The following is a 72,089-nucleotide window of genomic DNA, read 5'->3' on the forward strand; positions in this document are numbered from 1 at the left end:
CACGTTGAGATCCTTGCACTTCCTCGATCCCTGTTGAGGTGTGGAACTTTATTTTCAGATGGTAGATAGAGGTGACAACCTTGAAATTCTGTAATAGAGGTCGTCCTAGGATGTCAAAGGAAGGCAGACGGACAATCTACCACAAAGAACTTCGTCACCTTCATCACTTCGTTGGTTTCTCCTAACGTGATAGGGAATACAATCGTTCCCTTGGGAATCAGGTGATCCTCGGTAAAACCGTAGAGGGGGAAGGAGGTAGGCTTCAAGTTGCCTCATCTAATTGCATTCTTTCGAAGGCTTACTGGAACAGGATATTCACGACGCTCCCATTGTTGACCAACATTCTGTGGACCTCACACCAGCCTACTTCAAGCGTGATGACGAGTGCATCGTCGTGGGTGTGATGTAGTCGTATTGCGTCTTTTTCGGAGAAGGTAATTTCTTCTTCCCTATGGATCTTAGCAGGTCGTGGCTCTCTGCTCATTACACTCAAGGGGTCATGGTGAGCTTCCCAAGCATACTTTTTCTGGGAACCTCGAGAGTTCCCCGCGAGGTAGGGCCCCCCAAAAATGATCCCTACACAATAGAGCCCCTTGCGACCACGGTGCCTTTTCCCCTGTTCCTCTTGGTCTTTTTCCCGAACGGGAGTCGGACCGTCAACATACTCCTTAAAGTGCCCCTGTTTGATGAGGTCTTCGATTGCTTGCTTGAGAGCCTGACATTCATCAACGTGATGCCCATTGTCCCGGTGATAGCGGCAGTATGTTTTGCTCTTCCTGGCTGAAGGGGGATTCTTGATGGGCTCCGGTTCTCCGAGCAGGTTGGCCTCCTCTGATTTATCCAGAATTGTCAATATTGAGGCATTCAAAGGAGTGTACTAATTTTTGTCGCAATCGCGACGAGGAAATGAGGCGTAAGACTTTTTGGGCTCGAATCGTTGTTTCTTCCCTTTTCGCTGATCGTCATTAGCCTAATCGCGATCAGCCCTTCTACTATTCTCCCATCGGTCGGGAGCACTTGTTAACGGACGAGGGTTGTGGCGATTGAGAGCAGCCACAAAATTTTCTATTCGGAGATGCTTTTCGGTGAGGTTGTAGAAACGAGTGAGGGAAACGTCATCCTTTGACTGTAGTTCTTTCCATAAGTCAGTCGCAATGAAACTTGTCTATATAAGATTAGAAGGACTCATCCATTTCCTGCTGTATATTGCTCAGATAGCTCATCGGCATTGAGAACTTCCTGTTTGCCTGGAAGTGCCTTAAGAATAACGAGCTCATTTGTTGTCATGAGCTTATTGTTCCCTCAGGGAGCGACCCATGCCAGCGCTTGGCATGGGCGGTTAATGTCACTGCTAAGCAGCGGCATTTGACCAAGTCAGAGACTTAGTGGAGTTCCATAAGGTCATTGAACTCGTAGAGGTGGTCCTGTAGATTAGAATTTTCGTCAAATGCCCGCATGTCGGGCATCCTGAACTTGACGAGAGAGGAGCAACTAGTACCATAGGAAAGAAAGGGGACGCTTCAGCGACCTTACCCTGTTCGTTCTGTTGAGCCTTGAGCTGATCTAATTATCGCTGCAACTCCTCGATTTGAGATAGCAGAGCTATCGGGGGGTTACTTTTCGCAACGTGGATTCGACCCTCACGGTTGCCATTAAAGAAGGACCGAAGGTTGGGCCCTTCCGCTGCTCGGTCGGAAGCTCCGGCACGCCCTAACACATGTTGGTTAGAGCTGTGTGAGGGTAGCAAATGGCTCGGGAAATTTTCCCCACCCCTGCGATGGTTAGAACCGACCTGCAGATGGTGGGGGTTCCCCTGATAGCGATGGTCAGGACCATTACTTTGAGGAGGCCGAGAGTTCCCCCGGCCTGCACTTTTACAGGTGTGCCCTTACTGTATAGTGTGGGACGGCTCAAGCTGCGACATGTCACCAAGTTGCAATGCCACGGGTATTCTACCCGCTGCGCGACCTGTGTCCGCTGGCCACTCGGAGCCTCATGGTTCATTGGTTGCCACTTGTTTCCCCTTACTTTTACGCGCTATAGTGCGCGCGGTTCAGGCCTTTGCCCTTTTTCGCATCTTCACGTGACCTGCAGGCATCTTTGGTGGTGGCACCGCCTCGTTAGACTCTTGTGGCACGACCTGGTCCAAACGGTCCAGCCTTGGGCTAACCGTTTGGAGAGTATTGTTGACTCTCTCTAGGTAATTCATTACGGTTGGGTCAAGTTGTGAGCTCGAAGGAATATCTGCCATGATACTCTGCTGGGCTGGTGGCACTTCAGGAGAAGTGTCATTATGTACCTGGGGAACTTCCTCATTGTCGATATTAGGTCGCTCAATTTCGAAACCGCGAGCCATTGGCTGGTGGACGGAATTGGTCAGAGGTTTCTGATGAAGAGCAGATACTAAATCACGCCCTCCTGCTAGTGCCAAACTGTTGATGCTTGATTTTGGCACCAACTATTCGCACGTGTGAAGTGCCAAACGGACTTAGAAATCACACATGATATGAAAATGCAAAGAAAGAGATTAAGCGGATAACAATTTTTAAAGTGGTTCAGATGCTCTAAGGTGAATCCTATGTCCACTGTGATTATATTAATAGCGGGTTACAGTCAGGTTGCACTCGGCGAGTTGAATTACAATAGAGAGAATGAATGGGTAGAGAGGGAGAGAGGGAGAGTTCAGATGGTGAATGAGCCAATCCTGTAAAATGGAGGAGAGCCCTCTATTTATAATGGGAGGATCCAGGATGGCAATCATGATTTTGCATGCGGGTAGGTGTGGTACAATTCATAACCTGCTTCCCATTGGTTGCCTGTACGGGAGGCATCCTTAAATCGCGCACAGCTTCAGCAGGTGGACAATTCCTAGCCACTCATAGGCTTGGAGTTCACCTGCCTTACTGATGATGGCCTTACCCCTTTGATCCTTGCGAGACGTGACTGCATCCTGGCATCAGAAAATCTTTCTGAATTCTGATTGGTTCTTGCTGATGCATGCTTACGCTAGCCCTGGTTCTTGGGCATACCAGAACCTAATCTTATAATTTGATCATTGATTGCTTCACATATTGATATATTAATATAGTCTCAAAATATTCAAAATGGATGTCTATTTATAGGATAACAATGAAATCAGGTTTAAAATCTGAATAAATGATTTATCTTGACTTTGAGGTGATAACGTTTCAAATTTTTGCAGGTTTATTATTGTTTCTTTAATGGTGATGCATGATGTATTTAAGGATAAGCTTTTTGATATCCCAAATGTTTAAAACATTCCAGGTGTTTTTTTAAACACCATAAACGTTTTCACTTATTTTTTTATTAATCAAAATCTGTTATATCTATAAACTGTTTTGACGGTCCAAATAAGATAAATTTAAAAGAGATTAACACAAGGGGATCGAGATTCGTTTCAGAATCGTCGTTAAATACTGTACACAAGGGAGCCTACAGAAGAGACTAAACAGGCCGCGTTTTACTTTGAAACTTGAACAAATAAAGGATATAATAATGGGAACAAACCGTTGAGGGAGAATCCAAAGCTGAGGCGTACTTTGAAATTAGACTGAACTGGTCGGTGGATACTCCACCACTTTGCGTGGAACTGAGTCAAAAAGAATTGTAAAAGAACCCTCTGTTACTCTTTTCCAATCTTTCCAAAGGATCACCATTAACAAAGATAGAGCAAGAAACCCACGGGAGAAGAAATCATTTACTTGTCTAAAGTTTCCACCATACAACTTGTGACAATAATTCATACCTAATTAACACCTTATAGATTTTGCTTCACCAAATCAAGAGAAAATCTTCTATTTTCTCCGTTTTTCAAAAAAATAAAAATAAAAATAAATTATCAATCTACCTTAATTAATTTGTTTAAACATCCATGAATGATAGACAATCAGACTGTAATACCAATAATTTGGTTGGTCCATAAAAGATCCCCGCTTGGTGAACAAACGAGAAAGCAATTTATTATCAATCTTCCTTTTAATATATGGTTTGTGCTTAACGTGAAAAACAAGAATGGATAGTCACAATATCTTCCACCTACAATTTTTGACTGACCCCATCGTTTTTACATGTCGCGTGCAATTATGCAAACACAAAGACACAAATTAATAATGAGAAAATTTTCCACTTTCCACACATGAGGAATCCAGCACTTCATCGGTACAAGTAGAGACAACAACAGTTTTAAAAGGGCTGTGGAGGAGATGAAGATAGAATAAAATATCTGGCTCATATCATATACAAAGCGAAATTGAAAACTTATGGCCAAAGCGACACACAGAATAATTTGTGCTTTTGCTAGTTGGAATAATGGAGGTTCGTGCACACTTCTATACATAAACTGATATGATATCCATACTCATCAGTGGTTCTTGACACAACAAAATGTGGAGATGGTATCGCATTAGGTTGATCCGCCACAATTTATGGTTTTTACTTTAGTGTTGTTGATGTATAATTTTGACACCAACAACTTCGTACGTTCAAAATGTTAAGAAGTCACACGTGAGCAGATTATAATAAGTTGATTACGGTGTTAAGATGATATATATTTGAATAAGCATAAATAAAATATTGACAAAAGAGATTTTCATAGTGGTTCAAATGCTTGAATCTTACGTCAACTGTATTTTATTATTCTCTTACTATTTTTCTACTATCGCCTGTAAGGCATACAAAGATGGAATAATGCTTTGTTTACAGAAAAAAATAATGGTTGAAGCTCAAATGTATGCTCAGCTCTCATCTATCCAGCCCCCCTTTGATGAAGATTGCTGTCCATTTATATAGATGAATCTAATGTAATGAGTGTTTTTGAAAGTTGTCTTAACACGTGGGAACCCCTCTTTAATCCTGATCTTAAAATGGGATAGGATTGATATAAATGGTCATAATAACAGCTTAGATTGGTTTGGTTTTGACAACTAATGTTATTTTGTCCTTTAGTGCTTGTCAAACTTTGATTGATGAGAGTGGCAGCTCATTCTAATTGGTGATGCTGATGTCAGTGTGATTTTATTCATAACAAGTGCCATCAGAGATGACTTTTTGTGCAGATAGCAATAAGCAGGTGTTTCAAATATTGGGATGAAATTCATGTATTTAAACAATATGTACTCTTCAAAGAAAGATTTGGAAAATGAATAGGTTATAGGTCAATTATAAGCAATTAATGATGAATTTGGATTCATTAATATTTCAAGGTTTCTCATAGAACAAAAATTGTCAATACAGTAAAGATTGACTCACAACTCAATCTTAAAAACTTTTTCTTACAACCCTAATATGATAGTTCGCAATTGGATAGGTGAGACCTATTGTAAGCAGACGAGACCTATTTGCAAGTTGACCAATTATGAACTGTCACATCAGGATTGTAAGAGAAAAATTATGAGATTGGATTATAAGTGTAGTATTGTCCATAGTCAATAAGCTTATACTATCAAAATAATCACACTTCTCTTCATGACATATTTGTGCCTAAATCCTCTTGTTCCTCTCGTGGAGTTTTCCAAATTCATTCATTAGAGATACAATAGATTGGGCCAACATTAGCCTAAACGAAGTAGCCTATTTAATTAACAAGGCCAGACTGATGCTATGATTGTGTGTAGATATTTGACGTTGTTTGTGTACAAAAAAGACATAGCTCAATCGGGCCAATACAGGTGGGATGAAAAAGAACTAGGCCCAATTCGCAGCACGAAGCATCATTTTATCAGATGCCTCTTTTGATCCAGTTGTCTAACTGTCCATAATGATGGCAGGCCAGACAAGACAGGGGAAAAAACTTGTTCGTCCCTTGATTAACCGAGCTCAAGCCCGATCTCGAGCTACCCTTTTCAATACTGAGCTTGAGCTCAAGTTCAATTTTTCAAACTGCCAAGCTTAAGCTCGAGTTTGAACTGGATACTATAGCAACTGAGCCGAGCTTGATTAGTCCAAAGCTCATCTTGGCTAGTTTACACCCCTAATTAGTGGGGTGCGATAGTTACAATTTGGAACAGATCGAATGTTGGGATGTTTAGGTTTTGGCGTTTTGCTAGAAGATTCTTAAATTTCAATTTAAATTTTAAAAATAATTTGTTTTAGGGATTTGATTAAATTGGTGAAATAAAATAAGATTTAATTTTTTTAAATAATTTATAATTTTTATAGCATAAAATGCCATATTTACCCCTTATCTGTTAATCTCATACTAACGTCTGTCAAATTAAAGAATGATTTTGAAAGTGAAAAATCAATATGTCCTTACCTGTTAATGGACTCGAAGTGTTATCATTCTTGCATCAGCCTACTTTATTCTCTTAATACAAATGTGGTCAAGCAGGATGGCTGCCTGAAAGATTGTTTGGTTAAATTTCTTCTCTTGAAGAAATGCAAATAAAATTTATAATACATAATTAACCTTCGATTAATAATGTTATTTCTTGTTATGCCTAAAAAGTCACACTTATGTCAGTTTAATAAATGTCTTTTTGTACTAACTGCTAAGCCCATACCTCAAAGATATTCATATCAACCCTATCTCATTTCAAGAGATGAATGGACGAGAGTTGTCCATGTGACAAGACAACTTACAAAACACTCATTACATTGAGTTTAAAGGTGTATAAATTGACACTTCTCTGCTTGAAAAGGGAGGTTGGGCATATGAGAGTTAAGCATAGATTTGAGCTCAATTCTTTTTCTCTGTAAACACTGTATTTTTTTTACCTTTGTATGCCTTATGGGCAATATCATAGAAATAATCAGAGATCAATAAAATAACAATGGATGTAGGAGTCGCTTGTTTGAGCATCCGAACCACTATAAAAACCTCTCTTGTTAGCCTATTATTTATGTTTTCTGCAACATATATAATCTTAGCTACATATGCAAATCTCATGGATCTATCACGTGTAATTTCTAAGACTCTCTTAGCACTTTGCACGTGCGAGTCGTTGGCGTCCAAAATCAAGTGTCAACAGTTTGTTAGCCCATGCAAGTCTCAAACCTACGTCTAAGTTCCCTGATGACGTGCTCAGATCTCAAACCCGCGTCAGAATTCTCCAATCGCGTGGCCAGATCGCAGATCGCACGCGTAAGAGTTCTCCGATCGCGTGGCTAGATCGCAGATCGCACACGTTAGAATTCTCCAATCGCGTGGCCAGATTGCAGATTGCACGCGTTAGAGTTCTCCGATCGCGTGGCCAGATCGCAGATCGCACGCGTCAGAATTCTCCAATAGCGTGGCCAGATCGCAGATCGCACGCTCAAGCCATCCTGATCTTCGGCTTCAGATCGCTGATCTTTAGTTTCAAATCGCGTGTTCAGATCGCTGATCTCTTGTTCTCAGGTTGAGCTCGTTATGCTCTGAGATCGAGCTCGTTATGCTCAGGTAGAGCTCGTTATGCTCTCAGGTAGAGCTTGTTATGCTTAGGTCGAGCTCGTTATGCTTTCAGGTTGAGCTCGTTATGCTTTTAGGTCGAGCTCCTACCAGATCGTGCCAGGAATAGTTCGAGCTCTTCAGTTCGAGACTGCAGCCTATAGTGCAATAGCCATTCAGATCAAAGAGCGATTACGCACTCCAAAAACTGGGGGGCTTCTGTTATGCCTAAAAAGTCACGCTTATGTCAACCCAATAAATGTCTTTTTGTACTAGCTGCCAAACCCATACCTCAAAGATATTCATATCAACCCTATCTCATTTCAAGAGATGAATGGACGAGAGTTGTTCATGTGTCAAGGCAACTTGCAAAACACTCATTACATTGAATTCAAAGGTATATAAATTGACACTTCTCTTCCTGAAAAGGGAGGTTGGGCATATGAGAGTTAAGCATAGATTTGAGCTCAATTCTTTTTCTCTGTAAACACTGTATTTTTTTTTATCTTTGTATGCCTTATGGGCAATATCATAGAAATAATCAGAGATCAACAAAATAAGAATGAATGTAGGAGTCGCTTGTTTGAGCATCCGAACCACTATAAAAACCTCTCTTGTTAGCTTATTATTTATGTTTTCTGCAACATATATAATCCCAACTCCATATTCAAATCTCATGGATCCATCACGTATAATTTCTAAAACTCTTAGCACTTTGCACGTGCGAGTCATTGGCGTCCAAAATCAAGTGTTAACATTTCTATTCATGGATACAATAATCTTGATTCTTGAAGGTGCTTTCAAAGAAAATGGATGTTTGATGGACACAATTATAGTTACCTCAAAGAAGGTGCTNTGTTTTAGGACTTGTAAACGTATCAACATGCCCAAATCCTTTGGAAGATACATTTGGGGATATTTTGAGGATTGACTGATTATGGTAAAAACAGGTCGTACAAGTCCTAAAACGCTTTGGGTCTCACATTTTAAGCATATTCAAACTTATGCTAGTAGAATTCGAATTTCTATTTTAACTATATGCTCTGGAGTTGAGGTTCTTCTTCCGCGTACTTGCAATTTATATCATAAGTGAGAGGACCTGTACTTATTTTTTGTAAGTTGGTTACCTGCTATGATGGGGTGGCCTTTTGGATTTCAGAATTTCAAGATTGATACACATGTGAAGTAGAGAAAGAAAATTTCTTTGTAGATGCAATCTCCTTTAACCGAGAGTTATAACATTCAAGTAATCAATGTTAGATGTGTTTCCTCAACAATCCAAGAAGGGAGTTGTCCAAATTCTAAGATAAAAGCTCAATTGATCAAAACTCCAATGTTTGTTCATTTTTTTGGGTTGTTTTAAGTGATCTGTTGAGATTCTACTTGTTTGTCGATTTGAGAGCGCCGAAGATTATAGCACTGAATACTGAGCAAGAGGCATGGGTAAAGTTAAATAGTTTGGGGGATTATGTTCTATGTATGGGTACAAATAGCAAGGAATTTGGAGATGCCAAATGCATCTATTTCACATGTACCTTTGTCGTATAATAAGTGGGATGAATTAACTAAACTAAAGAAGAGAAAGTAATTTTAGAACAGTAGTTTTCTCACTCCTTCTATTCAATAATGTTCTGTTTCACAGGTGCAGGTTATATACACTTTACTACCTAAGCTTAACAGTAGTTTAGGCTGCTAATTGCGTCTAAGTATCTAATTAACTTGCTCATCTGGCAGCTTTACTAACTGGACCAAACTTGGGCTTTTATACTAAACAATTCAGTTACATAAGCTATGATGCTGCTCTGTTATCACTAACAGGGTGGAACAAAAAGAAGTCCTGAAATGAATGATTGGGGTGTTTTTAGGCTGGAATGTGATGGACAAGGAGGAGGTTTCCACCATGAACGTAAAAACGATAGACGGCCACTAATGTGGATAACTGCTCCTTTATGGTGGTATTACGGCTGCAGACCAGAGTTTGCATCCAGCAGGATAACAACCTAATCTTAATCTTAGTTCCGTGGGATATCATTGTCCTGGATCCCAGGCTTTAATTTATATGTTTTATACTTGAGCTTTTTGGATTGGATAGTTGTTTTATGTTTTTGTGTTGTGGGGGAAATGTTTCAAAAAAAAGGAGGCCCGGTAGTGCAAGGGAAGCCATCGATAAGATAATGCATAAGGTCAACTTGTATGTTCACAGGAATTGTAATAGTTAGTCAAATGTAACTATACTTTAAGATACGTCCAAATTGAAAGCAGAATTCTAGAACTTCAACACTACTTGTATAAAATTGTTATGATCCTAATGTGATATACTAGAGATCAAAAAGGTGAAACATAAGACCTATTTATAAACGAGTAAACGAGTTTTTCCCACCCAAGGTTCGCCTTAATGACACTTTCCCATCCAAAAAGTTTCAAAATACCACTTTCTCACCCAAAGTTGATTTTGACGGCTAAAGTTCTCTCTGTCACCACCATTTGAAACTCCAGTATCCTCTCAACAAAACCCCTCTCACTTCGCACCTTGATTTCTCGCTGATTGTCAGTCACCACAAAGTTAAGATTTCTTGTTCTTAGCTAATTTTCGGCTAATTTTGGTGGTAAATATTCAATTGGTCACCACCATTCTATCCATCGACCTCCACTCTCCAAACTCCTCTTACCCTGACTCCTGGTAACTCTCCAAAAGCCGGCTGAGAAAGTAAAGTGTATTTTGGGTATTAATAGAATATAAACATTGGGTGGAAAAGTGATATTTTGAAACTTTTTGGGTGAACAAGTGTCTTTAACGCAAACCTTAGGTGGGAAAAAAATCGTTTACTCATCTTATAAAATTACTTTTAAGAACTTCTACCATGCCCAATTAAACATATTCTGATAACAACAACAAAAGACTAATTGGTCAAAGTTAATTAAAAGAAGAATGACATTTTCAAGTGACATTTACAATTTAGCATATTGTTTGTATTACAGGAAGAATGAACTAATAACCCTGAAAAGAAGTGAGCAAGAATGAAAATAGACGAGCCAATATGATCAAGAACAATGAGAATGAAGTTTTTAACCATACAGAGAATGAAGTTTTTGTCAACAGACAGCTTTGCTGTCCATATTTATTTCTGTCAACGGACAGCTTTGTTGTCCATATTTATTTCTGTTTATTTCCTTGATTTACTCATCTGAATAATGAGCTTAATTATTGACAGATTGTATAGAGATAAGATTAGCAGATACGTAGGTATTTCCATGTATAGAATTCTTTGTACAGATTATATAATAGAGAGAAATCACAAGGCCAGACATTCGGCCATTTATATAGCATTTTTAGACTTATTTTGACATGGTATCAGAGCAAGGCTGAAATTTTTTTTCTGGGCATTTTTCTTGGCATTTTCTGAGCATTTTCTCCTGGAGTGGTGTCTGCAGCAACCTCTGTTTAAGGTCCTTCTCTCGGTTCCTTTATTTTTTTGGTTATTTATTGTTTTGTCTCGGGTTCCATTTATTTCCAATGGATTCTGCACCAGTGTGTGTCAAGTTTACAGGCAAAAATTACTCTACCTGGGCTTTTCAGTTTGAAATTTTTCTTAAGGGAAAAGAACTTTGGGGCCATATTGATGGCACGGATGTTGCACCAACATCCGACAGTGACAAATCCCAGGAGGCTGTGTCTTCTCCTTCTTGGGCTGTGCTTGATGCTCGAATCATGTCTTGGCTTCTTGGTTCGGTGAAGCCACATCTTATCACCAACTTGCGGGCTTATTGCTCCGCTCAATCCATGTAGAATTATTTGAAGAAGGTTTATCATCAAGATAATGATGCTCGTCGTTTTCAGTTGGAACATGCGATTGCCATGTTTCAACATGGTAGTCTTTCCATCCAAGACTACTACTCGACATTTTTGACTCTTTGGCATGAATATACTGCTTTGGTTACAGTAGATGTTCCTGTTGCTGCTCTTTTGACTATTTAGAATCTTCACAAGACCAGCCAGAGTGATCAGTTTCTTATGAAACTACACTCGGAATATGAATCAGTTCGCTCCTCTCTACTGAACAGATCTCCTGTTCCCTCTCTTGATATTTGTTTTGGTGAATTACTTCGCGAAGAACAACGTCTTAGTACTCAAGCTATTCTGGAGCAATCTCATGGCAGTTCCAAGACGACAACTATGGCTTATGCTGCTCAAGGACGTGGATCACTGGTGACTTCTAAAAATCTGCAATGTTTCTGCTACAGAGAATATGGGCATATTGCTGCCAATTGTCCTAAAAAATATTGTTCTTATTGCAAGAAAAATGGTCATATTATCAAAGAATGTCGTATCTGCCCCCAGAATCGTTAGGCCCAAGCGTTTCAGACTTCTGTTACTATTCCTCCAGCAGTGACTTCTGTAGCACATGACTCTTCCTCAGGTGCTTCCTCCGATCTTGCACCTCCTGCGGTAACTTACTGCACCCCTGAAATGGTGCAACAGACGCTAATTTCAGCATTATCTGCGATGGGGTTTCAAGGTAAACATTCTACTACACTCTGGTATGTAAACTCAGGGGCTTCTAATCGCATGACGATACTCCCACAAATCTGTCTCATGTTCGGCCCTATGCTGGTCAATCTGCCATTCAGACTACCAATGGCAGTTCTTTGCCAATCCCTACTGTCGGAAATGCTTCTTTTACATTTACTGATGTGTTTCTTGCTCCTCAGCTTTCCACGAATCTTATATCTGTTGGTCAATTAGTTGACAACAATTGTGCTGTTAATTTTTCTAGTGATGGTTGTGTTGTGCAGGACCAAGTAACGGGGAAGCCGATCGCGAAGGGACCTAAAGTGGGGCGCTTGTTTCCACTATTTTTACCTGTTCCAACACTTTCTCCAGTTTCTTCTATTAAGTCTTTTGCTTGTAATAATGTTCCTAATCTGAGTATGGTGTGGCATCGTCGTTTAGGCCATCCCAATACTCAGATCTTATCTCATATATTGAACTCTGGCTTTCTTGGTAATAAAGAACGTTCTTCTTTATCTCTTGAATGTGATTCTTGTAAACTAAATAATAAAAAAATTAGATGCTTATAACCAAGAGAAAAACATCAACTAATGAATATAATAGACCTTTGACCCCTCTTCAAATGTTACCATACCAAAAAACCAAAAAAAATAATAATAATATAATAATAATATGTCATAGATTACTCAAGACATGAATTTTATGTCTTATATAGGTCTTTTGTACATTCTTTTTCTCCTCCTAATGAAAGCTCACTTATCTAAAAAAGAGTTTGGTACCTTAGAATAAGTAATGAAGAAAAAAAAAACAATAACAAAAAACAGGTTAAATAATAAAAGATTTAAAAAATATACTAAACCTTACCTTCAATTTTTATAGTATTTAACCTTTTTGTCTTCATTTTCAAATTGGTGACCTCTTCGTGCATTTACTATTACAAAAAAAAAAAAAAAAAAAAAAAAAAAAAAAAAAAAAAAAGCTTATAACACTAAGATAAAAATATATACATTATAAAAAATGAAGAAGTCATGAATAATTAGACATTTAAACACTCTCCTCAAGTGTTACCATAAAAAAAAAAAAATAATAAAAAAAAATAACCCAATGTTATAGATTACACAAAGCGTGAATTTGTTGCCTTAGAGAAAGTAATCAAGATAATAACAATCCAAAATCAAAAGCATGTAGTTCCCAAATAAATTTCTAACACATAAGCATGAAAACATAAGAGCAAATCAAAGAAACAGAGAGTGATTGAGATGGAGAGGAGAATGTAGTTTTGGTGCATATAAAGAGTCAACTGTTCCTCCTAAGAACTGTAAATTAAAAAATATAGTAATGATATTCTTTAAGATCATAATTATACAAATGCAGAAAATGACAGAAAAGCAGCATTCAGTTAAACACAGTAGTTATCTCATTATATGGAGGCACAATTAAACCTCAATAACAGATTGAAGTATTCATGATTTCCATATATATTTTAAAAAATATTATTGGAAAAAAAAAAAAAAAAAGAGAGAGAAAAATGTCTTCCATGTGCATTTTCAGAATAAATAATTTCTAGTGTTGATTCTTCACACTAGATTTTATAAAGACTCAGACGCAAAGAAAGTGCGGAAGGAAGGACCTGGAAAACAGCGCTAGGCCAAACTGTTGAACATCCTGAACTATGATACTGTTTGCATTTTGAATGTCAAGCCACTTTCGACTATATTTGTGCATATAAGAATCTTAATAATGCCTTGTGAAAATTCTCTCGTGGTTTCCTTAAGCTGCTTCGAGTATTGCTGTAAGAAGCACTAGCATATAAAATGGGTATCACATGAAACATCAGAAGCTACTAGTAGAGTTAAAACTAAGCCATCTTCTGCACAATCAAATAAGAAGCAAGTACAACAACAGAGATCACCACGTAAAATCCATCGGCAACAACATTTCGGTCAAAATACAGAGAGGCCAACCATTTCATCAGATTTATGTTTGCAGGTTGTCTGAATCTGTTATCATAGCAGCTCTATGTATTGCATACCACGAGCAAACTAGCAAAACACAATCCAAAATCATCCCTCTACACAGGTTCATGTCATCATTTCTTATAGCTCATTCTTATCTTAAGGGTCTCAATTAATTCGACATAACTGAAAGTCTTGGTGATTTTTGTTGTGGAAGTTGTTGGTGAATTTCAACATCATCAATAGAATCACTTTAGCGGGCATAGCCATAGATGTTGCAAAATGATACAAAAGGATTTACTCAGCCAACCACAAAGCCAAATAATTTGCTACCAACCTTTGGAACTAAAATCTCAACCACACATTGGTTCTTATATCAATTCCAAAATGAAACCACAAATTCTGAGATTGAGATGCTATCCACATAATTTAAACTCTTCCCACCGTCTCAATGGGTAATTATGGAAGTTTTATATTCTAGGGCCAGACTGAAAACTACTGTAGTAGCTTATTTAATAAAACACATGCATATGTAAGTTCAGAGGAGAATACCTTCCATGTGCAATAGCTATATCAACATTTGGAAAGCTGTTCAAGAAAATCCATCACTTCTTCAAGTCCTGTTACACATAACACACAATTTAAGTAATATAAAGAGTTTAATACTTGATTTTCAAACTATTGTGCAGGGGAAACTTCCTTTCTCCAAACATCAATACATGCATGTATAGAATAAATTTCATGCTACATTCTATTAAGGTAACAAATACTTCAATCAATCATGGAAAAAATATTAGTAGCGGAAATAGGAACAAAAAAACATAAAAATGACACAATTCTGACTCTCAACTCAGTTAAAAGATAAACATTACAACACCATCCAATTTGTGATACAATCATCAGAGGATCATGCCCAAGTATTTCATGTATGAGAAATTTAATGCAGGACACACTCAGTTTCACCTTTTATACGAGGCAAGACGTAAAAAACCTGTCCATCCGCGTCCACCTCATTCTTGACTGCTGATATTACCTTTTCCTTACTGAAAGCCGAAAGATGGGTTTTTTATAGGAACTCTTTCTGGAGGTGGAGTTGAAATTAAGCTGAAAGAGAAGAGTGGATAAATTATGATATATAAGATTAAAGGTCCAGCAAGCAGCAGTACCTGTCTGAATGACTTTTCAGTATGTTTGTCTGCCAAGTATTTATAAAGAGTCTCATTTCTTTGTGTTAGATAATACTCATGTCCAACCATGAAGTTTATCCATAAAAGTCTCCCATAAGTCTGTAGGTAAAACATCATAATATGCTAATTAGCCTATCTTGTAAATACAATGCAACTCAGGGCAGTCCCAGACCTACACTTCACATCAGCTACAGAATTCTATATCCCAATTTCATACCTGTCCAAGTCAGTGACTTGATCAGAACACCAAAACTACATACTTAATTACTGCAGTTGTCAAACTGTACTGAATGCTTTTTCTGTACATAGCAGCCATAGATAAAATTTTGACTTAATATATTTACATTGCTTTTAGAAAAAATTGTTTTGTCCTTTCTTCAATATTGGACTTTTATCTGAAGCTTCATGAATGCTGCAAAATAGTTTGGCCACTCCTTTATTTGCCAAATTTGAGACACTAAACAAACTGACATTTTCTAGCATCATGAACATTAAGATCCATAAAACTTCGACTGCCAACAGAATTATACCCACTCACAAATCCAGTCAATGCTAAATATAGTGTTCGTGGTATAGGTGTTGCAGACAGAGTAAGAACATCAACTGAGGTTTTAAATGGAGCAATCTCTCCTTCTGTTTGACACCAATCCTCTGCAAACCAAAGAATGTCACATGAATGACAATTAAAAGCTATTTCAGTAAATACTGAGAACAAATCCGGTCAATCTAAACATGCAAGAGCAATAAACTTGGAGGCAGACCTGTTCCTCATCGACCACAAGAAGACCTAGATTGTTAAATACAACTGACTTCCAAGAAGTGAATGAGTTCCCACAATAATGTTCAGATGACCTTGTTTATCATGTCCAGATACTCTCTCTTCTGCTGTAGTCTATATTTTGTACAAGGTAATTAGACTTACAAATGAACCAAGGAACTCGTAACATGCACAGGACCAGAAAAGTTCTTTAACTTGATTACGAGACCATTTTCTCCCAATGTACGTACAGAACCATCTGTTTGACTGAAAAGAGAAGAGGCTAACCCATAGCATACCTGAAACGACTCAGCAGTCCAACATGACATTAGGATATATGGAAAACCGCTCAGAAATAACATCAAAATGCTGTTTGGCTAAGCAATTGTAGGTGCTAGAACCATAGCCTGCTTCCCTGCAGAGACAACAGAAGATGGCACGTATTGCAACTTCAGTTTTACCAAATCCAACATCTCCAAAAATTAAACAGTCCATTGGAGTTTCCCTCTCAGTCAGATCCCTTTCAACATCAATAAAAGCCTGTAATGAGAGTCAACATGTAGAAGGAAGAAACACATCACCATCTTATAGAATCATAAAAGTTCAACTATCACTTTGTTATATCAAATAGCATGACTACTGAGAACAAAATGTTTTGAACTTACTTAATTGGTAAGCTTGTGGCAACGTAAATTTTCTGTATTAACTTCCCAATATTGGTGACCTCTTCATGTATTTACTATTGCAAAAAATGAATCCCTTTGTGACGACAAAAAAAGAAAAATTATATGCTTATAGCACCAAGATAAAAATAACAACATTATAAAAATAATAGACGTCATGAATATATTAGACCCCTGACCTCTCTTCAAATGTTACCCTACAAAAACAAATCCAACAAAAAGTAACGTCATAGATTTCTCAAGGCGTGAATTTGGTGCCTTGGAGCAGGTAATGAAGATGATAAAAAAAAAAAAATAATAATAATAACATTTAAATAATAAAAGATTTCAAGAATATACTAAACCTTTTATCTTCACCACTTCAAACCTTACACAAAGAACATATTTTGTCGTAGACTACTCAAAGCGTAAACTCACTACCTCTTCCTTTCAAGTTAGAAAAATAATAATACTCAAATAAAACAAACAAAAGGAGTTATGTCATCCAAAATCAAAATATCAACCTAAGGTGGTTCTTATGAGATTACTCATATAAAACTGGTCAAGTATGAATGATGATATTAATGTAATGATGGCACATGAATTTTAACAGTTGGATACTAAACAACAACAAAAACATAACAAACAGCAAAATACCACAACAACGTAAACAAGAAGAGCAACAACACTAACAATCAGATAAACAACAACAGATAAACAGTAAACAAGAAAAACAACCACCACTAAATAAACAACAACTATTGAAACAAGAAGAACAACAACTTTAACAATATAATAAACAACAACAACATCAACAACAACAGAATAATAGGATAAAAAACAACGATCGAAGAAACATTAAACAAGAAGAAGAAGAAGAAGAACAACAGTAGCAGAATGAAGAAGAGCAACAACACTAATAATCAAACAAATAATAACAAAAACAACCAAATAAACAATAGCAGAAACAAGAAGAGTAACAACACCAACAATCAAATAAATAGCAACAACAACAACAAGAAGCAAACAATAGAAACGAGAAGAACAATAACAAACAAAAGGAGAAACAAGACAATACCAACCCAATTAACAACAACAATAGCTAGAACAAACAATAATAATTACAAGAATATAACACTTGACATTTTTTTCTTGACTTCCTAGTTGGTGACCTCTTCATAAACAAGAAAAACAATCACCACTAAATAAACAACAAGTATTGAAACAACAACAACAACAACTCTAACAATCAAATAAACAACAACATCAACAGAACAATAGGATAAAAAACAACGATCGAAGAAACAATAAACAAGAAGAAGAAGAAGAAGAACAATAACAATAACAGCAATAGCAGAATGAAGAAGAGCAACAACACTAATAATCAAACAAATAATAACAACAACCAAATAAACAACAGTAGAAACAAGAAGAGCAACAACACCAACAATCAAATAAACAGCAACAGCGACAACAACAACAACACCAACAACAACAAGAAGAAGCAAACAATAGAAACGAGAAGACCAATAGCAAACAAAAGGAGAAACAAGACAGTACCAACCAAATTAACAACAACAAAAGCCAGAACAAACAATAATAATTATAAGAATACAATACTTACATTTTTTTCTTGACACCCTAGTATAATCTCCTGAAAAGTAATTAAAAAGAATTCATTTTTGAGACAATATGAAGTTTGGTGCCCTGCATAATAATGCACAAGATAAAGGATAAACATAACCAAAACAAGTTAATAATCATTATAAATAATTAAAATATAAAAACAATTACTAAACCTATTGTTTTAAACTCTTCAAAAGTCGTATGAGAAGAGACTTTCACCTTTTCTATAGTACCCTTTTTGCCTTGACTTCCCAAAACTGGTGACTTCTTCATGCATTTATGATTGCAAAAAATGAATCCCTTTGTGATGACAAAACAAAAAAATAAATAAAATAATAAAAAATTAGATGCTTATAACACCAAGAGAAAAACATAACTAATGAATATAATAGACCTTTGACCCTCTTCAAATGTTACCATACCAAAAAACCAAAAAAATAAAATAATAATAATAATAATAATGTCATAGATTACTCAAGACATGAATTTAGTGTGCTTATATGGTCTTTGTACATCTTTTTTCTCCTCTCTAATGAAAGCTCACTTATCTAAAAAAGAGTTTGGTACTTAGAATAGTAAGAAGAGAAAAAAGAAAACAAATAACAAATAACAGGTTAAATAATAAAAGATTTAAAAAATATATAAACCTTACCTTCAATTTTATAAAGTATTAACCTTTTTGTCTTCATTTTCAAATTGGTGACCTCTTTTTGCATTAATTACAAAAAAAAAAAAAAAAAAAAAAAAAAAAAAAAAAAAAGCTTATAACACAGATAAAAATATATACATTATAAAAAATGAAGAAGTCATGAATATATTAGACATTTAAACTCTCCCAAGTGTTACCATAAAAAAAAAAAAATAAAAAAAAAAACCCAATGTATAGATTACACAAAGCGTGAATTTGTTGCTTAGAGAAAGTAATCAAGATAATAAAAATCCAAACAAAAGCATGTAGTTCCAAATAATTTCTAACATAAGCATGAAAACATAAGAGCAAATCAAAGAAACAGAGAGTGATTGAGATGGAGAGGAGAATGTAGTTTTGGTGCATATAAAGAGTCAACTGTTCCTAAGAACTGTAAATTAAAAATATATGTAATGATATTCTTAAGATCATAATTATACAAATGCAGAAAATGACAGAAAAGCAGCATTCAGTTAACACAGTAGTTATCTCATTATATGGAGGCACAATTAAACCTCAATAACAGATGAAGTACATGATTTCCATATATATTTTAAAATATATATTGGAAAAAAAAAAAAAAAAAGGAGAGAGAAAAATGTCTTCCATGTGCATTTTCAGAATAAATAATTTCTAGTGTTGATTCTTCACACCTAGATTTTTAAAAGACTCAGACGCAAAGAAAGTGAGGAAGGGAAGGACTGGTAAACAGCGCTAGGCCAAAACTGTTGAACATCTGAACTATGATACTGTTTGCATTTTGAATGTCAAGCCACCTTCGACTATATTGTGCATATAAGAATTTAATAACCTTGTGAAAATTTTCCGTGGTTTCCTTAAGCTGCTTCGAGTATTGCTGTAAGAAGCACGTAGCATATAAAATGGGTATCACATGAAACATCAGAAGCTACTAGTAGAGTTAAAACTAAGCCATCTTCTGCACAATCACAATAAGAAGCAAGTACAACAACAGAGATCACCACGTAAAATCCATCGGCAACAGACATTTTCGGTCACAAATACAGAGAGGCCAACATTTCATCAGATTATGTTTGCAGGTTGTCTGAATTGTTATCATAGCAGCTCTATGTATTGCATACCACGAGCAAACTAGCAAAACACAATCCAAAATCATCGCATCTACACAGGTCATGTCATCATTTCTTATAGCCATTCTTATCTTAAGGGTCTCAATTAATTCGACATAACTGAAAGTCTTGGTGATTTTTGTTTGTGGAAGTTGTTGGTGAATTTCAACATCATCAATAGAATTCACTTTAGCGGGCATAGCCATAGATGTTGCAAAATGATACAAAAGGATTTACTCAGCCAACCACAAAGCCAATAAATTGCTACCAACCTTTGGAACTAAAATCTCAACCACACATTGGTTCTTATATCAATTCCAAAATGAAACCACAAATTTCTGAGATTGAGATGCTATCCACATAATTTAAGACTTTCCCACCGTCTCAATGGGTAATTATGGAAGTTTATATTCTAGGGCCAGACTGAAAACTACTGTAGTAGCTTATAATATAAAACACATGCATAGTAAGTTCAGAGGAGAATACACTGTCCATGTGCAATAGCTATATCAACATTTGGAAATGCCTGTTCAAGAAAATCCATCACTTCTTCAAGTCCTGTTACACAAACACACAATTTAAGTAATATAAAGAGTTAATACTTGATTTTCAAACTATGTGCAGGGGAAACTCCTTTTCCAAACATCAATACATGCATGTATAGAATAAATTTCATGCTACATTCTATTAAGGTAACAAATACTTCAATCAATCATGGAAAAATATTAGTAGGGAATAGGAACAAAAAAACAAAAAATGACACACTGACTCTCAAATCAGTTAAAAGATAAACATTACAACCATCCAATTTGTGATACAATATCAGAGGATCATGCCCAAGTATTTCATGTATGAGAAATTTAATGCAGGACACACTCAGGTTTCACCTTTTATAACGAGGCAAGAAGTAAAAAACCTGTCCATCCGGTCACCTTCTTGACTGCTGATATTACCTTTTCCTTATGAAAGCCGAAAGATGGGTTTTTATAGGAACTCTTTCTGGAGGTGGAGTTGAAATTAAATGAAAGAGAAAGAGTGGATAAATTATGATATATAAGATTAAAGGGCAGCAAGCAGCAGTACCGTCTGAATGCTTCAGTATGTTGTGTCTGCCAAGTATTTATAAAGAGCTCATTTCTTTGTGTTAGATAATACTATGTCCAACCATGAAGTTATCCATAAAAGTCTCCCATAAGTCTGTAGTAAAAACATATATATGCTAATTAGCCTTCTTGTAAATACAATGCAAATCAGGGCAGTCCCAGACCTACTACTTCACATCAGTACAGAATTCTATATCCCCAAATTTCATACCTGTCCAAGTCGTGACTTGATCAGAACACCAAAACTACATATATTTAATTTACTGGTTGTCAAACTGTACTGAATGCTTTTCTGTACATAGCAGCCATAGATAAAATTTTGACTTGATATTATTTACATTGCATTTTAGAAAAAATTGTTTTGCTCTTTCTTCAATATGGACTTTTTATCTGAAGCTTCATGAATGCTGCAAAATAGTTTGGCCACTCCTTTATTTGCCAAAATTTGAGACACTAAACAAACTGAACATTTTTAGCATCATGAACATTAAGATCCATAAAACTTCGACTGCCAACAGATTACCCAGCATCACAAACCAGTCAATGCTAAATAGAGTGTTCGTGGTATAGGTGTTGCAGACAGAGTAAGAACATCAAATGAGGTTTTAAATGGAGCAATCTTCCCTTCTGTTTGACACCAATCTCTGCAAACCAAAGAATTGTTGCAGAATGACAATTAAAAGCTATTTCAGTAAATACTGAGAACAAATCAGGTCATCTAAACATGCAAGAGCAATAAAACTTGGAGGAGACTGTTCCTCATCGACCACAAGAAGACCTAGATTGTTAAAAACAACAGACTTCCAAGAAGTGAATGAGTTCCACAATAATGTTCAGATGACTTGTTTTATCATGTCCAGATACTCCTCTTTCTTGCTGTAGTAATTGACAAAGTAATTAGACTTACAAATGAACCAAGGAACTGTAACATGCACGGACCAGAAAGTTTTTAACTTGGATTACGAAGACCATTTTCTCCCAATGTACTACAGAACCATCTGTTTGACTAAGAGAGAAGAGGCTAACCCATAGCATACCTGAAACCGACTCAGCAGTCAACATTGACATTAGGATATATGGAAAACCGCTCAGAAATAACATCAAAATGCTGTTTGGCTAAAGCAATTGTAGGTGCTAGAACCATAGCCTGCTTCCCTGCAGAGACTACACAGAAGATGGCACGTATGCAACTTAGTTTTACCAAATCCAACATCTCCAAAAATTAAACAGTCCATTGGAGTTTCCCTCTCAGTCAGATCCCTTTCAACATCAATAAAGCCTGTAATGAGAGTCAAACATGTAAGAGGAAGAAACACATTCACCCATTCTTATAAGATCATAAAAGTTCAACTATCACTTTGTTATATCAAATAGCATGACTAATGGAGAACAAAATGTTTTGAACTTACTTAGATTGGTAAGCTTGTCAACGGACAGCTTTGCTGTCATATTTATTTCTGTTTATTTCTTGATTACTTCTGATAATTAGCTTAATATGACAGATGTGATAGAGATAAGTTAGCAGATATGTAGCTACTTGATTTAATCTCTGAATAATTAGCTTAATTATTGACAGATTGTATAGAGATAAGATTAGCGATAAGTAGGTATTTCCATGTATAGAATTCTGTTGTACAGATTAATAATAGAGAGAAATCACAAGGCCAGTCATTCGGCCTTTATATAGCATTTTAGACTATTTTGACATAGTATCAGAGCAAGGCTGAAATTTTTTTTGGGCATTTTTCTGGCATTTTCTGAGATTTTCTCCTGGAGTGGTGTCTCAGCAACCTCGTTTAAGTTCCTTCTCTCGGTTCCTTTATTTTTTTGGTTATTTTTGTTTTGTCTGAGTTCCATTATTTCCAATGGATTGCACCAGTGTGTGTCAGTTTACAGGCAAAAATTACTACCTGGGCTTTTCAGTTTGAATTTTTTCTTAAGGGAAAAGAACTTTGGGGCCATATTGATGGCACGGATGTTGCACCAACATCCGACAGTGACAATCCAAGGTGTTGTGTCTTCTCCTTCTAGGTGTGCTTGATGCTCGAATCATGTCTGGCTTCTTGGTTCGGTGGCACCCATTATCACCAACTTGCGGCTTACGCTCGCTCAATCCATGGGAATTATTTGAAGAAGGTTTATCATCAAGATAATGATGCTCGTCGTTTTTAGTTGGAACATGCAAATGCCATGTTTCAACATAGCAGTCTTTCCATCCAAGACTACTACTCGCATTTTTGACTCTTTGGCATGAATATAGCTTTGGTTACGTAGAGTTCCTGTTGCTGCCTTTTGACTATTAGAATCTTCACAGACAACCAGCAGCGTGATCAGTTTCTATTGAAACTACCTCGGAATATGAATCAGTTCGCTCCTCTCTACTGAACAGATCTCCTGTTCTCTCTTGATATTTGTTTGGTGAATACTTCGCGAAGAACAACGTTTAGTACTCAAGCTATTCTGGAGCAATCTCATGGCAGTTCCAAGACGACAACTATGGTTATGCTGCTCAAGGACTGGATCACTGTGACTTCTAAAAATCTGCAATGTTTCTGCTACAGAGAATATGGGCATATGTGCCATTGTCCTAAAAAATTGTTCTTATTGCAAGAAAATGGTCATATTATCAAAGAATGTCGTATCTGCCCCCAGATCGTTAGGCCCCAAGCGTTTCAGACTTCTGTACTATTCCTCAGCCAGTGACTTCTGTAGCACATGACTTTCCTAGGTGCTTCCTCCGATCTTGACCTCCTGCGTAACTTACTGCACCCCTGAAATGGTGCAACAGACGTAATTTCAGCATTATCTGCGATGGGGTTTCAAGGTAAACACTACTACACTCTGGTATGTAAACTCAGGGGCTTCTAATCGCATGACGACTCACACAATCTGTCTCATGTCGGCCTATGCTGGTCAATCTGCCATTCAACATACCAATGGCCGTTCTTGCCAATCCCTACTGTCGGAAATGCTTCTTTACATTTACTGATGTGTTTCTTGCTCCTCAGCTTTCCACGAATCTTATATCTGTTGGTCAATGTTGACAACAATTGTGCTGTTAATTTTTCTAGTGATGGTTGTGTTGTGCAGGACAAGTAACGGGGAAGCCGATCGCGAAGGGACCTAAAGGGGCGCTTGTTTCCACTATTTTACCTGTTCCAACACTTTCTCCGTTTCTTCTTAAGTCTTTTGCTTGTAAATGTTCTAACTTGAGTATGGTGTGGCATGCGTTTAGGCCATCCAATACTCAGATCTTATCTCATATATTGAACTCTGGCTTTCTTGGTAATAAAGAACGTTCTTCTTTATCTCTTGAATGTGATTCTTGTAAACTTGGGAAAAGCAAAACCTTCCATTTCCTTTGCATGCTAGTAGAGCTTCTCAGTTTTGATCTTATCATAGTGATGTTTGGGGACCTTCCCGGTTAGTTCACATGAAAAATTTAAATACTATGTGACTTTCATTGATGATCATAGCAGATTTACTTGGGTTATTTTCTTCGCTCTAAATCTGAGTTTTTCGTACTTTCACTGAGTTTTTAGCGTATGTTGAAAATCAATTTTCTGCGAATATTAAAACGATACGCACAGATTCTGGTGGTGAATATTTGTCTACTGAGTTTCATACATTCTTGGCTTCTAAAGGTATTATCATCAACGTTCATGTTCTGCTACTCCCAACAAAATGGAGTAGCCGAACACAAAAATCGTCATCTTCTTGATATGGTACGTATCTCTTGTTAGAATCTTCTGTTCCATCCATGTTCTGGGTTGAGGCTAAAGACTGCTACTCATTTGATTAATCGGTTACCTCCCAAGTTTTACCACATGGAGTCTCTATTTCCGCTTGTTTGCTAAGCCACCTAGTTATGATAATTTCGTATTTTTGGTTGTTTAGTTTTGTTCATTTTCTCCTATGAGCGAATAAATTATCTGCTAACTGTTAGAGTGCATTCTTAGGATATAATGTGTGTCAAAAGGGATTGTTTGCTATGATCCTACATTACATCGTACACGCATTTCTAGGAATGTTATTTTCTTTGAAAATCAACATTTCTTTCCTGTGTCATCTGTGCCTTCTTCTTTACTGTGGTCCTCCCCTCCTTTGAGCAACAGTTCTCAGATCTTCATCAAGTCAGTTCTCGTTTTAAACCAGGTATGGTGTACACAAGACGATCCACCCACGGTCTCTTCCAGTGGGCACCCGCTATCAATCCTAACATACATAGAATCAGTAGTTACAGCACCTCCAAAGCCTTTGGTACGTCCGCTTTCTCGAGTGTCTGTACCCCGATAGGTATGGATTTCTTCTAGAAATTCTATTTCAGCTCTTACTGCTGCATTTCCAATTTTGATATTCCCACATGCTACTCACATGCTGTCAAGCATGACTGTTGGCGACAAGCTATGCAGGAAGAAATTGCGCTCTAGAGACCATCACACCGGGACATTGAGCCTTGTCTTCCACTATAGTTCCTCTGGTTGCAAATGGGTTTACTCAGTCAAGGTTCGCTCTAATGGAAGTTTGGATCGTTATAAAGCTCGGCTTGTTGTCCTTGGAAACAATCGAAATATGGGTGTCAATTATGAGAGACCTTTGCTCCTGTGGCTAAGATGACCACTGTTCGTACATCCTAGCTCTTGCTGCTTCCAATGATTGGCCACTACACAGATGGACGTTAAGAATGCTTTCCTTCACGGGGATCTTAAAGAGTGTATTTATATGAAGCCACCCCCAGGACTTGTTCCTTCTCCGACCTCCAATGTGGTAAACTTCGTCGCTCTCTTTATGGTCTCAAACAAGCTCCGCGGGCTGGTTTGATAAATTCGAACCACTTATTACAATTTTCCTTCAAGCAGAGCAAGTATGACACTTCGTTGTTTCTTGGAAATCCGACATGGGTATTGTTGTCCTTTTGGTTTATGTTGATGATATTGTGACATTGGTTCTGATTCTGCTTACTTGTCCAACTCAAGACCCATCTCTCAAAATCCTTTCATTGAAAGACTTGGGTCCTCAGATTTTCTTAGTCTTGAGGTGCATCGTAGTCCCTCTGGATTTCACTCAATCAACATAAGTATGCTAGTGATTTGGTGGCTACATTGGATGCAGGAGCTACCTCTGTCGATATCCATGGAATTAAATGTCAAGCTTCAAGAGGAGGGTGACTTACTTGTGATCCCAGTTTATATCGGAAATTGGTGGAGTACTGGTCTATCTCACTATCACTAAACAAGATTTTCTTTTGCTGTACAGCAAGTCAGCCATTTTCATTTGGCTGCTGTCCGTAGGATCATACGCTATGTTCGGGGCACTTCTGCTCGTGGCTTATTCTTTCATTTAGACTCCTCGTCATTTTCATTTGGCTGCTGTCCGTAGGATCATACGCTATGTTCGGGGCACTTCTGCTCGTGGCTTATTCTTTCCTGCAGGCAATTCTCCTCGTCTTGTTGCTTATAGCGATGCTGATTGGGCTGGTTGTGCTGATACACGTCATTCCATCACTGGTTGGTGCATGTTCTTAGGTGATGCATTGATTTCCTGGAAGAGTAAGAAGCAAGATAGAGTTTCTAAGTCATCTACAGAATCTGAGTACCGAGCGATGTCTCTTACTTGTTCCGAAATTATTTGACTTCGAGGTTTGCTTGGTGAGTTAGACTTCTCTGAGACCGATCCTACACCTTTACATGCTGATAATACAAGTGCTATTCAGATCATGGCCAATCCTGTCTATCATGAGCACACAAAGCATATTGAAGTCGATTGTCATTCTATTCGTGAAGCCTTTGAAGCTCGTGTTATCACTCTTCCACACATTTCCACTAAACTACAAATTGCTGATATCTTCACCAAGGCTCTCACTCGTCATTGACATTGCTTCCTAAGTAGCAAATTGATGCTTGTTGATCAACCTGCATCAATTTGAGGGGGGCTGTCAACGGATAGCAAAGCTGTCCATATTTATTTCTGTCAACGGACAGCTTTGCTGTCCATGTTTATTTCTATTTATTTCCTTGATTTACTCTTCTGAATAATTAGCTTAATATTTGACAAATTGTATAGAGATAAGATTAGCAGATATGTAGCTACTTGATTTACTCTTCTGAATAATTAGCTTAATTATTGACAGCTTGTATAGAGATAAGATTAGCAGATACGTAGGTATTTCCATGTATAGAATTCTTTTGTACAAATTATATAATAGAGAGAAATCACAAGGCCAGTCATTCGGCCATTTATATAGCATTTTAGACTTATTTTGACAAAGCTAAGAACAGGGCCTCCCTAACCCATAGATTCTAGGCATGACTGAGACTGTATTCAAATTAGCGATCACTTAATACAAGTTTTCTATACCCCAAATAACATCCAAAGAAAAAGAAACATCATACTAGCATCAAATGTAAAATCAGTTTGACCTCAGCAACAAAGTTTAACAATGAAACAGAATAAACAGAATAAGTTGAGATCTTACTTGCATTTGATCTGGTGTAGGTTCATAAGAAGTCCTAGCAAAATGATACTGAGCACTTTCCAGATGGATTTCTTCCTATTGATGTAGCTGTAACAAACAGTCCAACAAATATGTATCTTATTAGCAATTGGGAGGCGGTAGTCATGTTTCAGTGAACCTTGTTTTACATGTCCAGATACTCTCTTTCTCTGCTTAGTCTATATTTGTAACAAGGTAATTAGACTTACAAAATGAACCAAGGAACTGTAACATGCACGGACGAAAGTTCTTTAACTTGGATTACAAGACCATTTTCTCCCAATGTACTACAGAACCATCTGTTTGACTAAAGAGGAAGAGGCTAACCTAGCATACCTGAAACCGACTCAGCAGTCCAACATTGACATTAGGATATTGGAAAACCGCTCAGAAATAACATCAAAATGCTGTTTGGCTAACAATTGTAGGTGCTAGAACCATAGCCTGCTTCCCTGCAGAGACTAAACAGAGATGGCACGTATTGCAACTTCAGTTTTACCAAATCCAACATCTCCAAAATTAAACAGTCCATTGGAGTTTCCCTCTCAGTCAGATCCCTTTCAACATCAATAAAACCTGTAGAAGTCAAACTGTAAGAGGAAGAAACACATTCACCCATTCTTATAAGATCATAAATTTCAACTATCACTTTGTTATATCAAATAGCATGCTACTGGAGAACAAAATGTTTTGAACTTACTTAGATGGTAGCTTGTCAACGGACAGCTTTGCTGTCCTATTTATTTCTGTTTATTTCCTTGATTTACTCTTCTGATATTAGCTTAATATTTGACAGATTGTATAGAGATAAGTTAGCAGATATGTAGCTACTTGATTTAATCTTCTGAATAATTGCTTAATTATTGACAGATTGTATAGAGATAAGATTAGCAGATACGTAGTATTCCATGTAGAATTCTTTTGTACAGAAAATATATGAGAGAAATCACAAGGCCAGTCATTCGGCCATTTATATAGCATTTATGACTTATTTTGACATAGTATCGAGCAAGGCTGAAATTTTTTTCTGGGCATTTTCTTGGCATTTTCTGAGCATTTTCTCCTGGAGTGGTGTCTTCAGCAACCTCTGTTTAAGTTCCTTCTCTCGGTTCCTTTATTTTTTTGGTTATTTTTGTTTTGTCTTGAGTTCCATTTATTTCCAATGGATTCTGCACCAGTGTGTGTCAAGTTTTACAGGCAAAAATTACTCTACCGGGCTTTTCAGTTTGAATTTTTTCTTAAGGGAAAAGAACTTTGGGGCCATATGATGGCACGATGTTGCACCAACATCCGACAGTGACAATCCAAGGATGTTTGTCTTCTCCTTCTTAGGTTGTGCTTGATGCTCGAATCATGTCTTGGCTTCTTGGTTCGGAGCCACATCTTATCACCAACTTGCAGGCTTATCGCTCCGCTCAATCCATGTGGAATTATTTAGAAGATTTATCATCAAGATAATGATGCTCGTCGTTTTTAGTTGGAACATCACATTGCCATGTTTCAACATAGCAGTCTTTCCATCAAGACTACTACTCGGCATTTTTGACTCTTTGGCATGAATATCTGCTTTGGTTACAGTAGATGTTCCTGTTGCTGCTCTTTTGACTATTTAGAATCTTCACAAGACCAGCCAGAGTGATCAGTTTCTTATGAAACTACACTCGGAATATGAATCAGTTCGCTCCTCTCTACTGAACAGATCTCCTGTTCCCTCTCTTGATATTTGTTTGGTGAATTACTTCGCGAAGAACAACGTCTTAGTACTACAGCTATTCTGGAGCAATCTCATGGCAGTTCCAAGACGACACTATGGCTTATGTGCTCAAGGACGTGATCACTGGTGACTTCTAAAAATCTGCAATGTTTCTGCTACAGAGAATATGGGCATATTGCTGCCAATTGTCCTAAAAAATATGTTCTTATTGCAAGAAAAATGGTCATATTATCAAAAAATGTCGTATCTGCCCCCAGAATCGTTAGGCCACGGTTTCAGACTTCTGTTACTATTCCTCCACAGTGACTTCTGTAGCACATGACTCTTCCTCAGGTGCTTCCTCCGATCTTGCACCTCCTGCGGTAACTTACTGCACCCCTGAAATGGTGCAACAGACCTATTTCAGCATTATCTGCGATGGGTTTCAAGGTAAACATTCTACTACACTCTGGTAGTAAACTCAGGCTTCTAATCGCATGACGATACTCCACAAATCTGTCTCATGTTCGGCCCTATGCTGGTCAATCGCCATTCAGACTACCAATGGCAGTTCTTTGCCATCCCTACTCGGAAATGCTTCTTTTACATTTACTGATGTGTTTCTTGCTCCTCAGCTTTCCACGAATCTTATATCTGTTGGTCAATTAGTTGACAACAATTGTGCTGTTAATTTTTCTAGTGATGGTTGTGTGTTTGCAGGACCAAGTAACGGGGAAGCCGATCGCGAGAGACCTAAAGTGGGCGCTTGTTTCCACTATTTTTACCTGTTCCAACACTTTCTCCATTTCTTCTATTAAGTCTTTTGCTTGTAATAATGTTCCTAATCTGAGTATGGGTGTTGCATCGTCGTTTAGGCCATCCAATACTCAGATCTTATCTCATATATTGAACTCTGGCTTTCTTGGTATAAAGAACGTTCTTCTTTATCTCTTGAATGTGATTCTTGTAAACTTGGTAAAAGCAAAACTCTTCCATTCCTTTGCATGCTAGTAGAGCTTCTCACTTTTTGATCTTTTCCATAGTGATGTTTGGGACCTCCCTTTAGTTCACATGAAAAATTTAAATACTATGTGACTTTCATTGATGATCATAGCAATTTACTTGGGTTTATTTTCTTCGCTCTAAATCTGAGATTTTTCGTACTTCACTGAGTTTTTAGCGTATGTTGAAAATCAATTTTCTGCGAATATTAAACGAGAAAGCACAGATTCTGGTGTGAATATTTGTCTACTGAGTTTCATACATTCTTGGCTTCTAAAGGTATTATCCATCAACGTTCATGTTCTGCTACTCCTAACAAAATGAGTAGCCGAACACAAAAATCGTCATCTTCTTGATATGGTACGTACTCTCTTGTTAGAATCTTCTGTTCCATCCATGTTCTGGGTTGAGGCTCTAAAGACTGCTACTCATTTGATTAATCGTTACCTTCCCAAGTTTTACACATGGAGTCTCCCTATTTCCGCTTGTTTGCTACACCTAGTTATGATAATCTTCGTATTTTTGGTTGTTTATGTTTTGTTCATTTACCTCCTCATGAGCGATATAAATTATCTGCTCAATCTGTTAGACGTGCATTCTTAGGATATAATGTGTGTCAAAAGGGATTTGTTTGCTATGATCCTACATTACATCTTACACGCATTTCTAGGAATGTTATTTTCTTTGAAAATCAACATTTCTTTCCTGTGTCATCTGTGCCTTCTTCTTCTACTTGGTCCTCCCTCCTTTGAGCAGCAGTTCTCAGATCTTCATCAAGTCAGTTCTCGTTTTAAACCAGGTATGGTGTACACAAGACGATCCCACCCACGGTCTCTTCCAGTGGCTCACCCGCTATCTAATCCTAACATACACAGAATCAGTTGTTCGCCCTCCAAAGCCTTTGGTACTCGCTCTTCTCGAGTGTCTGTACCCCCGGATAGGTATGGATTTTCTTCTAGAAATTCTATTTCAGCTCTACTGCTGCATTGTCCAATTTTGATATTCCCACATGCTACTCACATGCTGTCAAGCTGACTGTTGGCGACAAGCTATGCAGGAAGAAATTGCCGCTCTAGAGACCAATCACACCTGGGACATTGAGCCTTGTCCTTCCACTATAGTTTCCTCTGGGTTGCAAATGGGTTTACTCATTCAAGGTTCGCTCTAATGGAAGTTTGGATCGTTATAAAGCTCGCTTGTTGTCCTTGGAAACAATCAGAAATATGGTGTCAATTATGAGGAGACCTTTGCTCCTGTGGCTAAGATGACCACTGTTCGTACATCCTAGCTCTTGCTGCTTCCAATGATTGGCCACTACATCAGATGGACTTTAAGAATGCTTTCCTTCACGGGGATCTTAAAGAGTGTATTTATGAGCCACCCCCGGATTGTTTCCTTCTCCGACCTCCAAGTGTGTGTAAACTTCGTCGCTCTCTTATGGTCTCAAACAAGCTCCGCGGGCCTGGTTTGATAATTTCGAACCACTTTATTACAATTTTCCTTCAAGCAAGCAGTATGACACTTCGTTGTTTCTTGGTATCGACAGGGTATTGTTGTCCTTTTGGTTTATGTTGATGATATTGTGATCATTGGTTCTGATTCTGCTTTACTTGTCCAACTCAAGACCCATCTCTCAAAATCCTTTCATATGAAGACCTTGGGTCTCTCACGTATTTTCTTAGTCTTGAGGTGCATCGTAGTCCCTCTGGATTTCACTCAATCAACATAAGTATGCTAGTGATTTGGTGGCTACAGTTGGACTGCAGGACGCTACCTCTGTCGATACTCCCATGAATTAAATGTCAAGCTTCGCAAGAGGAGGGGGACTTACTTGTTGATCCCAGTTTATATCGAAATGGTGGGTAGCCTGGTCTATCTCACTATCACTAATGTGCATTTTCAGAATAAATAATTTCTAGTGTTGATTCTTCACACCTAGATTTTTATAAAAGACTCAGATGCAAAGAAAGTGCAGAAGGGAAGGACCTGGTACAACTACGCTAGGCCAAACTGTTGAACATCCTGAACTATGATACTGTTTGCATTTTGAATGTCAAGCCCACTTTCGACTATATTGTGCATATAAGAATCTTAATAATGCCTCGTGAAAATTTCTCCATGGTTTACTCAAGCTGCTTCGAGTATTGCTGTAAGAAGCACATAGCATATAAAATGGGTATCACATGAAACATCAGAAGCTACTAGTAGAGTTAAAACTAAGCCATCTTCTGCACAATCAAATAAGGAGCAAGTACAACTACTAGAGATCACCACGTAAAATCCATCTGCAAGAGACATTTTCTGTCAAAATACAAAGAGGCCAACCATTTCACAAATGTGTAATCATAGCAGCTCTATGTACTGCATACCACGAGCAAACTAGCAAAACACAATCCAAAGTCATCCCATCTACACAGGTTCATGTCATCATTTCTTATAGCTCATTCTTATCTTAAGGGTCTCAATTAATTCGACATAACTGAAAGTCTTGGTGATTTATGTTTGTGGAAGATGTTGGTGAATTTCCAACATCATCAGTAGAATTCACTTTAGCGGGCATAGCCATAGATGTTGCAAAATGATACAAAAGGATTTACTCAGCCAACCACAAAGCCAAATCAATTTGCTACCAACCTTTGGAACTAAAATCTCAACAACACATTGGTTTCTTATATCAATTCCAAAATGAAACCACAAATTTCTGAGATTGAGATGCTATCCACATAATTTAAGACTCTTCCCACCGTCTCAATGGGTAATTATGGAAGTTTTATATTCTAGGGCCAGACTGAAAACTACTGTAGTAGCTTATTTAATATAAAAAACATGCATATGTAAGTTCAAAGGAGGAAATACCTGTCCATGTGCAATAGCTATATCAAACTTTGGAAATGCCTGTTCAAGAAAATCCATCACTTCTTCAAGTCCTGTTACACATAACACACAATTTAAGTAATATAAAGAGTTTAATACTTGATTTTCAAACTATTGTGCAGGGGAAACTTCCTTTTTCCAAACATCAATACATGCATGTATAGAATAAATTTCATGCTACATTCTATTAAGGTAACAAATACTTCAATCAATCATGGAAAAAATATTAGTAGCAGAAATAGGAACAAAAAAACAGAAAAATGACATAATTCTGACTCTCAACTCAGTTAAAAGATAAACATTACAATACCATCCAAATTGTGATACAATAATCAGAGGATCATGCCCAAGTATTTCATGTATGAGAAATTTAATGCAGGACACACTCAGGTTTCACCTTTTATACGAGGCAAGACGTAAAAAACCTGTCCATCCCGGTCCAGCTCATTCTTGACTGCTGATATTACCTTTTCCTTACTGAAAGCCGAAAGATGGGTTTTTATAGGAACTCTTTCTGGAGGTGGAGTTGAAATTAAGCTGAAAAGAGAAAGAGTGGATAAATTATGATATATAAGATTAAAGGTCCAGCAAGCAGCGAGTACCAGTCTGAATGACTTTTCAGTATGTTTGTCTGCCAAGTATTTATAAAGAGCTCATTTCTTTGTGTTAGATAATACTCATGTCCAACCATGAAGTTTATCCATAAAAGTCTCCCCATAAGTCTGTAGGTAAAAACATCATAATATGCTAATTAGCCTATCTTGTAAATACAATGCAACTCAGTGCAGTCCCAGACCACTTCACATCAGCTACAGAATTCTATATCCCCAAATTTCATACCTGTCCAAGTCGGTGACTTGATCAGAACACCAAAACTACATATCTTAATTTACTGAAGTTGTCAAACTGTACTGAATGCTTTTTCTGTACATAGCAGCCAAAGATAAAATTTTGACTTAATATTATTTACATTGCATTTTAGAAAAAAATTGTTTTGCTCTTTCTTCAATGTTGGACTTTGTATCTTGAAGCTTCATGAATGCTGCAAAATAGTTTGGCCACTCCTCTTATTTGCCAAAATTTGAGACACTAAATAAACTGAACATTATCTAGCATCATGAACATTAAGATCCATAAAACTTCGACTGCCAACAGAATTATTACCTAGCATCACGAAATCCAGTCAATGCTAAATAGAGTGTTCGTGGTATAGGTGTTGCAGACAGAGTAAGAACATCAACTGAGGTTTTAAATGGAGCAATCTTCCCCTTCTGTTTGACAACAAACCTCTGCGAACCAAAGAATTGTTGCACATGAATGACAATTAAAAGCTATTTCAGTAAATACTGAGAACAAATCCAGGTCAATCTAAACATGCAAGAGCAATAAAACTTGGAGGCAGACCTGTTCCTCATCGACCACAAGAAGACCTAGATTGTTAAATACAACACGACTTCCAAGAAGTGAATGAGTTCCCACAATAATGTTCAGATGACCTTGTTTTATCATGTCCAGATACTCTTCTTTCTCTGCTTTAGTCTGTATTTTGTAACAACGTAATTAGACTTACAAAATGAACCAAGGAACTTGTAACATGCACTGGACCAGAAAAGTTCTTTAACTTGAATTACAAAGACCATTTTCTTCCAATGTACATACAGAACCATCTGTTTGACTTAAAGAGAGAAGAGGCTAACCTATAGCATACCTGAAACCGACTCAGCAGTCCAACATTGACATTAGGATATAAGGAAAACCGCTCAGAAATAACATCAAAATGCTGTTTGGCTAAAACAATTGTAGGTGCGAGAACCATAGACTGCTTCCCTGCAAAGACTACACAGAAGATGGCACGTAGTGCAACTTCAGTTTTACCAAATCCAATGATGGAACTCCCTGCAAATAAGAACCACAGCAACGCACACACAGCACACAAATACAGGATATGCACAAGTGACAGAAATGGAAGTTTATATTAATGGACTAAGATATAGTAACTAGCATAATAACAAGCAAATAGAAATGACAAGCAAATTCCCAGCACTTCGAGGAGCTGGGGACCTCCCTAACCAGCCAATGAATATTATTTCTCTATATCCTCCCTCCTTACTTTCATCTTCTTAAATAGTCAATTCTTCAACTAACTGACAGCTAGGTGTCCCTTTTCATAACAAACTTCCCTTGTACGTGTCTCATTTCACAACAGATTTCCCCTGCCTAATCACCCTCCTTGCACACGTCAACATCCTCTACTGGACTCACACTTATTGTACCCTTGCACCTCTTCCTTCCCCTGCCCTTGGACTCATAGACCTTACGTATAGGGGGTCTAACAATACCCCCCCTTGAAATGCCACCTTGTCCCCAAGGTGGAATTGAGGAAATTGAGTATTGATGACCTCAAAAGATTCCCAGGTGGCTTCAAAATTAGGCAAGTCCTTCCATTTGATGAGTACCTCGGTGGAGCCATCTATCAGATTCTGCACATCCAGCACTGCCTCGGGTTGAACCTGAAGTTCCAGATCTTCTGTGAGACAAGATGGTAGAGGCTGTACAGGGACTGAACTATGGAGGCAGATCTTCAATTGGGATACATGAAAAACGAGGTGAATACGGGCTGCTGGGGGTAGTTCTAGTTTGTATGTCACCTGACCAATTTTTTCGATCACTCGGAAGGGTCCATAGAACCGGGGACTCAATTTTTCATTCAACCATGTGGCTAGAGATTTAAACTTGTATGGCTGAAGCTTGAGATAAACAAAATCTCCTAGAGAGAACTGGATGTCCCTCCGGTGGCTGTCTGCTTGGGTTTTCATATGAGTTTGTGCGACTTCCAAGTTATGTTTACGGTCTTGAAGAAGGGCATTGCGTTCTTGGATTTGCTGGTTTACTTCATCGACTGCAAAGGGGTAATCAGTGAGTTTAAGGAGAGTCGGAGGGTCTCGGCCGTACAATGCTTTAAAGGGTGTCATCTTAGTGGATTGATGGTATGTCGTATTGTACCAAAATTCAGCCCATGATAACCAGTTGGGCTATTGATGGGGCTGTGAGTTGTAGAAACAGCGGAGGTAAGTCTCTAGACACCGATTCACCACTTCGCTTTAGCCATCTGTTTGAGGATGGTAAGCCGAGCTGAATTTCAGAGTTGTACCTAAGATTCTGAAAATTTCCTGCCAAAAATGACTCATAAACAATCTGTCCCTGTCTGAAATGATGGTTTGACGGAACCCGTGAAGCTTCACTATTTCCTTGATGAAAACTAAGGCTACCTTCTTGGTTGTATAAGGGTGTGACAGAAGTAGGAAATGGCTGTATTTAGTCAAGCGGTCCATTACAACCAGTATGGTGTCAAACCCTTTCGTCCTTGGAAGGCCTCCAATGAAATCCATTGTCAAATCATCAAATGCCTGAGCGGGAATTGGAAGTGGCTGAAGTAGCCCTGCGGACTTCAAAGCTGAGTGTTTATTAACCTGGCAGATGGTGCATTTTTTGACAAAGTCTTAGACATCCGTCTTCATACCTGCCCAGTAAGCCACATTAGATACCCTTTTGTATGTCCGAAAAAATCCCGAATGGCCTCCTGACGGACTGGAATGGAATTCAGTAAGTAGCTTTTGAACAAACCGAGAACCTCTAGGTAAAACTAACCTGTCTTTGTACATGAGACACCCATGGTAGAGTTTATAATGCGGTTGGCTGTTACGGTCCAAAACCAACGCTTGAATCAACTGCCGTAGCTTGGGGTCCTGGTGGGCTTCGTTAGCTAAGTCCTCATACTCCGAAAACTGAATTTTTGATAATGATAATAATTCTGGGTTCTTGTCTCGCCGGGATAGTGCATCCGCGACCTTATTTGTGGTGCATGGAAAATATTGAATGTCAAAAGAATACCCCATCAACTTAGACAACCATTTATGCTGCTCCGGTTTTTTAATCCGCTGATCCTTAAGGAATTTAAGGCTTCGCTGGTCCGTTCGAATGATAAACTTCCTGCCCAATAAATACGGACTCCACTTGTGTACAGCGAAAACGACAGCCATTAGTTCTCTTTCATAGACTGATTTTTGTTTAGCTTGAGGGGAAAATGCTTTACTTAAGTATGCTATGGGTCGTTTGTGTTGCACCAGCACCGCTCCCATACCTTGGCCTGAAGCATCCGTCTGGATCTCGAATGGAAGGCTAAATCTGGGGCTGCCAACATTGGAACTGAGGTTATAGCTTTCTTTAAGGCGTGAAAGGCCTGATGAGCTTCTTGATCCCAATTAAAACAGTTTTTCTTCAAGAGCCGTGTGAGTGGTTGGGCTATGCTGCCATATCCTTTAACAAATCTGCGATAATACCCCGTTAATCCCAAGAAGCCGTGGAGACTTTTCACATTGGTGGGTGCAGGCCAAAAAACCATAGCTGTAATTTTTTGGGGGTCGGCCTCCACCCCGTGTGCTGAAATTAAGTGCCCCAGGTATTCCAGTCTAGGCTGCCCGAATGAGCACTTTTTCCAATTAACCACCAGGTCATTGTTACCCAAAATTTGAAGGACTTGTCGAAGGTGTTGAAAGTGGGTTTCCAAGTCACTACTGTATATCAGGATATCATCAAAGAAAACCAATACAAACTTATGCAAAACCTGTTTGAAAATGCTGTTCATAAGTGCCTGAAATGTTGAAGGAGCGTTGGTCAATCCGAATGGCATCACCAAGAACTCGTAATGGCCCTCATGAGTTCGAAAAGCTGTTTTGGGGATGTCTTCGTCCTTGATCCTAATTTGATGGTACCCGGATCAGAGATCCAGCTTGGAAAAGATTGTTGCACCTGCCAGTTCATCCAATAGTTCCTCGATGGTCGGGATAGGAAACTTGTCGGGCACTGTTATCTCGTTGAGGGCCCTGTAATCCACACAAAACCTCCAGCTTCCATCTTTTTTCTTGACTAACAACACCGGGTTGGCAAACGGACTGGTACTTGGTTGGATGATATGGGCTGCTAACATTTCCTCAACTAATTTTTCAATTTCGTTTTTCTGGAAATATGGGTACCTATAGGGTCTAATGTTGGGGGTTTGGGCTCCTTCCTTAAGGTTTATGCATGGTCATGGGGACGGTGTGGAGGGAGTTTAGAGGGCTGGTCGAAGAGATGCCGACACTCATCCAAAACTGCCTGAACTTACGGACTGATGTCTTCGTCTATGTGGCTTGGCTGTTCTTTGATTGCATAACACTTTACCAGAATCCCTCCGTCGGTGCTGTTGATGGACCGTAACATTGACTTCAGGGATACACCAGACTTTACCAAAGACGGATCCCTTTGTAAACTGACCCTGACCCCTTCCAATTCAAACCTCATAGTCAAATTCTTCCAATTGGCACACATGTCCCTTAAGGAACTCAACCACGTAATACCCAAAATCACATCAGCACCCCCCAACTGGAAAGGAAAGAAATCCTGTCTAATCTGAACTCCTTGCACGTTCAGACGGATCTGTCAGCACACCCCTTCCCTTTTTACTGTTACTCCATTCCCTATCATCACCCCAAATCGCTTCCCTTTTTCCACTATAAGTCCCAGCCTCTCTACAAGATCCTGTGAAATAAAGTTGTGGGATGCCCCACTGTCTACCAACACTACAACCTCAGTATTACCAATCTGCCCTTTTACTTTCAAAGTGTGATCTGAAGTGATGCCTACGATGGAGTTCATGGACAGCGCTAAATCGTCACCATTTGGGCTAGGAACATCGTCATTTTTCGGTGGGTTTCCAGCTTTCTCATCACTGTCATCCTCCAAAGCTAATAGGATCTGCAGGGATTTACTTCGACAGCGGTGATTAGGGCCAAATTTTTCGTCGCATTTAAAGCAAAGGCCCTTTTCATGTTTAATCTGGATCTCGGCCTCCGTCAGCCGTCGGAAACTGCCGTCAGCCGTCGGAAACTGCCGTCTGATCCTCCTTGGAAGTTCGTCATTCCTATTTCTGGAGCTCTTTCGAGTCTATCGGGTGCACGAGAATCGCGAGATGACGCGATCTGGCTTGCTTTAGGTGATTTTGTTGAGTTGGGCCACCATGCGCGTCAGGTCGGATTCGGGTGAGAGACTAGCTTGGGTGGGTTAGGCCACCATGTCTGACGAGTTAGGTCTGGGCTGTTGGACACCCTTGAATAATTTTCCCTGGTGACTTGGGCCCTAAACGTTTTGGGCCTCCATTTTTCCATTACCTAATTTTTTTCCTCCACCCGGTGGGCTTGTTCAATGACTTCTTGAAGGGAGTTGGGCCTCAATACTCTCAACTCAGCTCTAATTTCTTCCCTAAGGCCATTTATGAAAACCCCCATTAACAATTCCTTTCCCAAATCTTTCAACGGAGCTATAAGTGCTTCGAAATCTTCCCTGTATTCAGTCACGGTGGAGCTTTGTTTCAGCGCCACTAGTGCCTTGTGTGCAGACCCTTGGAACGACGGTCTGAATCTTGCGATTAGAGCAGCCTTGAGCTCTTCCCATGTCTTGAAAGGATCTCGTCCCTCTACCCACTGGTACCAGTTAAGTGCCCTGCCCTCCATGCAAACAGCCGCTGCCTCCAGCATCTCCGATGGTTCATATTTGTTGATAGCGAAGTATCGGTCGGCGTGAAAAGTCCATCCAAAAGGGTCCTCCCCACTGAAGATTGGAAGTTCCAGCTTCCGGGTTTTCCTTTCCCCTTTTCCACTGTCCCCTACTGTGTCTTGTTCATGTTCACGACCATCACCTGAATCTGTATTCCCGGACGATGACTGTTGCTTCTCTTTTTCCTGGTAACGTTTCTCTTCCCTCTCGTCTCTCAACCTCAACAATTCTCTCATCTCAGTCAAGTATTCCTTAAGACTCCCCACATCAGTTTTGATTGAACTCATATCTTCTTGAACTGATTTCATCTCTTTTTCCATATTATCCATCCTATTATCCATTTTTGATTTGACCATTCCCCAGCATTAAATCTGATGGAATCTGGCTCTGATACCAATCTGATGGAACTCCCTACAAATAAGAACCACAGCAACGCACACACAACACACAAATACAGGATATGCACAAGTGACAGAAATGGAAGTTTATATTAATGGACTAAGATATAGTAACCAGCATAATAACAAGGAAATAGAAATAACAAGCAAATTCCCAGCACTTCGAGGAGCTGGGGACCTCCCTAACCAGCCAATGAATATTATTTCTCCATATCCTCCCTCCTTACTTTCATCTTCTTAAATAGACAATTCTTCAACTAACTGACAGCTAGGTGTCCCTTTTCATAACAAACTTCCCTTGTACGTGTCCCATTTCACAACAGATTTCCCCTGCCTAATCACCCTCCTTGCACATGTCAACATCCTCTACTGGACTCACACTTATTGTACCCTTGCACCTTTTCCTTCCCCTACCTTGGACTCATAGACCTTACGTATGGGGGGTTTAACATCCAACATCTCCAAAAATTAAACAGTCCATTGGAGTTTCCCTCTCAGTCAGATCCCGTTCAACATCAATAAAAGCCTATAATGAGAGTCAAACGTGTAAGAGGAAGAAACACATTCACCCATTCTTATAAGATCATAAAAGTTCAACTATCACTTTGTTATATCAAATAGCATGACTACTGTAGAACAAAATGTTTTGAACTTACTTAGATTGGTAAGCTAAGAATAGGGCCTCCCTAACCCACAGATTCTAGGCATGACTAAGACTGTATTCAAATTAGCGATCACTTAATACAAGTTTTCTATACCCCAAATAACATCCAAAGAAAAATAAACATCATACTAGCATCAAATTCGAAATCAGTTTGACCTCAGCAACAAAGTTTAACAATGAAACAGAATAAACAAAATAAGTTGAGACCTTACTTGCTTTTGATCTGGTGTGGGTTCATAAGGAAATTGGGCAGCAAAGTCAACCATGGCAGGATTCTTGGGGTAGGGAGGTCTTGTTTGTTTCAGCCTATGTAAATACAGCTCCATTAGGTCCACAACCATTTTCTGAATTGCAACCTTTCCTTTTATCTTTCTTCTCTCCCACACACTAGTGTCATTCAATTTGCTCAATGTCCAAGGTTTTTTTGTCTCATTAAGCCTAGAAACATGACAAAAGTATAAGGCATGAAAAACACAGGTGGAAAATTACTTAAAGGCATAAATGAATATAATTAAGAGCAAAGCATTGAAAAATGATCTTTGGAGCCCTCCAATATATATATAATTTTAGGATGCTCTATTTGTTTTCAGTATTATGGCATTTCTCCCTCATATCCCATAATTTCACAGAGCTTAAGTTCATTTCTGCATCTTCCCGGTTAATTAAGAAAAAATGGAGCAAAATTTTAACGGTTTATGGGATAATCCATCGTTCTCAGTTTTACATGATTCTCAAGCAAAGGGAAAGAGATACAAGATACATATGCTGGTATACAAAATTTCTTGCTCCTCTACATAATAGAGAGAAGCGCAGTTTGTAATGTATAAATTAAAGTACTCAATTAGCTCAATTTTAATAAAGAAAGAAGATTTAAGGTTCTAATCAATCATCAACAAGATAAAAATCATTTATACAAAAGTTTAAGCAGGATAAGCAACCACCAAATTTGTTGACTTAGAGATTTCAGACACTCACAATTCAACCCTATAAGATAAAGCAACCTTGACACATTAACCATAAGCAGCAAAGGCAACCATTTCCTATCAAGCAATAAATTGCTCAGAAAAAAAAAAGAAAATGTACAATCAATCCAATAAAATATAAAAAATAAAACCTTACAGATTATATCGGCAGAGCATACGAGAGGCCTGCTTAACAGGAAGTTTAGCCATATCATCAGAATACTCTATAAACACATACTCAATAGGCTCAGAAGACCCCTTTGGCACATCAAACTTTATCCCAACAAATCTCCTAATACCAACCTTTTTATGCACCACATAATCACCCGACCTTAAATCGTACGGATCAACCTTATAACTAAAACCACCGCCACCGCCACCATCACCATTACCACCACCATCACCTGCTTTCTTACTCTTTAACTTCTGCAATCCAATTTGCTGTTTCTCCTTAACCAACCGAATATACTTGTCAGCCTCTTCTGAGTCCATTACAGGCCTTATAGCCTCTCTCTTACTGTAGTCTCTCCAAATTCTCTCATTGAGAACCGAAATGGAGTCCTGCTCAGTTTCATAGTTGTCCCTTCGTGGGGATGACTTACTATTAGTAGGCGAGGATAGGGAGAGGCCTGGCGAGTACACGGCATTGAATTGAGAAAAGGGTTTGTTTTTTTTTCCTCCGGAGAGCGAAAAACGAAGTGAAAGTCCAAAGCTTGGTGGAAGTTGAGGTGGGTTTTAACAGAAGAGGCGAGGGTTGGAAGAGAAAAGAAGAAGCAACCATTGAAGAAAAAAGAGGTAAAAATTTCGAAAGGGTATTAGAGTTTGAAGAAATGGAACATTTTGAAGAGAGAGAGGGAGGTGTGGATAAAGAATCAATGGAGGTTCAAGGGAGATTTTAGAGGCATTTTAACTCCTCGGACATCCCAGGTTTGGATTTTAAAAAATAACCCTGAAAATAAAGGTGGAATAAATGGGCTGGGTTAGGTGGGTCAACCCTAACCCAGCTCACATTAGAGAGGGTTGAACCCAACCCGTATGCAACCCTCGGGCGGGCCGAGTTGCTATATGGCAACCCGCCAACCCGACGGGTTGCTATTTTGTTTGCATTAGCCAACCCGCCGGGTTAGCCCAAAAAAAATTAAAAAAAAATAAAAAAAAAATTATTTTTTTCAAGTTTTCCCTATTTTTTTAATTCTTTTAATTAAACTATTATGATTGAACTCTTACAAACAAATAATTTTACACAATAATATTAAACTATACTTCTAAATCATAAATATTAAAATGTATAAAATTTCGTAATATTTGACATATTGTTATTATTATTTTTTATGGTACGTAAAATACAAAAAAAATAAATACTAAAGTCTTATTCTCAAATTTCCATGTCTTGTATAAAATATAATTCATTCTTCTGCTAAAATTTCATCAATTGAATAAATAAACTAATTTTTCTTATACTACAATTTTATTGTATTAAAATTGAATTAATATTTGAAATGTTAACAAAAAAAAAAATTAATTTAATTGAATTATTGATATTTGAAAAGTTAACTAAAAACAATTACATTTATTCATTTATAAATTGTTAATTATTTATTTGAAAAGTTAAATAAATAAAATAAAAAATAAAAAATAGGGCTAACCCGGCCCGGCCCGTAGCCTAACCCGGTGGGTTAGGGTTGGCGGGCCGGGCTGGGCCATCAATTTTCCCAAAAATGGCGGGCCTAACCCGGCCTGCCTTTGTTGACGGGCGGGTTAGGACCAACCCGCCTAATTAAGTAACCCGCCGCGGGCGGGCGGGTTACTTTTCCACCTCTACCTGAAAATCGGCAAGTTTTTTATTTTTTAAATTTAAAAATCTAACGTGGCACACTTAATTGTAACTTGAAAAAAAGAAAAGGGGTTAGAGTGAAAAGATTGAAACCTATATGGGTAATAGTTAATCAATGGAAATTNCAAATTCACGCTTTGTGTATTCTATAACATTGGTTTTTTTTTTTTTTTTTTTTTTTTTTTTTTTTTTTTAATTAAAAAATATAAAAGGGCACATTTAATTTGAAAAAAAAAAAAAAGGGTTAGAGTGAACATATTGAAACGTATATGAGTAATAGTAATCAATGGAAATTTGTTTAAATTTTGAAAATTAAAAAACGACCCCTCTCCCTTCAAAATCACTTAATCGATCAGTATACCCAAAAAACGATCAACGAAACACTTACATCTCTCCACGATTTCCAACGATAAAAGTTCCCTATTTCTAACAAATATTCGATCGTAAAGCTTCATTATACAAAAATCATGGCTGATATTCACAAAAAGAAGGAAAACTCAACCCCACTCTAAATCTTAGAGTTCGGTAGCGACGACTGTTCAAAGGTTGTTGAAGAAGACGCTCTGATGAATCATCCGATGAGTGAAGATGGTCTAGTGGCAGAGGAGACAATGGCAGCGCAAGAACAGAGAAGAGAATCGAAAAATGGTTTTGAAGAGGAGGACGCCAGCAAGAATTCAGGCGAAGAGGAGTATGTTGTGAAGAAAATGTACGTTTTTTACCAGTGGTTTTGAATTTGATGAAAAAATGATTGGTTTGTGCGAATTTGGAGGATATGTAGTTGGTTTTGATTAGTACGGTGGTCGTAGCGTTTTATCGAGCAATTGTTAGGCATCAGGGGAGTGGCGATTCCAGAGGATGGAGGAAGGCAAGGGAGGCCGTAAAGAGGTTGTTTGTGGGAGTTTGAAGGGTTGGGATGGCAGGAGGGGGCAAAATATGGGGGCTGAAGCGCTGCCCTGCATATTGTAGGCACACACTGCCTGTGGCCAGCCTTGCAATATGTAGGGTAGCCCCCCTTATTCCACCCTTTCTTGCCATCCCCAACCATCTCTAGTCATCAAACCTGCCACAACAGCCTCTATAGGGCTTGCATTGGCTTCCCCGTTCCTCTCGAAGCAAAAAACTCCCACTCCCCGATGCCCTCGAAGCCCATATCCCCCAAATCGGTAGCCTACTGGTTGTTTTGGTTTCTTTTTTTGCTGTTATTTAGTTTATATCGTTTGTGCAAATTTTCTGAAGCATAAATTATAAAGACTATGGGTTGGAGGTTGTAAGTGATAAGATACCATACTTCCCTGTAAGGGTGACAGTTAGGTCGAATTGGCAAGTTTTTATGAGACTAAAGGATATTGTAGAGGAACAAATTAGGGGTATGGACCGATTCAAAGATAGTTGTTTCGGTCATTTTGCGGACATAGGAGAAAATTGGAATATGTTGCTACACTCAGTTAAAAGCAGAAAAAAGAAAAAATGAAATGTGGTTTATGGTGGATGAGAAGTCACTACGTTTTAGTATGATGGAATTTGTCTTGATGACAGGCCTAAGATGTGGGGTATTTCCGGATGCAGAAGAGCAAGAGAAAATAACAAAGAGTAGGGCAGTCGATAACTTGGTTAGAAGGGTTTCAGGGGGGAAGGCATCTATTACGGGACGTGATTTAGAGCAGAGGTTAGAAGAAGATGGGTATACCTCTTCGAAGAAGTTTAAGATGTGCCTAGTATGGTTCGTGCATTCGATCCTAATGACTTCTGACTCAACAAAAGTCATTAATATGGATTGGGTGAAGTTTGCAAGTAACATGGAGTTCTTTAATGCTTATCTGTGGGGAAGGTTATCATTTCAACTAACCATTGAGTCCCTACGCGGAAAAGACATGGCGATAAAACATCGCCAATCTGTCGAGAAGGATAGACCGAGCACGTACAATTTGTTTGGCTTCCCATGGGCAATGCAGGTAAATATTAATAGCTTTTTGTAATATATTTTTTTTGTATTATACGTGTTTTAATTATGATATAGATTTTTTTTTTTTTACAATGTAGACTTAGATGTATAAGGTCATCCCTGTCCTGACTAAGGCAGGGGGCAGAAGAAGACTTCAAATGAGCCACCATAATTTCCTAGGATGATCTTAGTGTGCCCATTGGGACTACGACAAAATATAAATGGAAATTCAAGCAGCTCAGGTAAGATTAAAGGATTAATCTTTTGAATATGCACTTGCTTTTAAATGTGACTTAAATTTGATTGATTTTTTTTTCTTATTGTAGGGAGTCGTTCGTCCTCTCATCACCCCTACTAGGGGTGAATTGGGAGAGGAGTATATTACATTGTTCACAGCATTGGACGATGTAGCAGATGAGGGGATAGATCGCCTAATGCGAGACCTAGAAGGGGTCACGCATGTGAGTGTAGCTGTAGGGCCATTGCTTGAGGTTGACGAGGATGAAGGTCTAGTCGGTGGGGAGGAGGATGAAGAGGTTCATACGCCTTCACCCAATTAGCAAACCGGTACAACAAGTACCGATTTGTCGAGGCATTAGTGTTGGGAGAACGTTGACCTCATAAACGGTTTCTTTGACAGTTTTACAACAACCGTTTATGAGAGATTTGAGAAGATGGAAGAGCAGATGAAAATGGTGGAGGAGAAAGTTGGTAGGGTGGCGAAGAAAGTTGGTAGGGTGGAGGAGGAAGTTGGTGGGGTATTGAAAGTGGTTGAAGTGCAACTTGAGCATAGAAGAGAGAGCCAAAAGAGTAAGCACGTAAAATCTCATTTCACGACAATAATGTATGGAAAGAAAAGGAGAACGAATAAAAAAAATGAGGAAGTCTGTGAAAGTGGAGAAGCGAAGAAGAAGAAGAAGAAGGAACAACCTTGTGTTGTTCCAAGAAGAAGAAGAAGAAGAACGAAATTGAAGAAGGGAATTGATAGGAGAGAAACAAGGTAAGGAACAGCCTCGTTCCTTCATGGGGGACGACCGTTCCTTCTTAAAGGAACGATTGTTTGTTTCTCGTAATGCCTTGGGTGTGGTGGGAGTTGACATGACATGCTAATCTGTTGACACGTTAGAGTTGTAAGAGAAGGTTGTGAGACTATGTTGTAAAAGTAGCATTTTTCTAAAAAAATTAATTGTCGAATCATTGAAACGTAATTAGTGCAACAGAGTAATCATCAATTAGTTAGTTAGAATTCTTCGATCCATAGTAAACACTAGGAAGACATTGATAAAAAGCCTAAATTTATAAAAGAGTAAACGACATTTACCCACCCAAAGTTTGACGAATCTCCAAGTTCCCACTTGTGGTTTTATAACTTCCAAATCCCCACTATTAAATTAACATAAAATTGTTTAATGTAATGGTTAAAAGGTAAAATGGTCATTTTTACTATATTGAGTATGAAATGAAAATGATAATTCTCAGGGAGCCCCCACTCCAAACCACCACCACCATAGTCGTCCAAACCACCACAGCCCAAGAGACGTTGGCTTGGGGGCGACATTAGTGGGGGTTGGGGCGACATGGGGTTGTAGTGGTGTTCAAAGTTATGTTTTTGAGCTGGAGGGGGGGGGGGTTGAAAGTATGGTGGTTGGTTGAGTGAGGAGTGACAGGGATGTGGATGTAAGGGGGATGGTCGGCGACCAAAAAACAACAACACAACAACAATACACAAACAAACAAACACAAAAGCAAGCAACAGAGTGTAGAAAATTAGTGTTGTGCGATAGGATTGAGTTGCAAAAACGCGACAGTCACGTGATAACAGTGGCAGNTGGGTAATAGTTAATCAATGGAAATTTGTTTAAATTTTGAAAATTAAAAAACTACCCCCTCCCTTCAAAATCGCTTAATCGAGTAGTATACCCAAAAAACGATCGACGAAACACTTACATTTCTCTGCGATTTCCGACGATAAAAGTTCCCTATTTCCAACCAATATTTGATCGTAAAACTTCGTTTCACAAAAATCATGGTTGATATTCACAAAGAGAAAGAAAACCCAACCCCACTCCAAATCCAAGAGTCCGGCGGTAGCGGCTATTCAAAGGTTGTCGAAGAAGACGCTCTGGCAGATCATTCGATGAGTGAAGGTGGTCCAATGGCAGAGGAGACAACGGCAACACAAGAACAGAGAGGAGAATTAGAAAATGGTTTTGAAGAAGACGACGCCAACAAGAATTCAGGCGAGGAGGAGGACGTCGGTGAAGAAAAGGTAAGTTTTTTACTGGTGGTTTTGAATTTGATGAAAAAATTGATTGGTTTGTGCGAATTTGGGAGATATGTAGTTGGTTTTGATTGTTACGGTGGTCGTGGCATTTTGTCAAGCAGTTGTTGGGCATCGGGGGAGTTGCTTTGTTTAGGTTCCAAAGGATGGAGGAAGGCAAGGGAGGCCGTAGGGAGTTGTTTTTGGGAGGTTGGAGGGTTGGGGATGGGGATGGCAAGAGGGGGCAGAATAGGGGGGTTGGAGGGCTGGCCACGCGCAGTTGTGTGTGCACACTGCCTGTGGCCAGTCTTGCAATATGCAGGGCCGCCCCCCTATTCCACCCCTTCTTGTCATCCCCAACCATCTCTAGTCATCAAACCTACCACAACAACCTTTATAGGGCTTGTATTGGCTTCCCCGCTCCTCTCAAAGCCAAAAACACCCACTCCTCGATGCCTTCAAAGCCCATATCCCCCAAATTGGTAGCCTACTAGTTGTTTTGGTTTCTTTTTTTGCTGATATTTAGTTTATAACGATTGTGCAGATTTTTTGAAGCATAAATCATAAAGACTATGGCTTGAAGGTTGTAGGCGATAAGATATCGTACTTCCCTGTAAGGGTGACAGTTAGATCGAGTTGGCAAGTTTTTATGAGAATAAAGGATATTGTAGAGGAACAAATGAGGGGTATAGACCGATTCAAAGATAGTTGTTTCGGTCATTTTACGAACATAGGAGAAAATTGGAATATGTTGCTGCATTCAGTTAAAAGCAGAAAAAAGAAAAAATGAAATGTGGNCTGCATATCTATAATAAGATAATGGATGGGTTTTGGGCTCTAATTAACCGTTAAAGTTTGCATTTATTGCAATCTTTACATCATTTAAAGAAAAATTTCTTAGAAAAGACAAAAGCATCATTTTTATCATTGAAGTCAAAGTAACTGTCATAAGGACTAAACTGTAGTATTTATAAATTATCGTGTCAACGTAACGTTATTTTATATCTATAAATAGCTCTTAGTAATCAAGAAAGTAATAGATATGTTACCGGGGGTTATTTTTATCCGTCATGACAACTTTTTTTGGATAAATAAGCTTTCATTAGAGAGGAGAAAAAGAATCTACAAAAGACCTATATAAGACACCAAATTCATGTCTTGAGTAATCTATGACATTTTTTTTATTTTTTATTTTTATTTTTTTTATTTTGTGAGGTAACATTTGAAGAGAGGTCAAAGGTCTATCATATTCATTAAATCGTTATTATTTATAACTTTGATATTTTCATCTTGGTATTATAAACACCTATTTTTTTTGTTTTTTGGGTCATCAGAAAGGGATTCATTTTTTGCAATCGTAAATGCATGAAGAAGTCACTGGTTTTGGGATGTCAAGGCAAAAAGGGTACTATATAAAAGGTGAAAGTCTCTTTTCATACAATGACTTTTGAAGAGTTTAAAACAATAGGTTTAGTAATTGTATTTATATTTTAATTATTTATAATGATTATCTACTTGTTTTGGTTATGTGTATCCTTTATCTTGTGCATTATTATGCAGGGCACCAAACTTTATATTGTCTCAAAAACGAATTCTTTTAAATTACTTTTGCAAGGGATTATACTAGGAAGTCAAGACAAAAATGTCAAGAGTTATATTCTTATAATTATTATTGTTTGTTCTGGCTATTGTTGTTAATAATTTGGTTGGAATTGTCTTTTTTCTCCTTTTGTTTTTTGTTGTTCTTCTCATTTCTGTTGTTGTTTTTTTTTTTTTTTTAATTGTTAATGTTGTTGCTCTTCTTGTTTCTGTTGTTGTTTATTTGGTTGTTGTTGTTATTGTTTGTTTGATTATTAGTGTTGTTGCTCTTCTTTATTCTACTGTTGTTGTTTATTTGGTTGTTGTTNCTATAACATTGGTTTTTTTTTTTTTTTTTTTTTTTTTTTTTGTAGGGTTACTTTTAAAGAGAGGTTAGAGGTTTAATATATTCACGACATCTTTGTTTTTTATAATATTTATATTTTTACCTTGGTGTTATAAGCATCTAATTTTTTTTCGTCCTCGTGAAGTGATTCATTTTTTCGCAATAGTAAATGAAAGAAGAGGTCACCAATTTTGGGAAATCAAGACAAAAAGGTTAAGTACTATATAAAAGGTGAAGGTAAGGTTTAGTATATTTTTAAAATCTTTTATTACTTAAAATGTTATTTTATTATTTGTTTTGTTTATAGTCTTCATTATTTGCTCTATGGTACAAAACTTTTTTTGGATAAATAAGCTTTCATCAGAGAGGAGAAAAAGAATGTACAAAAGACTTATATAAGACACCAAATTCATGTCTTGAGTAATCTATGACAAATTTTTATTTTATTTTTTTTATTTATTTATTTTTTTTATTTTTTTTTGTGTAGGGTATCATTTGAAGAGAGGTCAAAGGTCTTTTATTCATTACATCTTTATTATTTATAATTTTGATATTTTTATCTTGGTGTTATGAGCATCTAATTTTTTTTATTTTTTTTTTGTCATCACAATGGGATTCATTTTTTGCAATTGTAAATGCATGAAGAAGTCACCAGTTTTGGGAAGTCAAGGCAAAAAGGGTACAATATAAAAGGTGAAAGTCTCTTTTCATACGATGACTTTTGAAGAGTTTAAAACAATAGGTTTAGTAATTGGTTTTATATTTTAAATATTTATAATGATTATCTACTTGTTTTGGTTATGTTTATCCTTTATCTTGTGCATTATTATGCAAGGCACTAAACTTCATATTGTCTCGAAAAGGAATTCTTTTTTATTACTTTTGCAAGGGATTATACTAGGAAGTCAAGAGAAAATTGTCAAGTGTTATATTCTTATAATAATTATTGTTTGTTCTGGCTATTGTTGTGGTTAATTTGGTTGGAATTGTGTTTTTTCTGCTTTTGTTTTTTTTTTTTTTTTGTTCTTCTCGTTTCGGTTGTTGCTTCTTGCTATTGTTGCTGCTATTTATTTGATTGTTAATGTTGTTGCTCTTCTTGTTTCTGTTGTTGTTGTTATTGTTTGTTAGATTATTAGTGTTGTTGCTCTTCTTCATTCTACTGTTGTTGTTCTTCTTCTTCTTCTTGTTTTTTGTTTCTTCGATCGTTGTTGTTTATCCTATTGTTCTGTTGATGTTGTTTATTTGATTTTTATTGTTGATGTTCTTCTTGTTTCAATAGTTGTTTTTTATTTGGTGGTTGTTGTTTTCTTGTTTATTGTTTCTTCTGTTGTTGTTTATCTGATTGTTAGTGTTATTGCTCTTCTTGTTTTCGTTGTTGTTGTGGTATTTTGTTGTTGTTTAGTATCCAACTGTCAAAATTCATGTGCCATCATTACATTAATATCATCATTCATACTTGACTAGTTTTGGATGAGTAATCTCATAAGAACCACCTTAAGTTGATATTTTGATTTTGGATGACATATCGCCTTTTGTTTGTTTTATTTAAGTATTATTATTTTTATAACTTGAAAGGGAGAGGTAGCTGAGTTTACACTTTGAGTAATCTATGACAAAATATGTTCTTTGTGTAAGGTTTGAAGTGGTGAAGACAAAAGGTTTAGTATATTCTTGAAATCTTTTATTATTTAAACTATTATTTTATTATTATTTTTATCATCTTCATTACCTGCTCCAAGGCACCGAATTCACGCCTTGAGAAATCTATGACATTATTTTTTGTTGGATTTGTTTTTGTAGGGTAAAGCTTAAAGAGAGGCCAGGGGTCTAGTATATTCATGATGTCTATATTCTTTATAATGTTGTTATTTTTATCTTGGTGCTATAAGCATATAATTTTTTTTTTTTTTTTTTTTTTTTTGTCGTCACAAAGGGATTCCTTTTTTGCAATAGTAAATACATGAAGAGGTCACCAATTTTGGGAAGTTAATACAAAAATGTTAAGTATTATATAAAAGGTGAAGGTAAGATTTAATATATTCTTGAAATCTTATATTATTGAACAATTATTTTATTATTTGATTTTGCTATACTTTTGATTGCTTGTTCTAAGGCAGCAAATTCGCACCTTGAGTAATCTATGACATTTTTTTTTGGATTTGTTTTTTAATGGTAACGTTTGAAGAGAGGTTAGAGATCTAAAACATTCATGACATCTGTAGACGTAAAAATCTAACTGTACTGATGGAGGGACTGATCCCGTGAGGTTGAGGCCACTAGCGATCTGCTGTACCTGCACATGTAGAGAAACAAACGTGAAGTAATGGAAAACACCGGGGTGGTGTTTGTCGTAGGCACTACGACGCTCAAGTCAGCAAGGCTGAAAGAGACTAATTTAGTGAGGGCTAGGGAGAAGAGAGGTTACTAGAAGTCTAGTCGAGGACTGTGACTACGGCTGTAATACGAAGTTCTCAAGCGGGAACTTTGGTGTCTGGAGGTGTAATGTAATCTGCCTTGTGAGAGGGCTGGCCTCTATTTAAATAGTGACTGTGTGGTTTCGCAATCCAGGTGGGATTAGGAGTCCTCATAGCAATTGTTCCTCCCAGGGATGTATCATTTGGCCCCTTTATCCTGGTGTGAAAGGGGGTCAGAGCATGACTCGGATATGGACCTTGGAGGAGTTGGGATAGTAGTGGACTGCCTTATCAGAGTCCAAGTAGGAGAGTGATCCGTAGGTGACTGTGGGCTCCGAAATTGACCATAAGCTTAGAAGGTGCTGGGATTAGGAGGCCCGGGTCCAGATGGTATGGACCGACTATACTTCATACCGAATAGGCCTCATCTAGGGAATTCTAGCTTGGGCTGCATCGGGACTGGACCTAGGCTTTCCTCTTTTTCAGAAATGTTCCCCTATTTGGGCCAAATACATTTTTTGGCCTTTGGCCCTAACAGTTTGCCCCCCACTCTCTGAGTTAAGGGATGCTTAACTTGGAGAGTAGGAATCGCCTGAGGCATCTTCGGTCGGCCTTCGTGGTCGACCGATTACTGGCATGTTCGTGCTTGCAATCAGTGAGGTCTTCGGTGTGACTGACTGGTCGGATGGAGGCGATGTGTGGTCAAGAGTCACTCAGTGCCTTCCAACGAGTCAGAGTGTGTAACCAGCCCCGAGGGTGTCGTCAATCAATGTGTGGAGCCGAGCAGACTAGTGTATGAGCGAAAGTCTCGTACACACGTATTGGCTCGGTGTGTCCGACCGGGTGCAGAAATGAATGTGTTATCTGTTGAGAGTGCCTTCAATCTGAGCGTCAAACTGAATAGGTGAACGAACGAATTATCCATTGAGGGTGCATTCGCTTGGTGTCTTAGACCGAATGAGTGAATGAATGAGTTATCTACTTAAGGTGAGTCCACTCAGAGCTTTTCGGTCGAACGGGGGACAAGGGGCCAATGTAGTTGTGGAGCCTTGGGCGGATTGGTTGAAACTGAGCTAAGGGATGTGCACATGCTAACATACCCTTCCCGATCAGCTCGTCTGTCGAGGATGATTAGATAGCTCGGTACCCTTCTTTTGCCAACGTTTGTTTCGAGGTAGGAGGCAGGGTTGAATATTCTTTGTTGGTCGTCCGGCTTGAGGAGTTTCTTGAATAGGTAAAGTGTCAATGAGCGTTGCCTTTGTCACGGGTGATTGGTATGCTAGCTCGGTCAGATAAGCCGAGCGATTAAGCGTGGCTTTTGTACGGGATTGTGATTTTCTAGGTGTCACGGATCTCCTCCATGTGTACGGTAGTGATTCGGTCTTCGTTTTGGGAGGGAAAATGAAGAGTCACTCAATCCCATTACAAATGGGGGGCCGCCACTTGTCTTCCTCTGCAGGCTTTTTCCATAAAATCGAGGGAGCGGATTGTTCGTCTCTATTTCAAGTTTCTTCTCCAGTTTTCTTCGATTTTCTCCTTTTCTCTTCTGTTTCCTTCGTTCGTTTCAAGTTTTCTTCAATAACAGTGATTCTCCTTTGTAGATTCCGGCTTCATTCACGGTAAAATACTGTACTTTTGCACAGTTTGTTCGTTGCTTTGTTTTATTTTCTCTTTTTCTTCTGTGTGCATTGAGTTCCGGTAGATTTGGAGTTGGATTCGATGGTGTTTTTCTTTTTGAAAGATTTTGAAAAATTTAGAGAAAAGGTTTTGCTTTGAAAAAGCTTAGCATTCTGATTGAACGAAGTTTGAAATTCTGGTTGAACGGAAAAAGGTCTTATCAATTCACGGTGGTTTGGGGTGAGCGCCGATCAGTAAGCGGTTGATTCTAAAGAGGCAGGTCGGTCGATCATTCAGGGCAGGCAGTGATAAGTGAGTACTAGGTTTCCAAAGAAGTAGGTCGGCCTAGGTTAGCGGTGATAGGTTTGGACGGAGCAAGTCGATCGGTGGTGAGGGGAGCATAGTGATTGAGTGTAAGAAGATTTGGAAGGAAACGTTCGGTTGGTTAGAAAGGACGTGTGGTGATCAAGCAATTAAGTTCGAAGGAGTTGGGTCGGTCGTTCGTAAGGGACGAGTGGTAAACAAGCAATTAAATTCTAAGGAAGTGGGTTGTTCGGTTGGGCAAAGTGAATAGGCTTAGGGATGTCCGGGTCGAAATCAAGTGGTTCGAGTAGGGCCAAGGTAGATGTCGAGAATGAGTATGAGAATGCCCCGACCATGGTGATGATGCCCGAAGGGGGAGTTCCGATCGGTATACCGGCCGGTGTGAACGTAGCTGCCCAAGGGACGAGTGCTGCTAATCCGAGTGATCTGGATAGGCAAGAGGGGAATGGGGAAGACTCCGAAGGAGTTGGTAGTCCATCCTCATCCAATAGTGGCTCCGAGGATGAGCTGAGTTGGCAAGGCAGTGGGATTCTGACCAGGGATTATCTGCCGGTGCTTAAGGATAACTACGTGTGGCGGATTCGAATGATGTATCACATTTCGAATTCGATCAAGATCAGGGCGCCGCGGTCGTACGAGTAGGTCGATTGGGAGGCAAAAAGTTGGGTGAGTGTGTACAAGAAGTGGTTTCACGATGGGCTAAGGTTTCCTATTCCTCGCCTCGTTTGGAGGTGTTGAACCATTTCATGATTGGCTCATCCCAGGTTATGCTGAACGGTTGGAGGTTGCTGATGGCACTAGAGGACCTTTGCGTGCAGAACCAGGTGATGTTTAGGCTGCATAAGCTGTTGTATTCGTATTTCTTGAAGGAAAACGACAAGGAAAAAGGTCGATATCTGATCAACCTCAGGCATGATCGGTCTCACATGGTAACCGACCTTCGGTCAAGCGATAAGAATTGGAAGGATCGGTACTTCTTTGTGAAGGGTGAGGCAGTCTTCGGGGATAGAGGCCAGGGCGATATTCCGAGCACTTGGCGAGCCACTGGTGAGAAAACTTGTCTTTGTTTCGTATTTTGATTACTAAATCTTATTGTGTTTCTTCTTGGCAGACCTTGAATTCAACCAGGCCGGGCAGAGTAGGGACGGCTTGGACGTGCAGACCTAAAAGGTTCTAGCCATTCCCAAAGCGTAGAGGGACTGACGAGTGGTGTTAGAGGAAGCTAACCTCAGGACGAGCCATCTCTGGGCCGAAGTAGGAGCAATTCAGCGAGGTATCCTATTCCCTTCATTAAAGCAGATTTGGAATGTGCTTCTAACTCGCTACTGCAATCATACCACTTATGGTAAGTCGAGGTTGAACCCATTAATCGTTGGAGAGTCTGCGCTTGCAGAGAGATTAATGAAGAAGCTGATCGTCCCTAGTGCGAGCGAGTCTATCGTTAGGCGTCGGGAAAAAAGGAAGAGAGAATCCTCGGCCAGAGAGGACAGAAGAGCGAAAGATATGGTGGCGACTCCACCAAGTCACCGCCAAGGCCGGGTCATCCCAGATCACGGTCTTGGACGAAGAGACTAAGATGATTACCTTCAAGATTTCGACTTCCGTGTCGACCTATTTTGACACGGCTTCCATGAGTCAGTTGGCTGGCTTGTTCCTATTCCCGACGGACGAGACCCATTTGAACCAGATGGGTGTGGTCGTAGCAGCTGACTGGGGGGTATCCCATGCTTTCCAAGTAGGGCAAAAGTTTTTGTTTTACTGTGTTTATCGTGGTTGTATATTGATCAAATTATTTTGTTGTGTAGGCATTCACGAGCAGTCTGCACCTGAGGAAGTCCATTGTGGTGCAGGAGAAGAGGATACAAGATGTGTCCAAGGCAAATACTAGTTTGTGCCAGAGAAAGGCGGCAACCCAGAAGGCCAAGCAGGAGAGCCAGAGGTGCCTGAAGGAAACCAAGGGTGAGTTGGAGAGACTAAGGAGAGAGTTGGCCGAGAAGACTGCAGAGGTTGATTCTCTCAAGGAACAGTGCCTGAGCATTGCTGATGATACCATTATTAGGGCCTAGGGAGAGCTCATGCTTGAGTACAAGGCCGGGAACATCTCTCACTAGGACCCGGATGAGGACATTCAGCTCATGTGGGAGATGATGGAGGAAAAGGCTGGGCATACGGATCGAGGAGCAGATTGATGAGCAAGTGCTCGATTTTGCTAGCCAGCTGGGGCCATCGATTACAGAGGATGTAAGTGACTAGGCTTTAGGGACGGGTGCTGGTGATAGGGTGACCGAGTCGAAGATAAGTGAGACGACTTGCACCGATGATACTTAGATTTATTTTTGCTTTTGCTCATGTATTTTGGGGCCTGCAATGCCCTTTCCTGGCGTATGTGCCTTTCATTGTACTTTGAACTTTGCCGCTTGAGGCTTCTTCAATATTATACTTGTGATTCTGTTTTTGAAGCTGTCCTTATAGGTGAATAAGTTGTTGATTGCTTCTTTGTTCGTAGATGCACTAGGGGTTGAGCCGCATGCTTGTGCTATGATTTTGGTGCGACCTAGTGGCTGAGTCGTGTGGACTTTCTATTGGGTTGGGTCAATGACTTGTCGATTTTGAGGTGTAGGAACCCTTCAATCAGTTTGGGTCGACTGAATGGGACAGGGTCAATTCGAAGGTGTAAATCTGTGAATTGGGCAGGGCCGATCCGAAGGTGTAAATCCGTGAATCGGGTAGGGCCGATCTGAAGGTGTAAATCCGTGAATCGGGCAAGGCCGATTCAAAGGTGTAAACTCCTGAATCGGGCAGGGCTGATTCGAAGGTATAAAACTCATGGATCTAGCAGGGCCGACCGAAGATGTAAATTGTTGAATAATACTTCATTGAATTGGGGCCATGAGGCCGACTGTTTGTGAATGGGATGGATAGACCCACTCATCCCTTTTAAATAAAAACAAACATGTAGACGAATGAGTTCACCTAAAAGTAGAAGCATTTGAGGTGGACTGCATTCTAGCTATTGCTGATGTCTTTGCCTTCGGGAGTTTGGAGTCGGTAGGCACCCTTCCCCGCTTCTTTGGTGATCTTGTAGGGACCCTCTCAGGTGGGGTCGAGTTTGCCAAAGTTGATCTCCCTAGTGTTTTGAAAGACCTTGTGGAGGACCTAGTCGCCTGTTTTGAAAGTTCTAATCCTTACGTTGTGATTGTAGTGTCGGGCGGCCTACTGCTAGTAGACTGCGTTGCGGATGCTCGTCCGCTCGCGAAGCTCATCGACGGTGTTCAGGTTCAGGTTCTGGTTGTTGGTTTCCTCGTCCACCCATTGGAGTCTAGTGGAAGGAACCGATACTTCGATCGGGATGACTGCTTCAGATCCGTATGTGAGGGAGAAAAGAGTCTCGCCCGTGGATGAGCGAGCTGCAGTTCGGTAGAACCAAGGACTCTGGGTAACTCATCTGCCCATGCACCATTCGCTTTCTGCAGTCGCTTTTTTAAGGTCTGCATGATGGTTTTATTCGATGACTCGGCCTGGCCGTTGGATTAGGGGTTGCGAGGGGTAGAGAAGCTTAGTTTGATCCCCCACATGTCGTAGAAATCCCTGAAGCCTGAACTGATAAATTGGGATCCATTGTCGGTGGCGATTTCTTTTGGTATCCAAAACCTGCAGATGACATGTTTCCAGATAAAAGCTTTTACCTCTCGGTCTCTAACTTGTGCGAAAGCTTCGGCTTCGATCCACTTAGTGAAGTAATCAGTCATAGCCAACAACAAGACTCGTTGCCCAGGTGTGGTTGGTAGCTTTCCAACTACATCCATTCCCTACTTCATGAACAGCCAAGGTGTGAGAATGGAGTGGAGTCGCTCGGGTGAGAGGTGTGAGACATGAACGAACCTCTGACAACTATCACACTTCTTGACATAAGTCACCAAATCAGTGCGTATGATTGGCCAATAGTATCCAGCAGTGATCACCCAGTGTGCGAGGTTGCGTCCTCCTGCATGGTTTCCACACTCGCCTTCATGGAGTTCGGCTAGAACAGATTTGGCCTCTTCTGGGCCTGTGCACTTGAGGTAGGGACCGGAGAATGATTTCCTAAGAAGTTGGCCCTCATATATGGTGAACCTATTGGCTCTTGCTCTTAGGCGGCGTGCTTTGTTTTTATCAATCGGGAGCTCGTTGTGTTCTAAGTACTTCACTATCAGGGTCATCCAGCAGTCAGCTAGTTCGATGTCCATTGCTTCTTCGGGCGACTTGTCTGTTGGTTGTTCCTTCCAGTTGGCTGGACATTGTAGGAATAATAGAAGGATAGATGACTGGGAAGAACATTGATGGGCTAAGCCGAGGTTAGCAAGGGCGTCAGCATGAGAGTTCTCCACTCTTGGGACTTGGGCGATGGAGAATTCTTTGAATTGGGTCTACAATTCTTTGACTAGGTTCAAGTAGGCCATCATCTTCGAGTCGCGTGCTTGGTAGGTGCCTTGCAGCTGGTTGACCACGAGCTGGGAGTCGGACTTCACCTCTAGCCTCCTTACTCTGATTTCTTTAGCTAGGGATAGTCTAATGATGAGAGCCTCATATTTGGCTTCGTTGTTCGTGCACTTGAAACCACATCATATGGCCCGCTGGATGACATCTCCCTCTAGTGTAATTAGAACTAGTCCGAGCCCGATTCCATTCACATTGCTTGAGCCATCCACTGAGAGAGCCCACTTAGAAGGCGACCCACTGTTCATACATAATAACTCTCTTTCTGCTTGGACGGTTGTGGTCGGGGTGAAATCAGCGATGAAGTCTGTCAATGCTTGGGACTTGACAGCAGTACGTGACTAGAAAGCTATGTCGAACTCACTAAGCTCTACCGTCCATTACGTGAGTCAGCCTGATAGCTCTGGCTTGTGTAATATCTTCTTGAGTGGAAAAGAGGTGAGTACGACTATGAAGTGACATTGAAAGTATGGCCTGAGCTTCCTAGATGCGTAGATGAGGACGAGGGCCAATTTCTCTAGCTGACTATATCGTGTTTCCACGTCGAGAAGTGACTTGCTTACATAGTAAACCGGTAGCTGCTTCGTGCCATCTTCCCAAACTAACACTGTTAAGATTACTGTCTCTGAGACCGCCAAATAGGTGTAAAGCTTCTCCCCATCCACAGGCTTGGAAAGGAGCGGAGGGGAGGTCAGGTATCTCTTTAATTGTTGCAAGGCTTCCTCGTAGGAATGGGTCCACTTGAACTTCTTAGATTTCTTGAGTGTGTGAAAGAAGAGGTGGCACTTGTCAACGGATCTAGAGATGAAGCAGCTCAAGGCGGCTACTCGTCCTGCGAGGCGCTGGACATCTTTGATGCAAGTTAGAAATGGTATATTGAGGATCACTCTGATCTGGTCGGGGTTGGCTTCTATCCCTCGCTGAGTTACCAAGTATCCCAAGAATTTACCTAACGAGACACCGAACGAGCATTTGGCTAGATTCAGCTTGATTCAGCTTCATGTTATACTTTCTTAGGATGGTGAACGCCTGGCTGAGGTGGTTAAGGTACTGCTCGACCATCAAGGACTTGACAAGCATGTCGTTACTGTAAACCTCCATGGTGTCCCCGAGGTGTTCGGCAAACATTCTGTTGACTAACCGCTGATAGGTAGCCCCGACGTTCTTAAGACCGAATGGCATCACCTTGTAGCAGTAGGTTTCCCTCTCTGTGATGAAGGTTGTCTTCTCCTGGTCGTCGGGGTGCATCAAGATTTGGTTGTACCCTGAGAAAATATCCATGAAGCTTAGGAGCTCGTGGCCTACGGTCGCATCGACCATCATGTCGATATGTGGGAGCGGGAAGGAGTCCTTAGGGCATGCTTTTTTTAAGTCCGTGAAATCAATGCAGAACCTCCACTTTCCGTTCTTTTTCTTTACAACCACGACGTTTGCCAGCCATTCAGGGTAGTGGACCTCTCTAATCATACCATTACTCAGTAACTTTTCAATCTCTTCATTGACGATCCGGTTGCACTCTGGTGTGAATTTCCTTCTCCTCTGCTTCACTGGCGGGTGATCTGGATCTACTTTGAGGTGGTAAACCATTGCCTCTAGGCTGATTCCTGTCATGTCAGCGTGGGACCAGGTGAAACAGTCCTGGTTCTGTCTAAGGAATTCTATTAGTTTCTCTCTTGTCTCGGGCCTGAGGCGAGAACCTATATGGGTCTTTCTTTTGGGGTCTTCCGGGTGTATCTGTACTTCATCCAACTCTTCTATAGATGATTGATCTAGCTCGGTCAGAGGGGTTGGATGAGACTATAATTGCTATAAAGCATTACCTCTGCTTTTGAAGGCGTTCTTGTAACAGTCTCTGGAAGCCTTAGGGTCGCCCTTGATTTCCCGTACTCCCCACTTGGTAGGAAACCTGATCGTTTGGTGGAAGGTGGATGGAACAGCTAACATGTCGTGGATCCAAGGTCGGCCCAAGATGACGTTGTATGGTGAAGGACAATCGATCACTAGAAAAACGGTCTGCTTGTTTACTATGCTGGCATAAATAGGAAGGACGATCTCTCTGACGGTGTATTTCTGCTCGGAACTGAACCCGACCAGTAGGGTCGGCCGTCAGTTGATGTTTGTTTCTTCCAAAACCATAGCCTTCACTGCTTCAAGGAAATGAATGTTTGCGGAGGGTCCCCCGTCTATGAATACCCTCTTGACCAGGATGATGACGATCTGGAAGGAGACGACTAGAGCATCGTGATGGGGGGTAGCCAGGGTGACCAACTCGTCGTCTTCGAACTGAATTACGTGGTGAGAATGTAACCGAGAAGACAGATGGATGGATTGGATTTCATGATGGTTGTTGGCTCTGGCGTAGCGTTTGGCTGAGGAGTAACTGACCCCACTGATCTCTGACCCTCCGGAGATGATTGAGTAGAATCCTTTCGATGTAGGTTCCCATGGGGGTGGAGATGTTTCTTTCGTGCTTTTCTGGCTGATGGTGTTTTTCCCTTTATCTGTCAACAGATCTCGGAGATGTCCCATTTTCAATAGTGCAGCGACCTCCAACTGCAGGGCAATGTAGTCTGCGGTGTTATGTCCACGGTCGTCATGGAACTTGCACCACTTGGTCGTGTCTCTCCTTGCTTCGGCATTGAGCTTGCTTGGCCACTTAACGCTAGATCCCATTTCTTTCATGATCGCCACGACTTGGGTTGGTTCGACGTTGAGGTTGTACTCTAGGATTTTGTATCGGCTTGGTTCGGTTGGTTTGTTGTCGGTTCTAAGTGGTCGACGATCATATGATTTTCTGACTTTGTTCAGGTTACGTGGAGGGGGTTGGTAACGAGGTTCAATCGATCTAAGCTTTGGCCTTCTATCATTCCGCCTTGGGTCATACCTGGGGTGTATTGCCCGATTCATCTCATCTTTTTCCCACCTTATTTGAATCACTGCTCTGGCCAAGGCGTCCTCCATCATGGTGCAACCAAGCTTCGTCAGTTCTTTGTATAATTCACCATCCGAGAGGAGACCCTTCCTGAAGGCGTCTACGGCTGTCTCGGGGTTACAGGAAGGGATGGAAATTTTTTATTTGTTGAATCTGCTGACGTACTCTCTCAGCGGCTCCTCCCTTCTCTGGTATACTTTGTACAGGTCGGCCGATAGTTTCTCAAGTTTTTTGTTGTTGGCGAATTGCTCCACGAAGGTGTCGGTGAGCTGTGCGAATGAGTCAATAGAGCTGTTCAGGAGATTGGTGTACCATTGAAGAGCTGGACCAGATAAGCTTGAACCAAAACTCTTACACATGCAGGCTTCCCTTAACGTTTGAGATATCGAGACAATGAACATTCGCTGCTTGTACGATGCTATGTGATCATCTGGGTCGATTGTGTCGTCATAAGGCTTCATGCTATGGATAGTGAATTTGTGGGGCATGTCGGCTAGTGCGATCACATCCACGAAGGGCGAATCAACGTAGCAGTGAGGCTTGCTCTTTTTGGTGGGGATCGGCATTCCTAGTATGTGCCTCATCACTGCCTCTACGTCGGCCAGTCTCTTGGCTAATATCTGTTCCATGGGAGAGGGGGATACCACTAGGTCATCCCGCTTGACTTGGTTGGCCATAGGGTTCGCACTCGGCGTATTTTGTTGGGTCAATCCGTGTGGTGTAGCCTGGTGGATCATTCCTTCGTGTATCGCTTGGTAGTTCGGATCCCCGTTCATTCCCTCCGGTTGGGTGACTCCCATTGTAACTAATCGGGTGTTTCGCCCTATATGAATGGTTATGGGGGTTGTTTGGTACTCACTCGGTCTGTTTGGATGGATGGACTTGAGCGGGATGGTTTGGTTTGGGTGACCATTTGACCCGCGAGGGCGAACCGAGCCGAATGGAGTTTGTGTAGGGATGGTTGACTGAAGGTGAGGTGGGATGGCAAGGATGGGCGGTTCTTGTTGTAGCGGGCTTTCTGTCACTTGGACGCCTTGATCTTGATCTTGAGGCGGATCGACCGAGAGGGGTTCCGTTGGCAAATCCCTTTCTCCATGAATCAGGACCAAATCGTCGACCAATGACGAACATAGTTGATGTGACCTTTCATATGAAGTCACTGATCTGTGCTCTAGAGTTGGAAGAGATTGCATAGATGGAACCAAGGCACAGAACCGATTGGGTGGTACCTAACAAGGCAAAACCTCAAGATCATAAAACTGGCATACCTTCTCTTTTAGAGACTGGTTTTCGGCCTTGATGGAGGCGTTTTCGATCCGGATGACAGTGTTCTCAGCTTCCAAAGCTGCCACCTTGTTTGAGTTCTGCTGCATGAGGGTAATTAGAGCCTCCAGTTTCGCCTCGAGGCCGGGGTTAGCGTTGCCAGAATTGTCAGCCATAAAAAGTTTCTATACGTAGCAGGGTTCGTTGAGCTAAATGATTGCTAGAGGCCCCACGGTGGGCGCCAAACTGTAGACGTAAAAATCTACCTGTACGAAATGAGGGACTGATCCCTTGAGGTTGAGGCCACTAGTGATCTGTTGCACCTGCACACGTAGAGAAACAAACATGAATCGACGAAAAACACCCGGGTGGTGTTTGTCGTAGGCACTCTGACGCTCAAGTCAGCAAGGTTGAAATAGGCTAATTTAGTGAGGGCTAGAGAGAAGAGAGGTTATCAGAAGTCTAGTCGGGGACTGTGACTACGGCTATAATACGAAGTTCCCAAGCGGGAACTTTGGGGTCTGAAGGTGTGATGTAATCTGCCTTGTGAGAGGGCTGGCCTCTGTTTAAATAGTGACTATGTGGTTTCCCAATCCAGGTGGGATTAGGAGTCCTCATAGCAATCGTTCCTCCCAGGGATGTATCCTTTGGCCCCCTTATCCTGGCATGAAAGGGGGTCAGAGCATGACTCGGATATAGACCTTGGAGGAGTTGGGATAGTAGTGGACTACCTTATCAGAGTCCAAGTAGGAGAGTGATCCGTAGGTGACCGTGGGCTCCAAATTTGACCATAAGCCTAGAAGGTGTGTTGGGATCAAGAGGCTCGGGTCCAGATGGTATGGACCGACTGTACTTCATACCGAATGGGCCTCATCTGGGGAATTCTGGCTTGGGCCGCATCGGGACTGGGCCTAAGCTTTCCTCTTTGTCAGAAGTGTTCCCCTATTTGGGCAAAAGACATTTTTTGGCCCTAACAACATCTATATTATTTATAATGTTGATAGTTTTGTCTTGGTGTTATAAGCAACTAATTTTATTTATTTTTCTTTTTTTTTCGTCATCACAAAGAGATTCATTTTTTGCAATAGTAAATGCATGAAGAGGTCACCAATTTTGGGAAGTCAAGACAGAAAGGTTATGTATTATAGAAAAGGTGAATGTAAGGTTTATTATATTCTTGAAATTTTTAATAATTTTATTATTTGTTTTTATTATCATTCTAATTACTTGCTCTAAAGCACCAAATTCACACCTTGAGTAACCTATGACATTGTTTTTTTTTTTTTTTTTTTTTTTTTTTTTTTTTTTTTTTNTCAAGACAGAAAGGTTATGTATTATAGAAAAGGTGAATGTAAGGTTTATTACTTTTATTATTTTATTAATAATTTTATTATTTGTTTTTATTATCATTTTAATTACTTGCTCTAATACACCAAATTCACACCTTGAGTAACCTATGACATTGTTTTTTTTTTTTTTTTTTTTTTTTTGTAGGGTAACTTTTGAAGAGAGGTCAGAAGTCTAATATATTCATGACATCTATATTATTTATAATGATGATATTTTTATTTTGGTGTTATAAGCATCTTTTTTTTTCTTTTTTTTTTTTTGGCCATCACAAAGGAATTCTTTTTTTGTAATAGTAAATGAATGAAGAGGTCACCAATTTTTGCAAGACAAGATAAAAAAGTTAAATATAATATAAAAGGTGAAGGTAAGATTTAGCAAATTCTTGAAATCTTTTATTATTTAAACTGTTATTTTTTATTTGTTTTTGTTATCATCTTGATTACTTGCTCTAAGGGACCAAATTCATAGCTTAAGTAATCTATGACAATGTTTTTTTTTTTCTTTTTTGTGGGGTAATGTTTGAAGAGAGGTCAGAGGTCTAATATATTCATTACATTATGTTGTTTATAATGTTTATATTTTATCTTGGTGTTATAAACAATTAATATATTTTTTTTCATCATAAAGGGATTCTTTTTTTGCAATAGTAAATGCATGAAAAGGTCACCAATTTTGGGAAGTCAAGACAAAAAGGTTAAGTACTATATAAACGGTGAAAGTAAAGTTTAGTATATTCTTGAAATTTTACTTTTTAAACTGTTATTTTATCTTTTGTTTTTATTATCATCTTGATTACTTGCTCTAAGGCAATAAATTCACACCTTGAGTAATCTATAACATTGGTTTTTTTTTTCTTGTAGGGTAATGTTTGAAGAGAGGTCAGAGATGCAATATATTCATGACATATTTGTTTTTTATAATGTTTATATTTTTATCTTGGTGTTATAAACATCTATTTTATTTTTGTAGGGTAACATTCGAAGAGAGGCCAAAGGTATAATATGTTCAAGACATCTTTTTTTTTTTTTATAATGTTTATATTTTAATCTTGGGGTTATAAGCATCTATTTTTTTCTTCTCATCATAAAGTGATTCATTTTTTGCAATAGTAAATGTATGAAGAGGTCCCCAATTTTGGGAAATCAAGACAAAAAGGTTAAGTATTATATAAAAGGTGAAGAAAAGGTTTAGTATATTTATTAAATCTTTTATTATTTAAATTGTTATTTTATTATTTGTTTTGTTTATCACCTTCATTACTTGCTCTAAGGCACCAAACTTTTTTTTGGATAAGTAAACTTTCATTAAAGAGGAGAAAAAGAATGTACAAAAGACCTATATAAGACTTCAAATTCATGTCTTGAGTAATCGATGACATTGTCCTTTTTTTTTTTTTTTTTTTTTTTTTTTTTTTTTGGGTAGGGTAACATTGAAGGGACGTCAAAGGTCTATTATATTCATTACATTTATATTATTTATAATGTTGATATTTTTATCTTGGTGTTATAAGCATCTAATTTTTTTTTTTTCATCGCAAAGAGATTCATTTTTTGCAATCGTAAATGCATGAAAATGTCACCAATTTTGGGAAGTTAAGACAAAAACTTTAAGTACTATATAAAAGGTGTAGGTAAGGTTTAGAATATTCTTGAAATGTTTTGTTATTTAAACTGTTATTCATTTATTTTATTTTTTTGTTATCATCTTGATTACTTGCTGTAGGGCACCAAATTCACGCCTCGAGTAATCTATGACATTATTTTTTTTTCTTTTTTGTAGGATAAAGTTTGAAGAGAAGTCAGAGGTCTAATATATTTATTTCATCTGACACGACCCATCTCGACCCTCCCTATCTCATAGGCTCCGGGCACACCCCATGAGACTTGGATGACCGAGACGACCATATGAGAAAACTATGAAACATGTTTATAAATTAAAACATCAAAAACTTCTTCTAGCTAAAACATTTATAAACACTTTTTTTGTTTCTCACAAGTAAATATAACATCATTTGCAAATAAACAAATGCAACTGAAATTTTTTACAAAATTAAAATGTATGATATTAGATTTTTCCATATCTTTAACAATCTAGAACATGAAATAAATACATAAGGAAGAAACATAGACTTTGCAGCGGAATATAAAACACAACTATGGAATATATGATGAAATAACGTCGTGTGGCCCAACCTTGAGAGGGATTCACTCGTGCATGATCTCCTTCTTGACCTAGTTGGGGGGGGGGGGGGCAGGAAAGAAAACATTTGAAAACGAGGGGTGAACTAAAAATGCTCAGTGAGTGAGGAATGGGTTAGTATACAATAAAACATTCATGCTTATAAAATTTCATTTCCATAAACACATCTTATAATATAAGCCATCTTTCATAACAAATGCTGAAGTCTCTCATTGCAAAACTTCTTTCTGAAAACTATTATGGTAATCAAATCAATACTCATGTTTCTCTAAAAATATCATTTCTAAAAACATTTCATATACAGATAACATTTGCATTTATAAATTTCTATTTCAAATAAATGATATACATGTATATATCCAAACTATCTCTCAATCACACGTTAAAACTCTCACCCAACTAGTACCCAGGGGTAAATCTATCCAACCCGACAAGATCTAACATTGCGCGGGCTGAACCAATAAATCCATCCTGCTAGGCGGAATCGGTCACCGCTCAAGCCTTTGACCCAGTGAGACCAAGCATCACTCAGGCCGGCACAATCATATGTCTAGTGATATCTGCCTCGCTCAGGCCTTCGACCTACTTGGGCCAACAATATCAAATCATACGCATGCGTAGAATCAAATCAATATCATGAGGGGGATGGGTACTACGTAGGGTGGTTTGAAAACCACTAACATCTTATACTTATTCTCAGAACATTTTTCTCCTAAGCATATAATAAATTTCATAACATCTCATGTAACGTAAAAATATAAATGCAAGTTCTCAAATGTTTTCAAATCTAACAATTTCAACCCATTTTCATCTCTTTTCGAACTATTGCCCAAAAGCAACAAAATTTCATCTTTCTCATGTCAATCAACAATTTCCAACAATAACATTGCAATAAAGCTCATTTATATAAAGAAATCAAACATATTAGGCAATTTAAAACAATAAATAAGTATAAATAAGCATTTAGAGATACAACTTTGTTAAAATGAAAGTTAGGGGTTTAGATTTTTCCACTCACATTTTGGAGCTCGACCCTTAAGCCGAAAAAGATTGAAATCCTCTAACAATGCCTCCGTTTGCCTCCCTATATACAAAATCCAATAAATCCTTCATACATAAGTCCCCCTAAGGTAACACCTCAATATTAAAATCATTGGACACTTCACACACCAAAAGATTAATCTAACTTCTTCTTTAACCAAAACTGTCTCATAACCAAACATCAGTCACTCTCAGATTTTTCATAAAAATTTCATTCATCAATTTAAGCCATAATTTTAATGGGGCATTCTAGAGACACATAAGTTTTTCCCATAATTTTCTCAAGTCATTGTAGAGTTAATAACTATTTAAAACACAATTTTCTTTCAACTCATTCAAATCTGCCAACTGTTTCCAGAATTGAGGTTACTTAATTGTAAAATTCATAACAATTCATCCCTTAATCTAAACCTCATGAAACTCTCCAGAATTAAACTAGACACATATAGTATTCACAAGAATTTAAAATCACTCAATTCGGATAAGAATAAATGTATCAAATCATTTTCCAAAAATACATGTTCTGCAGAAAACAAAAATTCCAGAATTCACAAGGCAACTTCGAGTTTTTGAGTGAAATAAATTTATAAACACTCCTCAAGAAGTCTAAAACAACATATCCGAAATTCAGCTTAAAAAAAAAACCTAAAACATACAAAAAAAATTCGGAATTCCAGATGGACAGATTTTGTACAGTAAACCCTTATATCAAAAAAATCATATCTTTAACCCATTTTTGGTTAGGAACAACATATATATTCTACCCACATAAAATTATTGAAATCAATCTCCACATTTCAGTTTTGTTTTCATGAATTTATACCAAATCATAGACAAAACAATCCAAAAAGTGTTCTTTAAACCAATTGAATCATAAATCACCAAAAAGGGAAATATCATGCTTTACTCACCTCCCATATGCTTGATTTTCCTCCATATTTTGATTGCAATGGTATTTTTATGGCATTTTCTTGAATCAGACCCACCAAACAACTATCACTTAAGCGATATAAGCTTATTGTTTAAGCGATGTAGGCTTATATATAAGTTATTACATGATATGTTTAAATGGCTTAAGTAGATTGCATTTGAAACTTCGTAACTATTTGTTCCAAACTTGAAATGTTGTTTTAATAGTCCGCCCCGTCTGATTTTTTTTTTTCTGTTATTAAGAATTTCTCTTATCCAACGGTACCTCACATCGATGTTCTACGATCTTGACTGAAATTAACTTATTTACAATCGTTTTGAAGGAATTTATCACTACTTTGCTACCTCTTCGATCATGTCCTATACTTGTAGTCACTTTACATGAATTTGTGAATAAAGATGAGATTTTGGTTTTCGTAACCGTTTCAGAAGAAGAAGAAGAACGACGAAGAAAGGTTTTGGATGCCATTTGAGTAGCGCTTTTTTTTTTTTTTTTTCGGGGGTTCAAATTGGGTTTGCCATAGCGGTCGGGTTGATGTTGAATGGAGATGGTGCAGAGGAGATAGTCAAGAGGTTTTTTAAATATGTTTCCAAAACATACTAGCCACCCTTGCCAAAACCCCATAATCCCAAAATCATGATAAAATTTAGCTACCCGGCCATCCGAAGTTTCGATTTAAGAAAATGGCCTTGAAAATGTTTTTCATTTTTTTTTTAATTTAGAGGAGATAACGTGGCATAGTTAGGATTAATTAAACACGTAAAATGGGTTAAAATGAAAAGATTAAAACATATGTGGGCCGAATCATAAATAATGAAAGTTGTTAAAATTTGAAATTTCTCAAAACAAGCCCCACCTATTGACCTCGCTTAATCGAAATTCATTAGGGCAAAAGCGATTTCTTGAACCAAAGGGAGACTGTTATTTTTTTTGATCGAACCTGCAAATTTGCACCCTAAAATCAATTTCTTGAACCCTAAACCGAATACAGTCGTGATTTCCGGTGATATAGTCGCGATTTTCGATCAATTTCTTGAACCCTAAACGGAATCTGTGCGATTTCTGGCGATACAGTCCACATTTCCGATTGAAACTGCAAACTTTGACACCAAATTCAATCCAAAACCATGGCTAACACTCACAATGAGGAGGAAAACCCAACGCCACTTCGAATCCTAGATTTCGGTGGCGAAAGCAGTTCAATGGCTGCTCCGGTGGATCATCCGATCAATGAAGGTGGTCCACAGGCAGAGGAGACGTCGACGGCACAAGAACAAAGGGAAGAATCGGCAAATGATTCTGAAGATGAGGAGTCAGGTGAGAATTCAGACCAGGAGGAGGAGTCCGCTGAGAATTCATGCCAGGAGGAGTCGTCTGAGGATTCAGGCTACAAGGAGGAGGCCGGCGAAGAAAGGGTACATTGTTTTGGGAATATTACTTGTACTGTCGCTTAAGTGATCATTTTTATCGCTTAAGCGATTAATCTATTTTACTCATGATCGCTTAAGCGATACAAAGGATTGCTTAAGCGATCTTAGATCTGGGCAGATGATTAAGCGATCATTTGTATCGCTTAAGCGATTGATTCAGTTTACTCTTGGTCGCTTAAGCGATTTGAAATCGTTTAAGCGATCTTGTCGAGGCAGAATCACAGATATAATAAGCGATCTTTTGTATCGCATAAGAGATTCTTTCAGTTTGCTCTTGGTCGCTTAAGCGATTTCAGATCGCTTAAGCGATCTTGCACGAGGCAAAGTCAAGATCTCTTAAGCGATCCGAAATCGCTTAAGCGACTACAGTGGTAATTTTTTGTTGCTGATATTTTGTTTATTAGTTGTTTTGGTTTATTTTTGTTGCTAACATTTTGTTTATATCGATTGTGCAGATTGTGCGGACCGTAAACTATAGAGACTACGAGTTGGAGCCTATAAGTGAGAAGGTACCATACTTCCCTGTAAGGGTGACGGTGAGGTCGAGTTGGGATGTTTTTGACAAAATAAGGGACATTTTAGCTGGAATGAGGCATGGTGAAAGAGATTTCCATCGCACTTGTTTCGGTCAGTTTTTAAGAATCGGAACAAATTGGAAAAAGGTATTTTGGGGGCAGGGAGTGCATTACATGTTGCTGCACTCAGTAAAATGTAACAAAAAAAAAAAGAAATGTGGTTCGTAGTGGATGGAAAGCCACTAAGGTTTGCGATGATGGAGTATGCCTTGGTGACGAGCTTAGGATACGGGGAAGTGCCAGATAAAGCGAAGGCAAACGTAATAAGGATGAGTCCGGGAGCCATAAGGTTTCGTAAGAAGGTTTTGCAGGGGGCAAAGTCTATTACAGGACACGTTTTAGAGGAGAGGCTAGAAACAGTTCGGTTTAATTATGGAGAGAATGTAAAAGTGTGCTTGCTATTGTTTTTACATTCTATCTTATTGGCTGGTGACTCAACAAAAGTTGTTGAGAAAGATTGGTTGTTGTTTGCAAGCGACTTGGAGTTCTTTAATTCTTATCCGTGGGGACGGATATCATTTGAGCGAACCATCAACAACCTGAAAAAACCAGACATGGCATTAAAGCATGCCCAATGGGTTGGGAAGGATAAACCAAGCAAGTATAATTTGTTTGGCTTCCCATGGGCAATACAGGTAAATATTAATAGTTTTTTGTTATATTTTTTATAATATATGTGTTTGAATTATGATATGGACTATTTTTTTTACAATGTAGGCTTGGATGTACGAGGCCATCCCTGTCTTCGCTAAGGAAGGGGGGGGGGGGGAGGAGCAACAGTTTGGATGTGTAACAGCAATTTCCTAGGATGTTGAGGTGGCATGTCGGGAGGTGTAACCATTCGGATTACGACCAACTAGAGATTGAGATTCAAGCGGCTAGGGTAAGATTAAAGGATTAAGCTTTTGAATATGCAGTTACTTTAAAATGTCGCTTCAATCTGATTGATTTTGTTTCTTATTGCGTAGAGAGTCGTTCGTCCCTTCCTTATCGCTTCTAGGTGTGAAGCAGGACAGAAGCATGTCACATCTTTCAAAGCACTAGAGGATGAAAGGGATGAACGGATAGACCGTCTGATGCGGGACCTAAAAGGGGTCACGCATGTGACGACAGTTGCAGGGCCATTGCTTGACAACGTCGTTGATGCCGAGGATTATGAAGCTCCAATGGGCAGGAGGTCCGAGGATGAGGAGAAGAAAAGGTAGAAAGAGGTTCATATGCCTCAGCAAACCGGTACAAGAAGTACCACTTTGCCAAGACATCAGTTTCCTAGGATGTTGCGGTGGCATGTCGGGAGGTGTAACCATTCGGATTACGACCAACTAGAGATTGAGATTCAAGCGGCTAGGGTAAGATTAAAGGATTAAGCTTTTGAATATGCAGTTACTTTAAAATGTCGCTTCAATCTGATTGATTTTGTTTCTTATTGCAGGGAGTCGTCCGTCTCTTTCTCACCGCTATTGGGGATGAAGCGGAAGAGGACTATATCACATCTTTCAAAGCACTAGAGGATGAAAGGGATGAACGGATAGACCGCCTGATGCGGGACCTAAGAGGGGTCACGCATGTGACGACAGTTGCAGGGCCATTGCTTGACAACGTCGTTGATGCCGAGGATTATGAAGCTCCAATGGGCAGGAGGTCCGAGGATGAGGAGAAGAAAAGGTAGGAAGCGGTTCGTATGCCTCAGCAAACCGGTACAAGAAGTACCACTTTGCCAAGACATCAACGTCGGGAGAATAAGGTTGTTGACCTCATAAACGACCTGTTTGAGAGTTTTACAATAGCCGTTTATGGAAGGTTTGACAAGATGGAAGAGTGCATGAAAAGGGTGAAGGAGAAAGTGGATAAGCTGGTTGAGAAAGTTGGTACAGTAGAGGAGGAAGTTGGTACAATGGAGGAGGAGGTTGGTGGAGAATTAAAGGCGGTTGAAG

At 39.1% G+C, this 72,089-nt stretch overlaps 3 protein-coding genes and 1 pseudogene across 3 annotated transcripts; all 4 read right to left on the bottom strand.

The window, feature by feature from the left end:
* Nucleotides 1–298: 298 nt before the first annotated feature.
* LOC116145447 lies at nt 299–2,356 on the bottom strand. The gene is made up of 2 exons (XM_031430904.1): nt 2,257–2,356; nt 299–831 (listed from the first exon to the last, which is right to left on the bottom strand). The coding sequence occupies exons 1-2, from the start codon at nt 2,354–2,356 to the stop codon at nt 299–301; spliced, it is 633 nt and encodes a 210-aa protein (XP_031286764.1).
* Nucleotides 2,357–13,730: 11,374 nt separating this feature from the next.
* LOC116145455 lies at nt 13,731–28,075 on the bottom strand (annotated as a pseudogene).
* A 1,658-nt stretch (nt 28,076–29,733) lies between these two features.
* LOC116145464 (ATP-dependent DNA helicase At3g02060, chloroplastic-like) lies at nt 29,734–42,375 on the bottom strand (the record flags this gene model as incomplete). The annotated part of the gene is given in 11 exon segments (XM_031430922.1): nt 29,734–29,796; nt 32,138–32,229; nt 32,232–32,298; nt 33,008–33,078; nt 33,423–33,562; nt 34,190–34,314; nt 34,430–34,564; nt 34,734–34,921; nt 40,465–40,540; nt 40,891–41,116; nt 41,798–42,375. Coding segments are annotated over 11 exon segments (1,761 nt in total), but the record flags the coding sequence as incomplete, so codon positions are not given.
* Nucleotides 42,376–60,540: 18,165 nt separating this feature from the next.
* On the bottom strand, nt 60,541–61,395 carry LOC116145482. The gene has a single exon (XM_031430941.1). It carries the CDS (start codon nt 61,393–61,395, stop codon nt 60,541–60,543), a length of 855 nt encoding a protein of 284 aa, XP_031286801.1.
* Between the last annotated feature and the right edge of the window lie 10,694 nt (nt 61,396–72,089).

Source organism: Pistacia vera, unplaced genomic scaffold (genome assembly GCF_008641045.1).
Source record: "Pistacia vera cultivar Batoury unplaced genomic scaffold, PisVer_v2 Contig1144, whole genome shotgun sequence".
Classification (NCBI taxonomy): Eukaryota; Viridiplantae; Streptophyta; class Magnoliopsida; order Sapindales; family Anacardiaceae; genus Pistacia; species Pistacia vera.

Coding starts and splice junctions, on each gene's coding strand:
- LOC116145482 (XM_031430941.1), bottom strand. CDS start 61,395: ATGGAGGACGCCTTGGCCAGAGCAGTGATTCAAATAAGGTGGGAAAAA.
- LOC116145447 (XM_031430904.1), bottom strand. CDS start 2,356: ATGGCTCGCGGTTTCGAAATTGAGCGACCTAATATCGACAATGAGGAA. Junction 832..2,256: donor AGTGCCACCAGCCCAGCAGA/GTATCATGGCAG, acceptor TGGATAAATCAG/AGGAGGCCAACCTGCTCGGA.